We start from the raw sequence: 72,089 nt of genomic DNA on the forward strand, positions 1-72,089 counted from the left end.
GGTCACTTATATCAAGTATTGAGCATTTGAAAAGACTTACACTTTGTTTGAGTTGTAAAGTTGATTATTGTTGATTGTTAAAGTAGCTACGAAAGGTTTTCATTTAAAGAGTGTTAGTTTAGATTAAGGTAAATAGTCAGAGTGTTCATGATGATTGTTAGTATTGAGAGTGTGGACTTCAAAGTAATGATGTGAAGAGTATGTGGAGTCAAGTGAACGGAAATGAATGGTATCGACTGTTTATAGGAAAACCTTTAGTGTTATTTGATAAATTCTTATGTGAACATCTATTTCATTTTTGTACATGGTTGTGAGTGTGATGCACTAGCTATGCTTACATGTGTTTTCATTTTGTGGATGGATCTCTAGGGGTGGGTCAGATGTACAGATCTTTCGATGTTCTCTTGGTTGAGCGGGATGACTTAGGAAGACATGGTTATTTTTTATGACTTATATGGTGTTGTTTTGGAGTTCAGTGGTTCTGCATGTACCACCTTACCTATAAGAATTTATAGAAGAGCTACCTTGCATATTCATAATTGTCCGGCAATCTAATATTTCCTCTTGTCATCGAGGTCATATATCGATTATGTGTGGTTAAATGTGGGGATCATTGGCTTCAATTTTACTATTCTTAAGAGGTAATATACAATTACTAAATCTATTATTTTGATAGTGCTATTGGGTGGTTTTTTGGTTTTTGTGTTTGAACATATCTCTTAAGGAGTATCTGATGTCTAAAGATTGAAACTTTTGGTGACTTAAGCTTATGGAAATTTATGTTTTGGGATGGAGATATTATTAAGAACGATGATTGTTTAGGTATTATGAGTGTGTGTGGGTTGGTTTAGGTTCACTTCTAATTTTAGTGAGTATTGATTTAGAATTTTATCATTCTTATGGGAGAAAGGATTAGTCTTGATGAGTGTGTCAGTATCCTTGATAACATGGGGTAGACGTGTGTACAATCACCTTTGGTGGTAGTTGGGATTCATTTTGTTGAGTAGTTAAGTTTACATACAATAATGATTATCATTCGAGTGTTCAGATGACTTTATTGAGGCATTGTAAGGGAGGATGTTAGGTATTCACTTGGTTGGTTTGAGGTTGGAAATGTGAAATTCATAAGGGAAAATGAGATTTGGTAAGAAAGGCATGTAAGACAAGTATCCCCAATAAATCAATGTTTCAGATACTATTTTACCTTTATTTTAGCCAAGTCTTTTCTAATTGATCACTCAAGGATGAGTAATGGATAAACAGGTATCTATTGTAAGGACCTGATTCCGTCGTTATGGAAAAATCAATGAAGAAAGAATTGGGGCCAAAAAATTTTTGGTAGCCTAGTTCAGATTTGGACCAAATTAGAGTCATTACAGTGTGGAAAATCTGATAATAGATTAAAGATCTAATTATGAATTTGATTACATGAGTGGATAACTAAGACGATAAGGAACTCATAATTGAATTCAAGCGAGTAGAACTCCTATAAATGATCTTAGTGTGAATGGGTACATTATGTCTATGTTAAGGACGTTGTAGCAGGATTTTGAGCATTGTAGAAGGATGAATCCACTGTAGCAGGACAAACACAACTAAAAGTCGTAAATAAATCCCTAAATGACCTTATTTGCCATTTTTCAACTTTTAGAGCTAAGGATGCGACCCAGACGGGTTCTTGATAAGTTTTCACCTTTCTTGAGGCTAAAGGTAAGATTTTAATAATCAAATTCATATTCCAGTCTGTAGAACCTATTTTCTTTGGTTATTATCGTTGGGTGATTTGAGAATTATGGTGGAAAAATCCCTAAATTGGGTATTAGGATCTTGGGTTTATTATAATCCGGATAATTAGACCTTTGATTATTGATCCTTGCGTATATTAGTTGATGTAGACCTAGAACAAGAAAAGTAATCAAAAAGGGAAGATTCAAGTGCCTTAGGGGATTCAAGCTTCTATTCGAGGTAGGTGATGATTGTGATATCATGTTGGTGTGATATATGTTTGTAATTGCTTCGTCATAATGCATGTATATATGTGAATATTGCATTATTGGTCACCCTAATTGTAAATGAGGATAATTGAAGAATTGTATGTCATGAATCACCTATTGTAGTATGATCTTAATAATGTACTTGTGATTGTGATTATGGTGTGTGAATGTGGATCGGATTGCCACGTTTCAGAAAGCTAACTAGGATTGGATTGCCACGTTGCAACATAAATATTGGATCAGGTTGCCACGTTCCATCATAATTATGGGATTGGTTGCTACGTTCTAGAATAAAAATGGTATTGGATTGCCACGTTCTGGAAAGCGAACAGTTTGAGTGTAGGTTCCATGAGAGGACCATTAAATTGAGTTCCATGAGAGGACCATTTGAATTGTGTTGCGTATCTACTTCTGATGATCACGTTCTATTTGATGATGATTGATATCGAAAGACTATTTATTTCTCTAAAATGATTTATTTGTATATTGTTGAGATTTGTGAAATTGTTCGTTGATGTTGAACGATGATGATATTGTATATGTTTGGTATATGCCTATTTTATAATGTTGTGGTTACTTACATCTGTTTTGCATACTAGCATAGTCATGGAATCCTACTAGTAGACTGTGGTTGTGTACTGATACTGCACATGCTCTTATTTTTGTTGAGTACAGGGCATCTTCTGGCGGCTATTGACAGAACTCATTTAGAAGATCAGTGACTATTTTAAATTCAAAAAAGTAAGCTAGTTCTATCAGCTTCCTTGAGTCCTCTTTTATTTAAGTCCACTCTTTTAAGACTCAGACTAATTATTTAAGGTGTTGTTTAGTTTTGGGATTGTACCCCTTATTCTTAGACTTCTTAGTACAAGTTTGGTACAATGACTTTCATGTTCATGATACTTAATTCTACATTTTTTTTAGTTAATTAAACTTGTTTCCGTAACTTAATTGTCTTAGTTTTGTTTTAGTTGCTTAGTTTGAATTGTAGTAGTTGTTCTCCCACCGAATTGTTAGTATGGGTGTCAATCACGATGGTTTGACTTTGGGTCATGACAGGTGGAGTTGGATCAAAATTTTGCTTTTGAGGAGGAGCTTATATCAATTTGGATAGGCTAATTTAGAGGTTGAGGTCTAAGGAGATACTCCCTTCGTCCACTTTTAGTTGTCATGTTGCGATTTTTGAAAGTCGATTGAACTTATTTTCAAAGTTAAATTAGATTACATTAGTTTAATTTTATTTTTTTAAAAAATAAGATATTCAAAAATAATAATAAAAGTACAGTACATTACAGCTTTTTTTATATCAAGAAGATGAAAAATTCTAAAATGTTAGTCAAAGTTTTTATAGTTTGACTCTATAAATGGAAAGTATGACAATTAATAGTGGACAAAGGACGCATAGCTTATGAAGTTTTAGTGGAAACGTTCATTAATTGGATCATGACACTTAGGAGACTCTATTAGTCATGCATAAAAAATACCCCCATTTTCGTAAATCATGCATGTACTTCCTAACTATTTACTTTCGAGAATGATTGTGTATGATAGTAGTAAATAATGTGACAATTCTTATATTTGTATTGTGTATCTGTTTTATTTTATGATTATTTTACTTGGTTTCACCTTAACGGTTATGGACTTTGTTCAATCAAATAGCCCCACTTCTCGCTTTCCACTAATAATATCTTATATATATTTGCCTAACTAATGAAGTACTTGATGCTTGCTTTCTATTCTCTCTCTCTCTCTCTCTCTCTCTCTCTCTCTCTCTCTCTATATATATATATATATATATATATATATATATATATATATTAATGTACCATATTTGGTTTTTCAATAGTTTTTTTAATTATTATTAAAAAAACATGAATTAGCAATGAACACATTTATATCTTGATAGTTATATTTAGGAAGAATTCTTAAAATTTATGTTTGTTATGAACAATTTAACGATATGATGAAAGTACTATGTTATAAAGTAATTGTATGCAATAGTAGGATATGATAGACACTGAATTGAAACTTTCAAAGCATAATCTTATACTTTGTCAAACTAATTATCATTCAATGCATACATAGCCATCAGACAAACACATAAATCTCAATTCTTCTTCTTAAGTTTACTTTTAGAGCATAAAAATACATTATTAAAGAAGAAATTCAATGATCAAGTTATGAAATAGAAGAAACAGTTGAGTATAAGCCTTCACAAGTTTAGAATTTGCAGCAAGAAAAATCACACGAAAGAAAATAAAGAATTCTCAATAAAAAATAATAGGTAATCTTTAAATCTAATGTAAAAGTAGTTTTTCATTAGATTTTTTTCTATAACTTTACTCTGAACCTGCATTATATATATGTTTATTGTGTCAGAACCCACTCTTTTTGCATCTTAAAATGATGAGTGCTAGGATTACTGTTAGCATATAGGAAGATGGTTATCTATTTGTGTGCTAATAATACAATAAAATATTTAATTCAACAAAAGAAACTCTCAAAATAAATTTAAGAAAAACAAAATTAAATATAAAAATAAAAAAAGGAACAAGCTAGAAGGAAGGATTTTGGCTGATTTTTAATTTTTATTTTTTTTAAGGTAGCTCTTCATGACTTTTGGGCGCTATAATTAATCATGAGGTCTTAAATGCATTTCGAGCAAGTTTTTCAATTATAAAAGTTTAAAACTTGAAAAGTTTGATCGAAGTCACGGATTGGTGATACTAAAATCATATTTTATTTTTGATAATTCCATTAGTTTAGGAGGGTAATTTATGATCCATTTGCATTATTAATTAGTGTTCATGATGGTCAAAATGATTTGGTGGTAGTGTTCGTGATTGTTGACATTTGGTATAGTTGCCCTGCTTTACATTTACACGAAATCGCCACGATCGCAAAGAAGAGTAGTTTGTGGGTCTTCACATTCGATACTAGTATAAAACATTAATGAAGACAAAGTAGGATAAGACGAGTTTGGGTCCCTTCATTACCTTTGTGATTGTACCTCACCGCTCGTGAGGCATTCGGGGTTGGTAAGATCCATTCATGACATGTTGTATCATTTTCGAAGATTAATTTTGTCTAGGCATGATAAAATTCTCCAATTTATTCGATTTGTTAATTTGATTTGTGGAGATTTTGAGGTTAGATTGAGGTGATTCCTAAAGCTACTTTTAGATTTTGTCAGAGAGGTAAAAATCTCTACTCCCTACTTGGTATTTTTCCACTTATCTATTGCTTATTTGATCATTTGATCTACATTGACTTTTTGACTTGATTTATTACCAAAACATTTATAAAGTAATATGAATATCGATAGACTTATATATGGACATATTTTAAGCTTTTCGAGGTTATTGGTAAATAAAAAAATTATTGTATAAGTGTTCATGGTGAGCTTGCTTGCCCTTTGAGGTAGATTATGGATTACTCTTCTAAATTGTTGTCGTGAAATACATGTTGAGATTTAATTGATAATGTTACTGTCTCCAACACATTTTATCTCATATCCTTTCTTTTTTAGCAGTCTCAAAAAGATGTCACTTTACTATGATTAAAAATAACGTACCATTAAAATTCCTACTTTTTCCCTTATTAAAATGACACAAATCTATAACGATTTTTTAGACCACAAGTATTAAAAATATTAAATATTGTATTTGTGTCAAGTCAAAGTGTGTCAAATAAAATGAGATGGAAATGTTATATGACTCAACATATGCACTTCTTGTGTATTACTCTGTTTTCATGTGATATAACATACCACAATGGGTTATTGGCCTAACGGACACTATGTTGATACTGGGGTGCAATAAGTAACATATATGGTTATTCATTTGATTCTAGCTTTTTTAAATGTGTTAGGTTATTCAAGGTTATGTGAGGTGGGTTCAAGGGTATACGAGGGGGTTGAAGTGAATTTTGTTAAAACTAATGCAGGGTGGGGCGGATTGCGAATATATGTGATTTTATATGGGCTCATACTTAATATTAACTTTTTACAAGTTATAACAGTGATAGAGCATTATTTATTAAGATAATTTGTTTAAGGATACTAATGTTGGGTTATTGCCCATGTTCTAGCAAAAGCATCATGGCCTAATCATACTAGAAAAATTATTGGAATTAATCTATTTATTTGGTTTTCAATTCTCTTAGAAAAAGGATTGAAATTGTAATTCTATTTGTAGTTAGTTTTGTCTTAGTAAGGAAAAACACAACTCTATGAATAGAGGATGGTTTTGAGAGAATCATAAATTTCTTATTAGTATTGTCTTTGAAAGACATTAGGACATAAGAGAGGTTTTCTGAGAGAGCTTTCAACAAGAGAGAAGGGAGAAGAAAAATGGTTCTTTTGATGCGGTTTTTTTCTCCAACCATCAATCTTCATATCGTGTTTCCCGATTAACTAATTGTTAGATTGGGATGAAATATGGACTGAGTGTTTCTTACATGTTGGTGATTGATTTGAACGATGGAGATCAGATTCAGAGGTCAGAAAATCCTGATTTAGGTCCCAAACAGCAGCTGGGTTTAGGTGGTGTTTCTTTCTATTTGTCTTTTGTTAGCGTAGCTATTGTTTGTTCTCTTTTGGCACTTTTTGTGTAGCCATTAGAAGAATATTTTAAACCCTTATAATCGGATATTGTCGATCACGTGGTGGTTACCTTTGGTTTGAAGGGTTTTTCTACGTTAAACTTGGTGTTTTTTATTGTTAGATTTTGTTTTCATCTTTTCATCACAACAATTGGTATCACGACTAGGTTCTCTATATGAAGGGGAATATGAGCAAGATGTTATGTCTAAACGGAAGAAACAACAAGATATGGAAAAGCAAGATGAAAGATTATTGTTCGTGAGAAAGATGCATCTTCTCGTTTTTGTTGCTCATAAACCTAAGACGGTGACCGATGAAAATTAGGAATTCGAGCACCAACAAATATGTGGATATATAGGACAAATATTGTGAATGAGTATGCTATAACATTGTGGAAAAAGTTGTAGACAATTTACGCTTCGAAAGCTGGCAATAACAACTTGTTCTTGCTATAACAATTGATGATCTTTAAATACAAGGAGGTCAGTCCTATATTTTATCACATAAATGATTTTCAAGGTATTCTTGATCGGCTATCAGTAAGGAGTGTTAATTTTGATGATAAAATACAAGGATTTTGGCTTCTTAATACTCTACCAATTCTTGGAAAACTTTTCGTGTTTTTTTTATCAAATTCTGCCACTGGTGGAAATGTGGCTATGAAATATGCAAAAAGTGGTGTGTTGAATGAAGAAGTTAGAAGAAAATCTCAACGCTCATTCTCACATTCTAATGTTCTATATACTGAAGATCAAATGAGAGATAAGACAAGAGATCCGAGGAGTGTAGTAAAAGCAGAAGCAAGTCAAGATTCAGGAATCCAAATATTATGTATCATCATTGTGGAAAGAAAGGACATATTAGAAGATTTTTCAAATGATTGAAGCAAGATCTTAAAGAAGGGAAGAAGGAAGGAAATGATGGAAATAGTGTTTTTGTGATTGTCCGAGATGATCTTTTTTTCGCTTGTGATAAAGACGTCATCAATTTTGTATCTCAAGATACAAGTTAGATAGTAACTTCTGGAGCAACATCACATGTCACACCGAGAAAAAACTTATTTTCATCTTATACTTTTGTTAACTCTAAGGCATTAAAAATGGGTAATTTTGGTGAGGTTAGGGTGTTTGGTGTTGGCACTGTATGTTTGAAAACCAATACTGGTACAACGTTAGTCCTTTAGAATGTCAATCATGTTCCAGACATACCCTTGAATTTGATCTCTATACGACAACTAGATGATGATTGTTCAATGAACAATGGAAGCTCATGAAAGACTCATTAATTGTAGCACGAGGAAGAAAGCATTCAAATTTATATGTGACACAAGGATCGATTATTGGTGACTTTATAAATTTGATGGAAAGCAAGACTTTATCAAAATCATAGCAGAAAAGGCTCAGTCATGCTAGATACTCATAGAGATATATGGGTAGAATCCATGATAGACGAGATGTAGTCATTTCACGAGAATGACATATATGAGCAATATATGCATTAGGAAAAGAATCAAGTCTTTTTGTTTGATTGATTATTTCAATTTTTCTCCTTAATGGATAGTAATTTTCAAGGTTTAATGTAATGTTTATAACACTCTTTGGTATTCCTCAATGTAATCCTATAAATAGTGTTGTTGACAATAACAATGAATACACTTGAAAGAAAGAAAGATAGCTTATATTGTTCCTCTATTGTCTTATATTCTTCTTCTCTTCATCTTTCTATTGTTCTTTTGTTTTCAAGTTTACTACACGTTATCAGCACGAAGTCTCAAGGTTGAATAACATTTCTTGTGAGGTATCCATTTATAATCTAATGTTAAAATTATTAAATTGTGGTTATACTTTTTTTACTTTGTATTTTATTGATAAATGAATGAAAAAAAGTGAACTGCTCATCAATTTTGCGAAGAGAAAATGAAGGTCATTGTTTTATGAAAGAAAATTGAATGGACTACACATTCTAATGTTTTCTGATCTCAATGGAAAAAGTGAATTATCTATATCATTGATTAATTTTTAATAAAAAGACTTTATCTAAAAAATTTACTAAAAGTTATTTTTGTTAATTGTGCAGCATAATATCAATTTAGATTGTATTCTAATTTTACTTTGATAAAAAAAGTTTTGCTAGTTAATTATTTACTTATCGTCTAATTTACTCTAATTTAATTATTTTCTATGATAGTTTTATCATGTCAACTTTATCAATGCTTGAGTTCGTGGCACTTGACATTTCTTAAATAATTACTTGTCATGGGTACTCGATGCTGAAATTCACCTTGACGCTGAAGCTCTAAATGTCACTATTACAAATGGTAATACAACATCGAGTCAAGACAAAACAAAGACAATGATTTTCCTTCATCGTCATCTGGATGAAGGATTGAAGGTTTAATACCTTACGGTGAAAGATTCACTTGAATTGTGGACTGGTTTGATGAAAAGGTATGACCACCTTAGGGCAATGATATTTCCAAGGGCTCATTATGAATGGATTCACTTATGGTAACAGGATTTTAAAATTATATGTGAATATAAAACTATTATATACAAAATTACTTCCCCATTGAAATTATGTGGGAAAAATATAAAAGACACGTACATGTTGGAAAAAACTCTCACAACTTTCATTCCTCAAATTTGGTATTATAGCAGCAATACCGTGAAAGAGGATTTAAAAGTATTCTGAGTTGATCTGATATCTTCTTGTGGCTGAGCAGCGTAATACTCTTTGATTAAAAAACCATGAGACACGTCCTATGAGAACTGTTTCGTCACCAGAAGTAAATGAGGTTGAAGCACATGAATAGTCTGAAAGAAGACAAAATAAAAACTAAGGTCAAAATAATGTGTGTTGACATGGCAATGACAGAGGACGATATAATAATCGTAGTGGTGCTGGTCTCCACAAAAGGGAGAATAATATGAGTTCTCAAAGTAATCCTTCAAGAGGCAATTGTCATTATTGTGGCATGAAAGGGCATTGGAAGAATGAATGTCGAATAGATGAGCATTTTGTTAGACTTTATCAAGATTCCTTAAAAAGAAAAGGAAATAAAATGGTGCATCTTCTTCTAATGCTCGGGTGGAGTCACACTTGACTTGTAAAAATAATGCCGAGGCACGGCCTACACAAAAACAAGATGACCATATTGAAGAAAATTTAACTTTAAAAAGATGATAATTTTGATACCTTGATGATATTACTCATTTGGAAGTTGAAGACTTCTTTGGACATCAAAATTAATGTTTGATCATTTGATTTGGGAAAATAATTATGTTGTTTTATATATGTGTTTTTAATTGTTATGTTTTTCCTTGTGTTGTTTTTATATTAAAAAAAAATAAGTAACTTTATTTTCTTGCAAAGTTGTTAAATTTTCGTATTTCTTATGATATACTTTTATTTTATGAAGATAAAAAAAATTCCCAATCTTCAATTGGTTCAAGATGAGTAATGGCAATATTGTCTTCTTGATAGTGCTACAACTCACACGATTTTAAGAGAAAGGAAATATTTCTCTAATTTGATTATAAAAAATGCTTATGTTATTACAATATCTGGTAGTGTAAAATTAATTGAGGTGAAAGAGCGGTCTTACTACTACCTGGGAAATAATATTAATTGTTAAAAATCTATTGTACTGTAGTAATCCTCAAAGAAACTTATTAAGTTTCAAGGTAATTCGTCAAAATGGCTATCATGCTGAGACAGCCAATGAAGAAAAGGTTGAGACCTTTATATTACTACAATAAAATTAGGTAAAAATATGTGCATAAAATTACCCGCATTTTCTTTTGGATTATACCACACAAGTATTAGTATGATTAATCACATGCCATAGTAAACAAAGGATTTACTAATCCAAATGATTTTATTATTTGGCATGACTAGTTGGGTCATCCCGGTTATAATATGATGTTCAAAACTTTTGAGAATTCACATGAATATACTTTGAAGAATCAAAAAAAATTTCAATCAAAGAAATTCTCTTGAGCTGCTTGTTCTCAAAGAAAGTTGGTTGTTAAACCATCAACAACTAAGGTTGGGACTGAATCCCCTAAATTTCTAGAATATATAGGGTGACATATGTGGGTTAATTCATCCTCCATGTGGGTCATTTAAATATTATATGGTCTTGATAGATACATCTGCAAGATGGTCACATGTGTGCTTATAATCAACTCTCAGTATGTCTTTCGCGATGTTGTTGGCTCAAATAATAAGATTAAGATTACAATTTTCAGATTAAGCAATAAAGACAATTTGTCTCAATGATGCTGGTGAGTTTACATAGCAGGCCTTTAATAATTATTGTTTATCCACTGGATAAGAATTGAACATCCAGTTGCTCATGTACACACTCAAAATGGTCTAGCAGAATCTTTGGTTAAGCATCTCAAATTGATAGTTAGATCATTGTTAATGAGGACAAAGTTGCATGTTTCAATATGGGGCATGCTATTTTGCATGCAACAACATTAGTGCGCGTAAGACCAACTAGTTATCATAAATTCTCTCAATTACAGTTGGTTTTTGGTCATGAGCTAAATATTTTCCATCTTAGATTTCTTGGGTGCGCAATATACGTTTCAATTGCCCCACCTCTACGCACAAAAATGGGTTTCCAAAGAAGGTTGGGGTGTATGTTGAGTATTAATCTCCTTCTATTATCAAATATTTGAAATCTATGACAGGAGATATATTTGTGGCAATATTTGTTGATAGTTATTTTGATGAATCATTATACCCAACATTAGAGAGAGAACATAAGCAGTTAGAAAATCAGATAGATTGAAATTCATTATCCCTATCTCATTTAGATCCTCGAACAAATTAATATGAGCAAGAGGTCAAAAAGATTATTTATTTGCAAAATGTTGCAAATTAACTGCCAGTTGCATTTACTAACCTTCAAAGGGTTACTAAATCTTATATTCCAGCTGCAAATTCTCTAGTTTGAGTTGATGTCCCGGTAGGACAAATTGTTAAATATAAATGAGTTTGAACCACGTTTAAAACGTGGTAGGACAATTGATTCAAAGGATAAAAATCCTCGAAAAAATGGAACAAATGATCATGAAGATCATATCATGGAGGAAATTTCTCACGAAGAGCTCAGAGACATAACAAATGATAAGACCATAGAGAAAGTCCAAGTAGCTGAAAATAATGAGAATGAAGAAATCTCAATAAGTTATGTATCGACGAGAAAAAGGTAGAATCGAAATAATATTGTGGTGAACGATATTTTTTCATATAATGTTGTTGTTAAAATAATGCAACAAGGTGATGATTTTGAACCAAAAATTATCAATGAATTCAGATAGAGAAATGATTGGTTAAAATGGAAGGATGCAATTCAAGCGGAAATTACTTCACCTAAAAAATGTGAAGTTATTGGACCAATAGCCGAACACCTTAAGGTGTCAAGCCAGTGGGGTACAAATGGATTTTTATGTGAAAACAAAAGTAAAAAGGTGAAGTCGTAAGATATAAAGTACGACTTGTGGCACAAAGTTTTTCGCAAAGGCCTTATATTGATTATGTGGAGACATATTCTCCTGTGGTGGATGCAATTACCTTTATGTATCTAACAAATCTGTCATTTCATGAAAGTCTTGAAATGCATCTAATGAATATTGTCACAACCTATTTATATGGCTCATTGTACTAAGATATTTTCATGAAAGTTCCTGAAGCATTTAATATGCCTAAAACATAAAAAAAATTGCACGAAAATTGTTCGATAAGGCTTCAGAAATCCATATATGGATCAAAACAATCAGGATGGATGTGGTACAATCGTCTTAGCCCATTTTTGCTAAAGTAGGTGAACAAAATGATCCTATTTGTCCTTGTATTTTTGTAAAAAGGTCTGGATCTAATTTTGTTATAATAATTGTGTATGTTGAGGATTTAAATATCATTAACACTCCTAAGTAGCTTTCAAAAGACGTTGACTATTTAACGAACGAATTTGAATGAAAGATCTTAGTAAGATAAAATTTTATCTTGGTCTACATCTTGAGCATTTGAAAACTGAAATATTTGTCCATCAATCAACATATACAGAAAAGGTTTTAAAGAGACTTTACATGGATAAATCACATCCATTGAGTACCTCGATGATTGTGAGATCGCTTGACATACATAAAAATCTATTTCGACCTCAAGAAAATGATGAAGAAGTTCTTGGTGTTGAAACTTCATATCTAAGTGTTATTGGGGCGCTAATATATCTTGCCAATAATACTTGACAAGATATTTGTTTTGCACTATGTCTCATGGCCTGATTTAGCTCGTCCCCAACTAGACATTGGAATGGAGTCAAACATAAATTTATATATCGTTAGGGAACCATTGATATGAGATAATTCTATTCTAATAAATCCAAGTCAGAAATGACTTGGTATGCATAGGGTGACAAAATGGGTAAATACTATGGGTATCCATTCATATTACCCATTTAAAATGAATTGGGTATCCAACTCATTTAAAAAGGGTTTAAAAATGAGTAAAATCCATATTATCCATTTAAAAGTGGGTAGTTAAATAGATAAAATTGGTAAAAACAAACATAAAATAGTGATAAAGAGTTGGGCAATAAGAAAGTCTTTATTTTTAAAAAAAATGAAATTTTTGTATATTTAATTTAGGATAGGGGTGGTAGTGGGGGGGAGGGGGCTGGTAGGGGATGAGTTGATAATATTTTTTAAATAAATTTTAAGTTATCTTTTCAAAAAAAAAATTGAATGGGGGTGCGGAGGTAAGGGGGAAAGGAGTTGGGGGGGGGGTATTTTTTTTCAAAAATAAAATAAAAGTATTAATGAAAAAATCAAAAAAAATTGTTAATTTTTTTTGGGATGGGGTGTTGATGGGGAAGGGGGATGGTTGGGGTAGGGGATATGGGGGGGAGTAGGGAGGTGGGGTGTAATATTTTATTAAGAAAAATTTACGAAAAAAATTAATTTTTTTGGATGGGGATGTGGAACCGGGGGGGGGGGGGGTAGGGGTAAGGAATGTGAGGGGGTTGTTAGAGGGGTGGATGGTAAATTTTTTTAAAAAAATATTTGAAATTTTGTTAATTTCTTTTTGGGATGGGGTGTGGTGGCATGTAGGGGTTGGGTGAATTTTTTTTTTTTTACATTTTTTATTGGGGAGGGGGGGGTTGGTAGGGTAGGGGGTGGAGTGAAGTGATTTTTTTTTTGGTAGGGTAGGGGGTGGAGTGAAGTGATATTTTTTTTTGTTTTTAAAATTTTTAACAAGATTTCTAGTATAATGGGTAAATATTGTTACTCATATTATTTATTGGTACTTAATTTTACCCATTTAAAATGTGACTCGAGTTGAGTAACTTACCTATTTTTATTTAACTCATTTTTTATCGACTCGACTCACTTGTTTGTCACTCCTAGTAATGCAGATGTTGGATATTTATCTGATTCACATAAAGCTCGATCTCAAACAAGATGTTTATTTATATACAGAGGCACACCTATATCTTGTCGTTCAATGAAGAAAACATTAATTGCTAATTCTTTAAATCATGAAGAAATAATAGTCATCCATGAAGCAAGTCGGAAGTGTGTTTCGTTGAGATCAATGACTTAACATATTCAAGAAATGTGTGGTTTTCCTATGAATAAAGATATTTCAACTACATTGTACGAAGACAATGTTGCATGTATAGATCAGCTCAAGGGAGGATACACTTAAGAGACAGAACAAAACACAATTCACAAAAATTCTATTTCACTCGTGATCTTGAGAAAAAATGTTCAACAAATTCGCTCAGTTGATAAGTTGGTGGATCTGTTCACTAAAACGTTTCCAACCTCAATTTGAAAAGTTGGTATCCAAGACTGGAATGCGTTGTCTCCAAGAAATTAAACTATGTTTGCAGTAGGGAGAGTAAACTGGCGCTGCACTCTTTTTTTCTTGGCTTAGATTTTATTCCAATGATTTTCCTGACAATGTTTTTAACGAGGCATCTATTGGAAATTAGTTAGCTATTATTTTCATTTAGTTAGATATTTTGTATTTTAGTTAGTTACATTTATATATATATATATATATATATATATATATATATATATAGAGAGAGAGAGAGAGAGAGAGAGAGAGAGAGAATTGTACCCTTTGTATTAGTATGAAAAATCAGTTTTGAATAAAAAATTCCTCTTAACTCTTCTTCCAAATTTGTACATGGTATCAAAGCCGTGAGTCTACAATATCAGATTCACAATTTTTTTTCCGCCATTGTTGAGTTTCAAAGCCATGGTATCAAAAGTCATCATAAGTTCGAGTGCAAGTGTTTCGGAAGATACTCTTGAAGGAATTGGGAAGAATAGCAATCATCCTCTGTACTTACACCCTTCGGATACTTCGGGTAGTGTATTAACTTCAGTTCAACTCACAGGACCTGAAAACTACTCGTTATGGAGCAGGTCGTTGATGATCAATTTGCGTGCAAATAGAAAATTAGGCTTTGTACTTGGATCTTGTCGAAAATCAGATTACAAGCCAGAATTAGGGGAACAATGGGAGAAGTGTAATGCTTTTGTGTTGGCTTGTATTATGAACACAGTTTCTAAGGAATTGTTGAGTAGGATTGTGAATGCATCAGATGCAGCCACGGTTTGGGAAGATCTGAATGAAAGGTTCAACAAGGTTGATGGTTCTAAAAGTTATCAACTTCATCAAGAAATATGTACTCTTCATCAAGGTAATCTTACAATATCAGCTTATTTCACAAAATTGAGACTGTTATGGGACGAATTTGATGCGTTAGTACCTCCTCCTACTTGTGATTGTGATAAATCAAGGATGTATATAGATTATTTACAGTTTCTGCAACTTTTTGCTTTTTTATGGGATTAAATGAAATATACACTCATGCAAGAAGTCCAAATCTTGATGATAAATCCTCTTTCGAAGGTAAACAAAGCATATGCTATGATAACTTCTGATGAAAGTCAGCGTATAACTGCTGTAAATAGAGTTGGTGGAGATATTCATGAGTCGATGGCATTATATTCTAAAAAATGATGATTCTGTGATGCAATATAATAAAGGAAAAAATGTTAGTGGTACTTATGATCCTATGGCAATGTATGTTGGACGAGGAAGTTATGGAAATACAAGAAATAGTAGCAATTTTAAACAAAAGAAGAATTGACATTTGGTATGTGATTACTGTAAGTTGCATGGTCATACAAAAGATATATGTTTTAGATTGATTGGATATCCACCAAATTGGAAGTTAAAGAAGAAATTTGGGCCTGGTCAAGATGTGAAAATGCATAGAAAGCAAATCATGCATATGTTGATAATCAGGGCAGAGATGGATTTGAGTCTGTGCAAGGATTGAATAATAATTCGGGAAGTTTAGAACAAGCTGCAAAGGTGGGGTAGAATGGACATGAGAATCAGTTAACAACACAAACTACTTTTACTCCAAATAAATATAACAAGATCTTGCAGATGATAAACAGAGAAGATTCACAAGACTATATGGCAAATATTGCAGGTACTTATAAACTTTTATCTGTATGTAACACCAAATCTAAAAGAAAAGATAATGGAGAGTGGATAATTGATTTTGGAGCAACTCGTCATATGACTTCTAACGAAACCAAGTTAGATTACTCTGTTTCTGTAAAAGATCTAGATAAACAGGTTCATCTACCTAATGGACAAGCAACTTCAGTAACTCGAATTGGTAGCTGTAAAGTGTCAATTGGTGAAACATTGACGAATGTGTTAGTTGTTCCTGATTTTAATTTTGATTTGTTATCAGTCTCACAGCTAACTAGAAAGTTGAATTGTTCTGTGAATTTTTTCCCTGAGTTTTGTGTTTTTCAGGACCTCTCAAATGGAAAGGTGGAGGGGATTGGTAGGGAGAGGAATGGTTTATACTACCTACCCAGTCAATTCCCAGAAAGAGTTGCACATGATGAACAAAATACATTGATAAGCAATATGGTTTTTAATTCAGAAGGCTTCAAGTGGCATAGTAGGCTAGGACATCCCTCCATGAAGGTGTTGAAAAGCTTGTCTTTGATTAAAAGAGGTGAAGATATAAATGAGTGTAATAATTGTCCAGTTTGTCCTCTTGCAAAACAAACTAGGCATCCTTTTCCATTAAGCATGTCAAAGACCTTTGTCATTTTTGACTTACTTCATTTGGATGTATGGGGACCATATAAGAGTCCTACACACGTTGGTTATAGATATTTCTTATTAATTGTTGATGACTATTATAGGATGACTTGGTTATTTCTGATGAAATTCAAAAGTGATGTTTTCTAGATATTACAGTGCTTCTTTGTCATGGTTCAGACTCAATTTAATAAAACTGTTAAGATGATCAGGTCAGATAATGAGACTGAATTTTTCAATAATGAGTGTAAAGCATTGTTTGAAAAATTGGGAGTCATTCGTGAGAGTAGTTGTCCTCACACTCCACAACAAAATGGGGTAGTGGAGAGAAAACATAGACACATTCTTGAAGTAGCAAGAGCTCTAAGATTTCAAGGCTCTTTACCAATAAAATTCTGGGGAGAATGTGCAATGGCAGCAGTATATCTAATTAATAGAATGCCAACTAGTGTTTTAAATGGACAGTCACCTTTTGAAATATTTCATGGAATGCAGCCTGATCTAAGTCACTTAAGAACAATTGGTTGTCTTTGTTATGCAACTAAACTTGTCAAGGATGACAAATTTTCAACTAGAGTTGATGCATGTGTGTTCATGGGATATTCTTCTGCTAAGAAAGGTTATGTTGTTTACAGTTTAAACCACCAGAAAATGTTGGTAAGTAGGGATGTTATTTCTAAAGAGGAAGTGTTTTGCGTTTGCAACAAGAAAATGGACAAAGATGTCATTATTCAATCATCAATATATTACTACAGATTCTCAAGCTGTGGAGGATGTTATAACAGTCCAGGAACTAGCAGTGAATGATGATACCTTGGAGTTTACTGATACTAATAATCCTAACAATTCTGAAGAAGTTGAGTTAGAAGATAATTTGGTACCTAATGTTCCAGTGGTAGCACCCATAGCAACAAGACATTCAGAGAGGTCAAGTAACCATCCAGTTTGGTTAAAAGATTATGTTACAAATGTTTCTGATCATCCTTATTCCATGTCTAAATATATAACATATGATCATTTGTTACTGGATATCAATCTTTTCTTAGTCATTTTTCTGAAGAAGTGGAACCTAGCACTTATGAGGAAGCAGTGAAGGATCCTAGGTGGGTGGAAGCAATGGAACAAGAGATTAAAGCACTAGAAGATAATGGTACATGGCAGATCATGAAATTACCTGAAAGAAAATATGTTATTGATTGTAAATGGGTATTCAAAATCAAATACAAAGCAGATGGGATGGTTGATAGATATAAAGCAAGGTTAGTTGCTAAAGGGTATAATCAAACAGAAGGGATTGATTATCAGGAGACTTTTGCTCCTGTTGTGAAGATGGTTACTGTAAGAGCCATTATTGCTTTGGCAGCCATAGAGGTCTGGCCAATATTCCAAATGGATGTGTTTAATGCTTTTTTACAAGGTGATTTGTTTGAACAAGTCTATATGGAATTGCCTAAATAATTTAAGGGTGCATAACAAAATTGTGTGTGCAAGCTAGTTAAGTCATTATATGGTCTTAAGCAAGCCTCAAGACAATGAAATGCTAAGCTTACTGAGGCCTTATGTAAATCCGGATACACAGAGTCTTTTGGATTACTCATTGTTTACTAAGAAGAGTGATACAGGGATGGTAATAGTTTTGGTTTATGTTGATGATTTGTTGATCACAGGTAGTGATCCTGTGTTAGTTCAGGCTACTAAACAAGTGTTGCATAGTCGATTCAAGATAGAGGATCTAGGAGAATTGAAATATTTCTTAGGAATTGAATTCTGCAGATCAGAAAGTGGTATAGTAATGAATCAGAGGAAGTGTACATTGGAACTAATTTCCGAGGCTGGTCTTGCAGGAGCACAACCTGTTTTTACTCCTGTGGAATGTAATATAAAGCTCACTTCAGTTGCATATAACACAAGCAATGTTGATCCTCTTTTTCTTGATATAAGTAGATACCAAAGAATGATTGGTAAATTGCTTTACTTGACTAATACTAGACTAGATATTGCATTTGCAGTCCAGAATCTGATTCAATATATGAAACAACCTAAACATTCACATTGGGATGCTGCTTTGAGAGTGATTGAGTACATTAAAAGGAGTCCAAGTTTGGGGTTACTTATGAGTTCACTCAAAGATACAAAGCTAACTGGATTTTGTGATGTTGATTGGGCAGCTTGTCTCAGTTCTAGAAGGTCTGTGACAGATTATTTGTTGAAATTTGATGACTCCCTCATCTCTTGGAAATCTAAAAAAAAGAATACAGTATCTCGAAGTTCTTCTGAGGCAGAATATAGGAGTCTAGCAACCTTGACTGCAGAGGTGGTTTGGGTAACTAGTTTGTTTAAAAAGTAATGTGTAAACTTGGAATCTTCAACCATAATACATTTTGATAACAAAGCAGCTCTTCAGATTGCTGCTAATCCTGTGTTTCATGAAAGGACAAAGCACATCGAAATAGACTGTCACTTTATTCGTGAGAAGATATTACAAGGACTAATACGAACATATTACATAAATTCCAAAGAGCAAGACGCAGATGTCTTGACAAAAGCTCTTGGAAGAACTCAACATGATTTTCTTTTATCCAAGCTTGGATTATTGAATATCTTCAATACATCCAGCTTGAAGGGGAGTATTGGAAATTAGTTAGTTATTATTTTCATTTAGTTAGTTATTTTGTATTTTAGTTAGTTACATTGATTAATGTATGGTAACTAATTTCTGTTTTTAGGGTATATATATATATAGAGAGAGAGAGAGAGAGAGAATTGTACCTTTGTATTATTATGAAAAATCAGTTTTGAATAAAATTTCCTCTCAACTCTTCTTCCAAATTTGTACAGCATCAAATAAAATGTATTACAAGCTATACGTACTCTTTTGTCCTTCACTAAAATTTAACGAGGCATATTATCTATCAATGGTCAGCTAAGGGAGAGTTTTGGAAGTCATTTGGTGGTTAATTGGATGACCATAAATCCTCGGTTAATTCGCTTCTTTATGAGCATTAATGTTGTTGATAATGTGGTCAAATGGATGACTATAACTCCTAGGGTTAATTTCATGTCTTATTGGCAGTAATGTTGTTGATAATGTGGTCAAATGGATGACCGTAACTATTAGGATTATTCATACTTAATGGATAGTAATTCTCAAGGTTTAATGTAATGTTTATGACACCCTTTGGTAAACCTCAATATAATCCTATGAATAGTGATGTTGAGAATAATGTTGAATACACTTGAAAGAAAGAAAGATAGCTTATATTGTTCCTCTATTGTCTTATATGCTTCTTCTCTCATCTTTCTATCATTCTTTTGTTCTTAAGTTTTCAGCACTACTTGTATTATTTCCCTTAACACTTTCAATTCAAAAAAATAAATCTAAATTATCAATATCCGATTAACTATTATGTGCTAAACAAATTCAAGGATAAGACAATGTTTTTTAAATTCTCATCATATAGTGATTGATACGCTCAAACTTACTTCTCAAATAAGAAGTAAAGCGGTCGTGTCAAGTAAATAACCCAACTAGTGAGTTGGGATCGTTCCCACGAGGAAAATAGTTTAGGCTTAACTTCAATCTATTATTACTATTGTTCAGTCAATTACTTCCTTGGAAAGCAAAAATGATAAAAGGGGGGGTTTCTATTCCTAAACAAATGAAAATAACTAGCGAAATTAAAGGAGACAACTAACAGCTTCGAATGTTGGAGTTAATTAATTAATCAAAGTAACTAGAGTTTACGTGTTCCCCACAGGTTCATAACTTGATAATTCTAACTATAACAATTCTTTCCTAGTATCTTGCATGCAAAGTGATAAGTTATGTATTTCTAAATCCTTGGTCCGGCATCTAGAAAGTTTCACTCCGCACCTTGGTCCGGCTACGTATGTTGCTATCATAACCCTTATCTTTACCTCATATTAAGCATCGTATTCGATATTTGACTAAGTTATTACCTTGTACCAATCAATACTAGCTTATTAGATAGTATACACTAAATCTATGTGATAATTTTTTTCCTATTATCTACCTCCTTGGTCCGGCAAGTAGCATTAAGGCGAGTTCTAACGTTGGCCATCTATTAAAAAGACATCTAAGGGGAAAGAATTATCAATACATGCAAGACACTATTCTAGAATTGTTATTTTAGTTAGGTTTTACCTCATTATTTGCCTATGGTTCCCACAACCCTAGTTATGGAGTTTAGTTACCCATAGTCATAATCCCAATATTCAAATATATGGTATAAGAATTCATGTACTTACTTCAATGAGAAAGTAAAATCCGAAAGTTCGCTTGATTAATCAACAAAAATCACCAACAATCAATTACTGAAATTAATTGTAGGACAAAGAGACTAACAAAGAGTCTAAAAATAATCAAGGTCCTAACCAAATAATCCACGGTCTAACCTCAAAAATAAGGTTTCGAACTATTTATAGAAAATAAAAACCTAATTAAACAAGGACTCTATTTGCTGGAAATCAGTCAAAACGTGGCTGGGTCAACGGACCTCGCGACGGATCGTCGTGGTCACGACGGGCCATCATGGATTCTGTCGTCCCATACTCTGTGCAATTTCTTCTGCTGCTCTCTTCATTACCCTCGACGGCAGGTATGAAGGATAGTTAGAGGCACAATGGTCCGTCGAGGGTCTCCGTTCCAAAACACTTGAACTGTTGGAATATGGGTACTGGGACTACTTCTCTGATCTTCATGACGAACCTGTAGGATGGACCGTCATGGCTATGACGGTCCATCACGCTTTCCGTAACCCCACACTTGGTCAAACTTCCCCATCTTCCTTCAGCAGCTGCACTACACTGCCACCTACGGACCGTCACAAGCATGACGGACCGTCACAAGCTCCGTAAGTGGTCTATTCTGCATTTCTTCACTCAAAAAACCTCCGCATTCATCTTTGGACAGATTTCCTTCAAATAAGGAGAAACTTATATAAAAATTAGCACAAAAATGCTTTTGGACACACTAAACTTAAAGAAAAAGTATTAATAATACCGCGAAACCACGGTATATGAGTGATCTCAATTTTTTTACCATTAAATAAGAACCCAAAAATATTTTCATATGCTTCAAATTGTTCAAATCTATTTTCAAGTGAAAAAATAATTTATATATATATATATATAAAGTAATTAACTTTGAAAGATTCTTCAAGAGATATAAAGTAATTAACTCTGAAAGATTCTTCAAGAGACTTTGTAATTTCATTATCAATATTTTCATCAAATCATTTCTTTCTAAATGTTATGGGTTTCTTAAGAAATTCAAGTTCTATATTTATCTCATATGCAATTTTCTTAGTAGAAATCATAGCCCTCACAAATCCTTCTTCTCGATATTTTATGAAAAAAGAAATTAGGCCTCTAACTAGTATATGACAATATCAATATGCATATTCTTAGATTGTCAACTTTTACAAATTGAATTAACCGCAAATAATATGTCATACCAATTAGTCATATCCAATAAAAAAAAATTAAAATTTTCAAGCTCATATGTTACTAAAATAAGTAGCTTCACTTTTAGTTTTTGGATCCTCACTAACTTCTTCTAGTTTCAATAAAGCATTTCTTATTTCTGGAGTTTGAAATCTTTATGCTTTAATATTTTCAACACAACTTTCTCAATGAGTTTGTGACAATGATATAAGAGTTAGATTGGGTACAAAATCTTCTAAAATTGTCCACCGCTTGGTAGAAGAAGTAAATAACGTATATATATATTGTATCACTCCAGAAAATAATGCAACTTTCGTACAAGATATCATATCACAAAGTACCATTTCAAATTATGACAATCACAAGGTGTATAAAATGCTCTACGATTTACATAGAGACATATTTTTTGTACTCCTTAATGTTTTCCCCTCATATTTGATTCATCATCGTATCCCTATCCTCCTAAACTATCAATATCAACTCCAATATTTTTTTTATCTCATCAATATAACTTTAGAAAGACCTATTCCACTTGTATCATCCACTTTTAAAAAATCTAATAAATATTCATTGTTTTTTATTGAAGTAGTTGAAATATCCAGACTTTATAATATAAAAGTCATTTGTTCTTGATGGCTTGCATCCGATTGCAACCAAATATGATTTAGAAATATTTGCTTTCTTTAATATCTTTAGTAGTATTATTCTTGACTCACTTGCCAGTAAGTTTATCAATTTATTTTGTATATTATATCCAAGTTAATCATTATGAATTTCGTTGTGCTTAATTAGCTGAATATGTTCTTGCATAACTGAATCAAATTCAACAATTATTTCAATTAGACTTAAAAAATTACCATTACTTTCTTGATAGATCTTTTCTTTGTTCCCCTGAATGTCAAATTATTTTTCTCAAGAGTTTTGATCACAACAATAATTCTTGACAATTCATTTTTTCAGTGTACTCTATCTCTATTAATTTGTTCCTGCACATCTTTATCAATAGTTATGTTTTTATGCAATCTCATTTATAAATCAATCTATGAACTCATATTAATAATATGCTCGTTCGTTACATAATGAACTTTAAGCTTAGCCTAAGATTTTTTCAATCATTACTACCTTCACTAGCTAGTTTATTGTTATTATCACGATCCAATCCATTGGACCGTACGAGCACCACTCTAACGTCTAATTAGGAGAACCGTCATATCTCAATAATTAAAAAATGTAGAAAATCAATAAAAACTGAGATGAATAAAATCATAGAGTTCTCATAAATGAAAACCTTCTTAACAAATTCAGGTTAAGACTTGTAAAGTAATTAACACCCCCAAAGATCTAGTCTAAACAAGTACAAGAGCTACTAAGAGTACAGATTTAACAATCAAATAAAAGCACAACTCTTACCATGCGGAAGAAAAAATAGAAGCTTCAGCATAATTTCTTTGTCTTCGCCTAATAAAACATCAACAAACTGCATTCAGACTATGTCAAACTACACGTACTTGTAGGCATTATCGTTCAATCCGACGCCCACCACATAACATAAGAAAATCAACTAACAAGAGTATACAATAACCTCTCGCTTCTCCATATTTCCCATCTTCTTGAATATCTCAAAATTATACTAGTACTCTTACTACAAACTACCTTCTCCGTCAACCTTCTTTCTAGGTTCTTAGTCATAGCCTGACCATTTTGACGCATCAGAGAGTCCATAAATACAACTACAAGCATTTCGACTAATCACCCCAACATATCCTTACTTTCTCTTCTATGTTACCCTACCCTTGACATATGACACATTATAAGTACTAGCCACAAATTTTTTCCTCTAGGGCGAAATCTACCTAAGTAATTACATCACGTACACTGCCTCACTTTTCTCCCTTAAAACACACGGACAACCCTTGCTCTCAATTATTACGACCCTTGAACCTTTGGTCTTCCCGCTTCATTCAACAATTAGATACACAACAAGTTCATTCAACATAAAAGAACGATCAAACATAAGTCCTTATAACCGTATGAAAACTCTGGGGAATTACAATATCATTTATCATTACGAACCACGTCAATTTCATAAATCTGAAGATACACAATTATTTCAAGTCATTGGTCCTCTCATGGAACCTAAATCCAAACTGTTAGCATACCAGAATGTGGTATCTGATCCAATATTTATGTCGGAATGTGACAATTGATCCCATATTTATATCAAAATATGAAAATCGATCCAAGTTAGTATATCGTAATACGACACCTGATCAATTCAATAAGCCATAATCACAATTATAAGTATATCCTCATATCATACAATCAAGTCATGATTCATGACATACCTTATTCAATTTTTCTCATATACGGTTAGTGTGATCCATCACACAACAATTGCATACATATATACATTATAACAAAGCAAGAGGGAACATATATCACACCACATGAAATCACAACAATCCTAATAATATGTATACACCGACTTATATCACTTAATCAATAACCCGACTATACTTAACCCTAGTTCATCATCTAAGGTTTCATTCTATGATTTATTATCATTTTATTGGTGTACGAAAGCCTACACATAAATCTTATCGTTGATGTTCATTATACTACGTAGTTAGCACAAATTTATAACTACTCAATAAATAAAACCTAGCCTATCTGGGCGCCAGGCAGCAACACAGAGTTTTGGTTTTTTAATTTCTTGTTTTCGGAACTCGTGATAATGATCTTTGACCAAAAATCTGCGCTTCATCAACTTTCTTACGCTAGACTTCTCTTTCTCCATCTTACCCAAACAACTTTTTGGAAGTTTCTAGGGTGATTTACGTCTAAATTAGGTATTTTCAAAAAAAAGAAGGAAATAGAATTTTGCGTTATTTACATTGTGTCTCGCGTATTCCGCTCTGGCGCCAACTTACCCCGTCTTAGTGCCGGCTTAGCAGCCTGGTGGAACAATCGCCTATTATTTCTTGAAATTTCACTTTTCCTCATTAACAACGGTTTGGATCGTCACAGTTACACACAACAGAAGTTATACTAAATAATAAACAACAAAAATCAAAAACTTTATCCAAATCTTTAGAACCATTTTCTTTTCATGTTTTTCTCCATTTGCCAATTTTTGTTTATAGTGTATTGTAGAAAAATGTCTTAAGTGCTTATGCTTTGAAAAATTTATATCTAGTATTCTAATTGGTCCCTTTTCTATTAATAGATCTTTCAATTTTATATCTGTATAATTCCATTGACTTGTGTCATATATATTTTTAGGGATATAACTATTTGAATTACTTGGGAGTTCTTGATTATTGGGACTATGTCACATTTCACCAACTTCTTCTAGATTTTCTTCTTGAATGTTATTATCATCTAAGTCAATTCAACTAATGACTAGTTCATTTGAAGACATCATCCAAAATTTTTTGATTAAATTTTTTTATTATTTGTTAAAAATCTATCAAGGGCTCTTTTTTAGGATTTCTTCAAGTTTACTCTTTTTTTGTAAAACTAAAATTATATTTTTCAGTTGACATGTTTAAATTAAATGAATAATATTAATAACTAAAGCAAGATATATATGCTTATGAACTAAGAATATCAACAATAACAGTTTTTTAAGAAAAACTATAAAATAACGTTTAGAATAATAAACCTGACTCACAAATTTGATAAGTTGACATAACAATATCGAAATAGTGGTGTGTTTTTTAATTCCTTCAATATAATGACTGCTTATTACACTTCTTAAAATCTGAAGAAGACATCAAAAGTAATTTTTGTTCTTTTGTAGCTTGTAAGCAACAGTTAATCAAAAGATTTTGTAGGAGAGAGTTCAATATTGAGAATAAAAATAATAAAATTGAGAACAAAAAAGATGAGTATTAAGGTATATAGTAAGATATGGTTGAAGTCTTGTGAGATAAATAAAGAAACATAATTTCACACTCAAGGAAATTATTTTCAAAAATTATTTCATTCGCTAGACCTAATTAAAAACTAACGTCACTTTACCTTCTTTTTTTTAAAAAAAAGTTCTTGGACGTTTTTTTTCAGTTCTTGCACTTTTTTTGTTAAAAAATTAAAAGTAAATATATTTTTTCTAGTATATATACAAGTATTTAAAAAAAAAAAAGGAATCCCCTCCCCCCTCCCCCCCCCAAAAAAAAATACGGGGTCCGAAGCGATGACCTTAGTGGTCTAGTGACTAAGACGATCCTGCCTCTGTGGTTGACCTCATTGGCATTAATACAAATTACTTCTTAACAATAGACACACATCCTTATCCTCATCCTCATCACTCTCTTCCAAACTTTCATAGAACGGCTTAACAACTTAATACCTTGTAATTGTCGCAATTTTTTTTATATCTCCCTTAATCTTACACAAAAAAAATCATTGTACTCTACCTCTATTCCTCGGGCATCCTATCGATCCTAAAAATGACATTGAACAAGTTTGTCAACCACTCCAAACCTTCTCTATCCGTGTTCTTCCAAAACTCCACTAGAATCGTCCTAACACTTTTCACTTACTCATCTTTTTAGTAGCACACTTCACGTCCTCAACCTCAATACACCTACAATACCCAAAATCTCGATGTCTCTCTAAGTGTTCCAACTCGCCCATCACAATCTCTATGCCCCCCTCTTCACTCAATAGTTTATGAATATACACTTGTCATCGTTGCTTAATGTGGGTCTCCTCCACCAACACTTTACTTTTTTCATTTTTGAAGTACCTCACTTAATTCAAGTCTCGAGACTTTCTCTTTCTCGCCTTCACGAGTCTGTACAACTTTTTATCTTTGTCCTTGTCCTTAGTTCAATATACAATCTTCAAAAGCTACTATCTTAATTGTTGTAACTACTAATTTAGATTCCATCCTTAATGCCTAATAAATTTCTCTGTTTGCTCTTTTCTCATCCTCGATCGTACATGTGTGCCTACTTTACATACGCAACCTTCTTTGCTTTCACTTTGACTTGAACTACTTCATTACACTAGTCTCCCCCACCGTCCACTAAAATTACCCTTCAATAGCCCCAACACCTCTCGAGCTGCTTCTCTAATGCAACTAGCTATCCTATTCCACATACTTTCTGCATATCCATTACTCCACCAAGCCCCCATAGCCGTCAAATTCTTCCCAATTTCATGAGTAGGGACGTGTCAAACTACCTCATTTAGGTTTTGTCCAACCATTCATTTTTTTCCTCCAACCTCGCTTCTCAGTACATCATCAAAAGTTTGTAATGAATAGTAAGATTCTCATCCGAAATAATTTTGCAATCTGTACAAAGACCTTTTATCATCTTTTCTCAAAAACAATTAATTTATCTAGATTTTAACCATCGCTACGAAAGTTAATCAAATGATCCTCCTTTAAAAAACATGAATTATGTATCACCAACTCAAAATTTTTTGGCAAAATCCTAAGAATGGTGATCCAACCCACTACATATTTCTAACCCCTAATTTATTGTCGCCATGCACATAGTCAAACTCTTAACTGATGCATTTTATCCGTCCTGACATAGTTTAAAGGCATTTTGACCCTTTTATTGGTAAAATTAATAAAAACATGGGGAGCGTGCAAGATACTATGTTAGATGCGCGTGAGATTCTCGAGTAAAGCTGCACATGGTCTGCTTCAATTTTTATTTTTTTGTCGAACGAAGGGAGGAACTTAGATGAGCTTCTGGACTTGAACTAAATTTAGCTTCATTACCTTCCGGCTTAACTTCGTCATAATCCGGATCGCAGTAGGCACTCTCACTTCACTCTCTATGTTCCATCGCCGGTACACATTCGAGATCTGACAAGTATCAGTATCGACGGCGACGATTGCTTCACTCGCACTGCCTTTACCTAAATATATATGTCTCGGCCGCCTAATCAAGAGTTTCAGGAATGGTGGAACAAGCAGCGGTCAGCCAATGGCAGTGAGGACCTCTTCCCTTCTTCTTCCGAAAACTCTAGCTTTCTAACTGTTGAGATCTCCAGCCCAACCGTTGCCGAGAAGGAACGTACTCGCAGTGCTCGCCAACTCTCTTGGATTTGCCTTCTCAAGTTTCAGCAAATTGCTAATTCAATCGCATTCCTCACAAATGGCTTCATTTCCATTGTTCGCACCGCCAATCGACGAATAGTTACATCCAATTCGGCGCCTCCTCGCTCGGATTCTAGACTCTATCGCGTAATTAAAGTGTTTTTAACTGTTTCAGTGATATTGTTAGTGTTTGAGCTTGTTGCTTACTTCAGAGGATGGCATTTCAGTCCTCCTACTGTGGAATCCGCGTCGGCGGAGGTGGTGGACTTAGTGGAGCACGTCTATGCCAACTGGCTAGACATTAGGGCCAACTATTTGGCGCCACCGTTGCAGAGCTTGATCAATATGTGTATTTTATTGTTCCTAATACAGTCAGTAGATCGAGTGGTTCTTGTACTTGGTTGCTTTTGGATCAAGTTCCGAGGCCTGAAACCTTTAGCTGAGATTGACTACTCTTCTGATGTAGAAAATCTAAATTCAGAGGATTATCCCATGGTGTTGCTACAGATACCAATGTGCAATGAGAGGGAGGTAAGACGATGTATGTTTTCCAGTTCTCCCTGCCAAAAATCTGTAATTAGAAGTTCTAAACATGGCATGCTCAGTGAATTTGCTTCCTTAGTTTATTCATTTCTGTAGAACTTTCCCTCTCAAAGCCAAGTTTCGCTGTAGTTTCACTTGCTTGTAGAAATAGGATTGATGAGAATGCAGTCTTTACTAAGTTTGCAGATTTTAGTGATGTTTCCAATAATGAGGTGCAATCTTTACTAAGTTTGCAGTTTCTAGTGATGTTTCACATGTAAAATTTGTCATGCATTTGAATTCCTATTTTTGTAGAAATGTTACTTGGTGACTATTAGTAATAATCATGATAATATGAAACTTAGGATTAATTTTGAGATGATGATCTTACCAAGCCTGAGACTTTTTACACAGCATCTAGTTGGCTTAAATGCAGGGTGAGCAGTTGATTGAACCAAGTATTTTCTATCTTAACTTGAATGTAGATTTAAGAGCGTATCTTCACGGGCAAACAATTTCTATGAATAAACTTGGGTCAGCTCTCACAATTGTCACTTTGTTGTGTACCTTACAGAAACTATGTACCTATTATCTGTCAAACTTTTGTAATGCTTTCATTGGTGATCCTAATTTAGGTGTGTATTTATGACAATCCACCTGATTACCTGAATGGCAAGTTGGTGTTTCTGTTAAGTTACTCCTTGACCAAGTATAAATTCCTTCATTGTGGTATTACTCAGGTATACCAACAATCGATTGCAGCAGTATGTGTCCAGGATTGGCCTAAGGACAGAATGCTTGTACAAATTTTAGATGACTCTGATGATTTGGGTGTTCAAGGACTTATAAAGGCTGAAGTACAAAAGTGGCAACAGAAGGGTGTGCACATCATATATCGTCACCGTCTTATACGCACAGGCTATAAGGCAGGAAATCTCAAATCTGCAATGAGTTGTGACTATGTAAAAAATTATGAATTTGTAGCAATCTTTGATGCAGATTTCCAACCAACACCAGATTTTCTGAAGAACACTGTTCCCTATTTCAAGGTGATTGCTTTTCCGAGATGTATCTGGGTGGCTCATGTAGGCACTAGAATGTTTTCTGAATTGAAATCTTAATATAATATGCTTGTCTCTATTTGTTGGTGTTACAATTGGAGTCTTAATAAAAAGGGGTATGCCACTAAACAGGGGGAACAATAGATTTTTTCCGGAAATTTTGGAGAGGGAGTTATGTAAAAGCTTCAACAATAGGCAGGAAAGGAGTTTGTTCCAATCTTTATTTGCAAAAATTACTAGTCTGTTTTTGTACAGAAGTTCTCTTGAGGGTTATTTAAGTATCTGTTATTGAGTTTCCTTTTAGGATCTACCTATTTGAGGGGTTTTCTGATCATTTCCTTTTCTCTTTTCTGTTTACTAAGAACAATTGGTGCTTAAATGTTATTTCCTTCATCTATGTGCATGATGTATTTTCATGCTAGCTAGAATCTTTCGTCCCTGTAAATATAAAATTGGCAGGGTATTAGCAGGCTTGTTTGGTATCATCGAATTATTTCTTTCTGGATAACGATGAATAATTTGTCTTATCCTTTATTGAGTGCGCAAGATTTCATGTTATCGTTATGCTGAGCTGAAAATCAGGGTTGTGTAAAACTACCTCTTGGGTGGTACTGTTATAGTGAGCATCCTACCTCTTAATTGCAGTATTCCTCATTAATTGGCTTCCATGGACCACCGTGATCTTTGTTCCAATCACGTCTTTGATTTTTTTCTTGTTGCATTCTTGAAGGGACATGATGATGTCGCTCTTGTCCAAACAAGGTGGGCTTTTGTGAACAAGGACGAGAATTTGCTTACACGGTTGCAGAACATAAATCTTGCGTTTCATTTTGAAGTAGAGCAACAAGTCAATGGATGGTTCATTAACTTCTTCGGCTTCAATGGCACTGCTGGTGTATGGAGAATCAAGGCCCTTGAAGAATGCGGAGGCTGGTTAGAGCGAACAACGGTTGAGGATATGGATATTGCTGTCCGTGCTCACCTCTGTGGATGGAAGTTTATCTATGTGAATGACGTTAAGGTTTGTAAGTTTCTAGATTGTTTATTAGTTTCTTTTTACAATAACAAGTTTTCAAAAATTTGGTTCTCCTCTTGTAGTGCCTCTGTGAACTACCAGAATCATACGAGACATATAAGAAGCAGCAACACCGGTGGCATTCTGGTCCAATGCAACTTTTTCGCCTGTGTTTCTCTGACATATTGCGTTCCAAGGTTTGTGTGGGTCTTTATCGTAAAAAACTCTTTTTGGTTACAATATTTATGAGTAACCTGAAGTTCAGTCAGCAAGTTACTCATAGTCTAATATGGCCGGTAAATTAAAAGGGTAAATAAATGAGATTTGCAAGCTCAGGGTAACAACTCTTTTTCTAGAACACTTTATTCTGATCCACTATAACTGAAGCCTCTTCTTTGGAAAAATGAGGTAAACAGATTCTTGAAGATCAGTAATTTCTGGATAAACAACAGGGAGTTATGGCCAGCCTTGCCCTTAATCTTTGTGCATTTTTGGATTTTGGAGAGTATGCTAGACTTCAATAATAACCTCTTATGGCGAACAGTTCATTGATTTTCTATAGGTCATTGGTTCCCAATAGTTTACATGTTGGAATTATTAGTGTATATATAAGTAATGTGAATTCACCTGAAATCTTTCTGGGAAACAGCTGTTAAAGGGTGATGCGTCTGAACTTTCAGATGAAGGAAAATAAGATATACTCCCTCCGTTTAAAAAAGAATGACCCTGTTTTCTTGTTAGTATAAAAAAATGGCCCCTTTCCTTTTTTGACAACACTTTAACTTTAACTTTCCACGTGGCATGTTTAAGACCACAAGATTAAAGGGCATTTTGGTACATTTGACATAACTTTAATTTTGAACCACAAGATTAAAAAGTTTTCTTTCTTTTCTTAACTCTGTTCCAAGTCAAACTAGGTCATCCTTTTTGAAACGGATGGAGTATAATATAGGGTGTAGCTCCCTTGGCTCTAATGTGATAATTTGGAAAGAAAGGAATAGGAAGTTTCAAATAGGTGGAAAGTATTTTTTTGGAAAAACTTAAGACTTTATGAACTAAGAACCAGGGCTAAGTTGGTGCTGGACAGAACATTTCTGGCTAGCAAAAACAAAATGCGCAAGTGTATTGTTTTATAAACTTGAAGGGAGATCATGAGTGGTAAACTGGTTCTGCCTTATTTACAAACTCCATTTTACACCAGAAGTAAACAAAAGATTGTAGTTAAATTTTATCTTCTGAATGAAGTTGGATTAATCTTCAAAGCATCTGCGGTTATTCTCTCTCTCTATGTCTATCTTCAAACTGTCCACCAGATGCAGGCTGGGACTGTATTCCATCATAGAACTTATCTTTTGTCTGTAATGAGAAGGTGCAAAGTACTTTTATATAGATGGGAGCTTGTAGTCTGTTCCTAGTAAATTTTGGAGCACCCATGAGGTTTCTGTTTGCATAGGTCAGGTGCCATTCTTAGAAGATCATATTTTTTGGTAGATTCTTTACTTTTGTATACCACTTGTATTTAGGAACTTCACATTTACAATTATTACCTATAAAGAAAAGCTTTTTTCCCTGTTTTTAAACATGATGACCTGCATCTATCCATTCCTCAACCATTGTCCCCAAAAAATCAACACTTGCCCTTTCTCATTTTGCTTCCTAGGTGACTTTGCATCCTTCAGAATAGGAGGTAGGAGGTGGAAGGTGATTCTCATTCGCAGCTACCATATGTTGTCCTCAAAATATTTTTGTTTATGAGAAAAAAGTTCATGATAATGAGATAAAGAAATCTATGACAATGAACAATGTAGAAGGAGAGAGAAAGAGAGATTTATCAGTTCAAGTAAAGGAAATAGATGTTTAACAAATTTGCTAGAATGATAAACAAGTATAGGAAATAGATGTTTAACAAATTTGCTCGAATGATAATTTGATGGATCTGTTCACTAAAGCATTACCAACCTCAACATTTGAGAGGTTGGTATGCATTATCACTGAGAAACAAAATGATGTTTCATGGGGAGTAAAATAAGCATTGTACTTCGTTTTCTCAGCCAGCCTTTTTGTAATAATGAGTTCTTTTTTTTCTACTCTAGAACTTTTTTCCTTGCAAAGTCTTTTTATAGTAAGATTTTAATGAGACACATTATCTATTAATGGACATCCAAGGGGAATTTGTAAATTCTATATTGTTTGTGGATGTCCATAACTCCTTACTGTGTAATTTCAACTGTTATTTTCGTAACTCTCATACCTCCATAACCTTCTCCATGAGCTCACTGATTATTGCTATGGTTAAGACAAACTTGTAACCACCCTGGCCGGCATGAGATCTGATGTATGTACACTAGAAAGAAAGAAGTAAGTTTTCCTATTTTGTCTGTTTTATTTTTATCTCTAATATTACTCCCTCCGTTTCAAAATGAATGACATGGTTTGACTTGACACGAAGTTTAAGAAAATAAAGAAGACTTTTGAATCTTGTGGTCCTAAACATACCACGTGGAAAGTTAAAATTAAAATATTACCAAAAAAAGAAAGAAGTTATTCTTTTTGAAACATAAAGGTCATTCTTTTTGAAAAGGAGGGAATATTTTTTTGAGGTTGATTTCTTAACACTTGTGATAAAAACTCTTCTAATTCTTACAAGGACAATGTGCACAAGTCATTAAAAAAATTGCAGATGGTCAGAATTGTTTTCAACTTCTTTCTTTTCAGGTTTCCAACTTCCACTTCCAGTAGTTTAGCCAAAAAAGGAAAATAAGTAAATAAAAAGTAAATAGACCAAAACTAAGAAAAAGGAACAAAAGGGTCCAATATATCAGTCAAAAGATCATAATTCGGTCATATTTACGGTACCCGCATTGTTATACTTTTGGGTCATATTTGCGGTCGTAGTTATATTTTGTTCAAATATAGCCCTTGTCCTTTTTTTGCGATAAGGGTAACTTTGTATTCACACCAAAAATTCATCATCCAGAAAATGATGAATTGGAAACTTACATCCCACTCATGGGTATACATTACAAGTTTCCTTTAAAATCAGCTAAATCTACTATATCCCCTACAAGACTCTGTTTACACCAAAAAAGCAAAAGGCTTATACATTTCATTCTAATATTCTGTAAGTTAGTCTTTTGTCACCCCAAACTTCTTAAATTTCTTTCTATCCAGAGGGTCCACCATATGCAAGCAGGGATGGTTCTCCACCAGTGTTCATTTCTTCCTCTGTTCCCAATACCTTTCTAGCTATTTAGTAGTTCCTTTGTTGTGCTAGGCATCATCCATTTAACTCCCAAAAGAGCCAAAAACATGTTCCATAGGCTCAATGCTGCCTTACAAAAAAGGAACAGATGGTCATTGACTTCTGCTTCCTGTTCACACATGACACATCTTGAACAAAATTGCCATTCCCTTTCTGTAAAGCTTCATGTGTTAAACAAGCCTTTCTACAAACCAACCAACAAAAGCAAGCTACCTTTGGGGGGCATTTGGTCTTCCAGATTAACTTCCAAGGCCAAGTGTCTACCATTGACTGCCTTGTGTTAAGATTCCAGTAACAAGAAACATGATTTCACTTGAACACACCCTTGTTATGTAATTTCCATCTAGGTTTCTCAGGCCTCATAGATAAAGCAGGGTGTGAGTTTAGTACTCCCAATAGGTTAGCAGCTTCCCAAATTTCCCAGTCGTTTAGTTCTCTTCTAAAAACAAGGTCCCATCCCTGCTGACTCCAAGCTTGGGGTACAAAGACATTCCTCTGCGTACTCAAAAGTGTAAAGATGTGAAAAGGAGTTTCTAAGACTGTCTTCTCCAATCTACACCTCATTCCAGAAACCAATTTTCAAACCATTTCCAATAGTGATTGACAAGTTGTTGTTGAAATGAGGCCATAATCTTCTTATGGTTTTCCAGACACTACACCCAAAGGTTCCCGCAACCTCCTCAGTTGTCCAGTGATTGAGTAAACCATACGTTCCTGCTATGAATCTTCTCCAAATGGCCCTCTCTTCTGAGGAGAACCTCCAAAGCCATTTCTGCAAGAGAGGTGTTTTGTTTGCTGAGGTTCTTCAAATTGAGCCCCCCTTGTTGAGTATTGAGAGTCAGTTCATCCCATTTCACAAGGTTATAACCTCTCTTCTCCTTGTTTCCTTGCCATAGAAAGGCTCTCTTAACTCTATTGAGTTTTTTCAATGCTCTTTGGTATGGGAAAAAGGCTCATCATGTATGTACGCATGCCATCAAGAACTGACTTGGTGAGGGTCAATCTGCCTCCTAAAGAGAGATATGACTTTTCCACCTAGATAGTTTATTCTCGCACCTTTCCAACACGCCACTCCACACCTCTAATTCTTTGTTTTTAGCACCTAGTGGGAGTCCCAAATATATTGCTGGTAAAGAGTCCACCTGACAGCCCAGAATATCAGCTAGATCTTGCAAATTCCCAACCTGGTTGATAGGAGAAATGTGACTTTTCAGCCAATTTACTCGGAGACCTGAGATACCATCAAAAATTGTTAGGATGAACCTCAAATGCCTGATCTGACTTGTCTCTGCTTCACAAAAAATAAGGCATCATCTGCATAAAACAAATGAGAGACTTCCAGATCTTTACCTCTACCTGTCTGAGCACTGAAACCTTTCACCCCTCTATTAGCATTTGTTGTTCTGAGCATATGATTTAACCCTTCCATAGCTAATAAGATCAAAAAAGGTGACATGGGATCCCCATGCCTAAGACCCCTGTGGGATTGACAGAGGCCTTCTGTGTTGCCATTTATTATGGGGGAGAACTTTACGCTGGAAATACAGAAACTGATCCATTTAATCCACCTACTACCAAAACCCATGTCTTTTAGAATTTTGAGAAGGAAATTCCAATCGACATGGAGCCTTTTCAATATCCAATTTACATAGGATTCCAGGTTGATCCTGAATAACCCTTGAATCAACTAGTTCATTAGCCAACAAGGATGCATCAAGTATTTGTGTCCTTTTCAAGAATGCCATTTGGTGTTCATCCACTAGTTTCTCAATAAGCGTTTTAAGCCTTTTAGTTATGAGTTTAAAGATGATTTTGTAAACACCCCCCCCCCCCCAAAGGTCTGTCATCCTTTAGCTCAACAGCTCCAGGCTTCTTTGGGATCAATGCTATAAGGTTGGCATTAAAAGATCTTTCACAGACTCCCCTCTAGTGGAAATGATGAATAGTCTGCATCAGGTCCTCCTTCAACATCTCCTAGCCTGCCTTGAAAATTTCAAGGTGTAACCATCAGGACCAGGGCTTTGTCTCCATCACACTGTTGGATAGTTTACAACACTTCTGTTTCTTTAAATGGTCTCTGAAGCCATTCATTCTCCTCATTGGTGACTATAGAACAGCCTGTCAAATCAAAAGTGGGTCTCTATGGCTCATTCTCAGTTTAAAGATTGGAATAAAACACTATCATAGCACTTTTGATTTCACCAGGTTCTTGCGTATCTATTAGCCCTTGTCCTAATAGAGATAAGGGTACAAACAAAGCATAGGGGTATATCTGATCACTTTCTCAAAGTACAAGGGTGAATTTAGTCTTTTCTTAACTACTATAATAATTTGCACTGTTAGTTATAGTTAGGGGTCTCAAAAATGAGTCCAATTATTGGTAATCCGCCCAACCCACCCAGAATTTCAAGGGTTGGGCTCAAGATGATTTGAATTGGGTTCACGCCATAACCCATCTTAACGCCATAACCCATCTTAAGGGAATCCTCAACCAAGCCCAGTTTAATCTCCAATTTCGACCCGTTTTAAGATTCTTTATTTGCATTTATGTACTGTATATTCCTATATTAAAGGTACAAATTGCTCTTTATTTTATATCTTTTAGGATTTGTTTATCCATTTGTAACTTCTTTTTTAAAATTTCTTGAATTGAAATTCAAATTATGGTTATAGAACTTAAATAACAATATATATTAAAATTATTGATTTTAGAAAATTATTTCCCCCCCTTCCTACGATTGCCATCCACAATCCGTAAAAGCTTCTATGGTCCGTAGTTGGGACCCGTAGAACTAGACTTCAGCCCAAAACTGTCCTTTCTCCTTTTTTCAAGATCCGAGGTGTTACAGTTTGCCTACTTCGAATGAAGAGGAAAAAGAATGGCTTCAAAGACTTTCTCGTGAATAGAAAGTGGACATGGAGATTAAGAACACCGCAAGGGCTAAATCTCCAATATCAAATGGTTTCGCTGTAGCCATTTGCAAAACTTGTTGGTTTATACAAAGATATGTAGGGGTGGCAAATGGGTGGATTAGATCGTATTTAGATGTATTGAGTTAAAATGGATTGTATCACAATCCACCCATATAAAATGGATAAATATAGACTTGGTCAAATATGGTTTGGATGAAACGGTTGTAACCTACTTTAATCTCCTAAAGCCAAAAAATATTATAGTAAATCATAGCTAAATTGTTTATACCTCAATCCTTACCACTTCACCCCACCCACCCCTATATTATTATTTTTTAAAAAATAAATTTTCACACAAAAGAAAGAATTTTTTTCTACCCTGCATCCCACCCATCCCATCCCATCCCCCCCCCCCCCACACCTCAAAAAAAAAAACCCCACCCAGGACACCTCCCATACACACCCAAAAATAATTTATAATTTTCTTTTTCAACTTATCCCTTAAAAAAAATTGCCTCCACCCATCCTATCCCCCACCTCCAATTTTTTTATTATTTAGTTTCAAAAACAGATAGTGCAATTAGGGATTTTTATTATAAGTGAGTGATATATGGGGTAATATATGGATTCTCATGTTTACCCATTTTGTCCATATTTGTATGAACTTAAATAGGTTGAAGTCCATATTTACCATTTAAGAAAATATGAGTGATACATTTAATTTAATATGGGAAAAATGGGTTCATTTCACTTATATGAGCTGAAATTGTCACCCCTAAAGATATGAGATGCATAACTTTGACTCTTTTTGGAGGAAGGAACGTTTGAAAAGGAAGTTCCAATGTTATCTTTATGTACCGGCTTAGTTTTGGTGCAACATGGGGTCTACATACTTGTTAGAGCCAGGCACCATGATTACTTCATTAGTGCACCACACTTTTGTAAAGTACTTGCTCCATTTCGGATATCTGTGATGACATTCTCTTTATGTTGTTTCTTACATCAATAATACTTTACCTATAAAATATTCTATTAGTTTGTTGAGCAGCATTTACAAAATAATATCCAAGGTGTCAAATGAAAGATCAAAAAGAGTCATTTTAAGATTGATTTCTCAATCTGAAGTGCATCTGTACACAGTAGACAAATCATAGGTGCCTTCATTGCAAACTAGAGTTTGTTTAGAAATGAGGTAAGGCAAAAAGAACTTGGGATATTATGTGGATTGGATTTGAGAGGAAACAGTGACTCCTCTCTCTATTCATCTATATCATTGTTATGGTAAGCCTAAGTAGGATGATTGGAGAAACTGTGGATAAAGGATGGGTCTATGTCTCTTAAGTAAGGGGAACCACCCAAATCATGCAAGTGTGGAAGATATGTTTGTGAACATCCTAGTATACTAAAAGTTATTAAGCAGAGAGATCTGAGTCTCCCGAGAATCATACAACTAGGTTTTGAAACTGTTTCTACACTCCATAAATAATATAGTAAAAGTTATTTATTTCCACTGAATGATCGAACAAGCATGTAGCAGCTAGAAGGCATACTGGACTTTGATGTGGGAATTGGAACAACTCCCAGCTAGTGTATCTTTGGATCTCTTAGGAACTAAAGACATGAAGAAGCTGATATGGCAATGCACATCAGAAATTTAAAAGTAAACTAGCTCTTTGGAAGATTCAAACCCAAAGTACAATTAGCTCGTAGAACGGATTAGCAATCCGCCGCTTTAGTCCACTCAGCCATCTCTCCCAATTAAAAAAAAATTACTGCATGAGATAGCACATAAGATAAAGGAAAGAATCTTTCTCTTTTCTTCTTTGCAATAGATATGTACAACTTTTATCATCAATTTCCTATCTCTTTATCTAAAGTAAATGAAGGATCAGAAGAGCCAAGAATATCAAGAACAATAAAGATGACCTCTTTTCTCTGTGTTGATTTTGTTCGAAGGGCCTTCTTTAAACAAAACCTATATTTGGAAGTGTAACCCTAATCAACAATGCTTTAGAGGATATTCCTACATGTCTTTTGTGAGTATCCCTTCATGTCTAATGTCACTATTTTCTATGCCGGAAACTATTGATCTAGATGAGAAGAAGTTTCATATGGGAAGGAAGTACTTCAGAATAGCAAATTTTTCTTGTGAAATTGACCAAAGTGATTGCCTCAATAGATGAAGTGGTTTGAGATTAAGAATCTAATTACATAATAGAAGCTTGTTTTGCAAATGGCTTGGAGATTTACTAAGTAGCAAGAGGTCCTTGGAGTAAGGTAATCACAGCGAAGTATTGTTTGTACAGCCCATGGTGCAGACAGCAATTAGCTTCTTCTCAGGGTGTTTGATACCTTTTTGAAGAATATCAGAATGCTAGTGGGATGAATTCCACAAATTAGTAAAATTGTAAGCAGGGAAGGAAAGGGAGATAAAATTGTGGCATGATCGATGGCCATCCTGACTTATGCAACATCAGTGTGACAATTCAGGATATCATATCATTGTGTGCTTAAGAGATGAAAAATAGGAAATAAAGCTTAGAAGAAGCTTCCAGTGTTGCAGAATTATTCGGGAAGTGTGTGTGCGTGTGGTGGTGGGGGTGGGGGGGGGGGGGGAGTATTGGGATGTCTCAAGCATGTAAAACTTTTTGGAAGACGAAGAAATAGAACTTCGTGAAAATCCTTTTTTTTTCAGTAATCCATTTCTTTCACATCAAGTCCACTTGCTGTGCAAATATGAGATGTTTTGTTCGAATGTTGCAGATAGTCGAAAATTTTGGAAATAACTTGGTCTGTGTAGTTGCTGAATATGGTAGAACTTAAGTAGGAAACAGTAGTTGCTCTTGCAAATAAATGCGGCCTATCATTTTTCAAGTGTTGGTTTCCTGTGTTTGTACTTTGGTAGGGTAAGCTCTTCAGAAGCTTTTCTTTCTGAAACATTTTTCCTCTATGTGCTTGCTTTGTAGGCCAATAGCAAACAAGAGAGCAAGGATTTGGGTGTGTATTCTCTTTGACATCTTTGCATTGGGCGTTATAGACCACTTGAGATGTAGGACCACGTACTTTTCTTTTATTTCCTCAAATTTGTTCTCCTCTGATCATCCTCTTCTTCCATGTATTTTTGTACCCTAGTTTCCTCTTTTGGAGGACTCGTATGTTGTCAGTTATTTTTGGGGAAAAATTGAGTAATGATGGTCGTTAATGTTACTCTACTCAAAGAGAGGCTATTGTATGTATGTTATACGCAAGGGAAGTATTGTAATTACCTCCTTATTTTCTCGTTGCACGTTAACTTACGAGGCTTTCCTATTAATCAAGGAACGTGTCATCTCAATTTTAATGTTTTGAGTGAATCCTTAAGTGCTTAATGGGTACACACTTTTCTTTTTTTCCCTACTTTAAAGATCATTAATATATTTTCAAGTGATTCTTGTATATGCTTCTCATTTCAGGTTAGCTGGCTCAAGAAAGCCAACCTGATATTTCTATTTTTCCTCTTGCGGAAGCTCATCCTACCATTTTATTCATTCACTCTCTTTTGTATCATCCTCCCACTCACCATGTTCCTCCCAGAAGCCCAGTTACCAGCTTGGGTCGTCTGCTATGTGCCTGGACTTATGTCAGTCCTCAATATTCTTCCAGCTCCACAGTCATTCCCTTTTATTGTGCCCTATCTTCTATTTGAAAACACAATGTCTGTGACCAAATTCAATGCCATGATATCAGGGCTTTTCCAGTTAGGAAGTTCTTATGAGTGGATTGTTACGAAGAAGTCCGGACGGTCATCAGAAGCTGATTTAGTTGCAATGGTGGAAAATGAATCTGAATCTTTGTTGAAGAAGAATACTGTTTCAAGGTCATCATCAGAATCAGGCCTTGCTGAACTTAACAAATTAGAGATGACCAAGAAAACGGTAAAGAGGAAGAGAAATCGTATATACAGGAAAGAGCTTGCCCTTGCATTTATATTATTAACTGCCTCTGTCAGAAGTTTGTTATCTGCTCAAGGGATTCACTTCTATTTCCTATTGTTTCAAGGGTTTACTTTCCTTGTTGTTGGTCTTGATTTGATTGGCGAACAGGTGAGTTAATCATAAGATTTTTACAAGATATTTGGCCAAGAGTTCAGTTGTGGCAAATCCTTTCGGAAGGGCAGACCGTACTGCTTGTACATGTGATTGTGGTACCTGGCTCCCTATTCCTACATTTATGTGGTATTTTAGCGAAAGCTTCATAACACCACTATTTGGCGGTCATATGTTATTCAATTGATGCCAAGATGGAGATTAAAATCAATACTGGTAGGATTTGTCATTTGCCTACCGCGTAGTTTGATGTAATTTATTAAATGTTTGCCTGTAATAGTAGTGTAACCATGAAGTAGTCTATTTTTGTTTGGTCAAGTTTGTGATTCTTTATTTTTGCCATTGACAAACTTTGTACAATATATATAGTTATAAAGTTTTGGGAGAAGGCAGCAGTTACACCGTACATTCTGATGATCGTTTACTAGCTTGGTCCGTTCTCATATGAAATTTGGTCAATAAAGGACCTCTATTTGGTAACTGAAAGCATCTTTATGGAAAGCTAACTTGTATTTGGTTGCAGCCTGGGAAAAGGTAGCCCTGCAAATGGATGCACTTACAGAAGATCTGTTTCAACTCAAAGAAAAGGTATTGTCAAGATATTCAGTTTTTTTTCACCTATTTATTTCAGGAAAAAAATAATCTGAACTTCTAAAAGCATCCACTAAAAGTACCACTCTTGAAGAGGATTTTTTTGTAAATAGCTTTAGTTTGGACCTTAATTGTATATACCCAACATATTTTTCATGTTTACCAAAGCCAGTAACAGTTTGAGAGAGGAAAGATACATCTGACATTTGCTGCATGTATCTATTAGTATAGTGTTGAACTTTTTGAATATTGTATAACTCAGACACACATTACTGATACACCTAACAAACCTAAAGCTTCGAGTGTGATACATGTATCAGTGTTTAGCTGTATGAACAATTATATGTTTAGCAAACCTAATACGTTTTCTGTACTTTCAAATATTTCAAGTACCATATAACTTATACTTGTATCATTAATTAGAAACCCAATTTAGTAAAGGATGACGAGTGAGATGAAAAAATAATGGCTTAACATCAGCCAGAGAGGTCACATTAACGAAACGAGACTGCAGATAGCAAGAATTGAGTTTGGATTTGTGTAAGTCTTAACTTCTGGACTAGGAAGCTTTCAACTTTTGAGAATTCTCGTCGGGGATTTTGAGTTTTGTTAGTTTTGAGAAAAACTGCAGCAACCTTAACTTTTGAGAATTATTTTAAATTTCGAGTTTTATTGGGGTTGCTGCAGTTTTTCTTCTCAATGGAGTAATTATCTTCTCCAGTAATGTTTTTTAGGTGTCCAAAATATAGGATTTTTATGAAAAATTTGGAAACAAAGTAAATCATTGGAAACGTTTAAAACAAATATAGCAAAAACATTTGTCAATTAGAATGCCTCAATTGATAAAAATAAAAAAATAAATAAGATGAGTTATTACGAGAAAAATATGATATGAGGTAGCATACGCATATACCTTCAGCTAAAAACATTATATTTGAAAAATTACCCTGCAATTGAAATTTTGTGTAATTATTAGGTACTAATACATAATTATAATAATTACGACGATCTATTCGGTGATCAAAATGTAATTGTTGTATAATTACAAGCATTATTTACCAAAAACAAAATGATACAATTACATTTATAAGAAGTCAAGAGCATGGCTTGTCGATTTAGATTGTTGATAAGGTTGATTAATTAAAGTTTGAATATTACAAGAACAATACAAGTATAAAGTAAATTAAACGAATTATAGTAATGAAAAGAGCCCAAGAATTTCTCTGATTATAGAACTGTGTGTGTGAGGATGATCTCTCAAAGAGTGTGAGATTAAGTAATAAAATCACATGAAGTAGTAATTGATATACCTTTATATTGAAATATTCTGTTTAGTCATTCAAATTAAGTTATCTTTGGATTGAATACCTCAACTCTTAATAAAATATTTTAATTATACACTATCAATTAACATTTTAATCATTGCACAATATTTTCATTCGCCTATTAGATAATTAAATTACACATCCACCTCGACCAAAAAGTGTAAAATTTAATTAAACTATTACGGGTCGTTTTGTGTGAAGGATAATGCCAAATATTCATAGGAATAAATTATAGTACTACTTAATTGTTCTTTGGTTGGCAAGTCCGGAATTAATAATTAGTATCGAAATAAGTTATCCCTCCCCTTTGATGGTATTGTAGTCCCAAGATAACTTAAATAAATGACAAAAATGTCTCTCTCAACCCTTTTGTTATCACTTTTTACATTTATGAAAGACATTTTTGTAAACAAATAAATTGTTCTTAAATTTTATTATTTCAAGTATAACAAATTAAACACTCAATAAAAAATGATCTCATCATAATTTATATCATAACTTGAATTCAAACCAAACGGTCTTGAAAGAATAGTTATTGGTCCTCCAACTCATGTAGATGATCATTATTTCTTTACAGCTTCGGTGCTTAAAAAAAACTCTCATTATGGCAACATTTAATCACACTGCTCTATTAAATAGCAATGCAGGAAACCACTCCACCAGACAAAACTGACCATGAATATCATTCCCACTTAATTCACAAAACCTTCAAGAGAAAGTGGGACTGACCATGGAAAAACTGATAATGCTAAAGAGTAGTAGTCAATGAGATCATACTAAAATTTGGCAAGAGTACAAGAGAGAAAATAAAAGGTACTGAATACAAAATCACATATCCCCAAAATTGGAATTACAACAATAGAGAACCATATGAAACTAGTCTGATTGCACCAGTTAAGCAGCAGCACCAGCTCCACTTTTGCCTTTCTTCTTCTGTAGTTTCTTCATGTAGAACTCAAGCTCTTTTCCCTCCAAAATGTACCTACCAATTTTCAATTAAAGCGTAATGGCAAATCAAAATACTGAATAATATTCTTATGAAGCACGAAGCAAAGTATTGAGCATAAGAGCTTACCCATCACATCTGCCACATTGACCAGGGCGTGAAGAGATGCAGGCCAAAAGCCTACCACCACCAAATTGCTCTTCAAGGTGAGGATCAAGTGTACGGTCCTTTTGGCGATTCTCAATTTTCCTCTGAACATGGTTGCTCTTCTTAGTTTCCTCGGGAGCAGCAGCTTCTCCTTCCTGTATCAACCAAGAATATCAGAATATATTGAAAGAATTCATTCAGCACTTACAAATCATTTGGCATGTAGATACTTGGGACAGTGTCATCAGAGTTCATAAATTGTAGTCATCACAAATAATTAACTTAAACAATTACTAATTAAGATGAATGGTATGTGTTTCAAGTACCTCAGTAGTATCCTTCTTAGCGGCCCCCTTCTTCTTCCTACCAATGTCAGCACCATAATGCTGGAGGTACCATTGTTTAAATGGTGCAGCATCAACTTGAATAATTGCACTCTTGACCAGTGTTTGTGTACGAACAAGTTCATTGTTTGAGGCATTGTAAACCACATCAAGGATACGAGTTTTACGTGTGACTGCCTCACTACCCCATGAGTAATTTCCTGTATCCAATCTCAGTGCCCTCCACTTTACATTACCACCACGCACACGGATTCGTCTGACTGTCTTGTTATTTGAGAGCTTAGTATTAGCAGGCTGGCGGCCAAGTTCATACCTTCAAATAATTCAAGGAAATGAATGGATTCAGAGAATGCAGCCAAAATACAGTGATTTACATAATAGTTTATCCATATAATATTCAAATGATTAAATCTTGGTTTAACACATCATTCTGCAGGTCACAGGAAGACGACTTATCCAACCTTCATTTTCCAATAGACTCAATGTTCATCTTCTGCAACTTGTTTTACTCAAGCTACATTATAGAGATTATCTGTAGGAACTGATTTACTTCTATTTCACTAGATCAAATTAATTGAAATATCCTAGAATAAATCAATTGTAGTATGATTTGTAGCCTTTTTTGTGAAGTTGATTGGTAGTCATTCTGGACATATAGCCGTTTGGCCATGAGATTTGTCCACTTTTTGTGGAACAGTTTAACATTATTTCAAAAACAGTGTTTGGTTATAAAAATTTCCAAACCCAACTTGAAGTTATATTCTAAATTGGACATTTTCGAACTCCATCATCATAAATTCCAAATAAAGTGTTCACTTCTCTACTTTGAAAAAGTATAATCAAACACAAATCCCTCTTCGATTCTAACTTCATAAATTCCACATAAAGTAAAAAAAAATATTTGAAATCTATGGCCAGGTATCGTCCCACACAGAAAGAAAGCGCGCAGAGCCCCAGCCCGACCGGAAGGTCAGCTAACAATACCTACTTATAGTCTATCAAATTGTTAAGATTTACAAAGTTGAATCCTCCTGTTACAGTTGATTCAATCATTTTTACTATTTGGGTTCTCTTATAAGGTTCTCTTTTGCAAATGCATAATTATCTCTCCTACAAAAAAAAAAGAAAAAGAAATAAAATCTAGTACCACAACTGATACACAGATTAGCAGATTTATCATGCAAAGGTTAGTTCCATCATGGAAAGGTAGAGCACCGGATTCCTAGGTTGGAAATCCTATAGAGAAATCACTGTGGACCGCGACAAGTTCACCATCGATTTTTAATGAATAGTTCAGCCAGTGGCAGAATCTTTATCAAGGGGTTCAAAAAGATAAGCAAGCTTGGTAATAGTATTCACAAATAAGCAGGTCGCCATATATGGACGGGCAGATCAGATATAAGCAACTACATAATAAATTCAAGTTATAGGCTTCAAAGACATTCACTGGGCTGTTTGAAACCATCCACTCATTCTCAGGTCAAATCATGAATTCATGAACATAGTTACTGGTGAAAACCAATTCTAACCTACAAGCTACAACCTAACATATAAACTAATGAACAATTATTTGCAGAAGCAGAAGTGGCTGACAACGGAGAATTGTTAAATAAAATAAGCAGATAGAGAGACTAGGACTTACTTTCGCTTCTTCCTCCACGATTTCTTCTTGCCACCAGTAGCACGCCTCTTGTGCATAGAGTCTCGTGAGATACCTTATATCCATTTTATACAAATATAATTTTAATAAAACTATGACAAAGACAAGATAAAATGAATCTACAGATATGAATGGAAGAGAGTGAGAGAGGAAATGGAAACTTGAGATGCATACCCATGGTTGCTGAAAGCTTAGCCGCGAAGAGGCAGACGACACCACTCCTCTTTCACTTTGTAGGAAGCACGAACACACCAAAACCCTACTTTTACTATGACTGCTGCCTTTCAATCTTGGGCCTTACTATTCTTTTCTCATTCGTTGCCTTGCCATAATACTCCGTTCGTTTGGCCCAACATTCAAAAGAAAAATGGAATTAGATATTATCTAACTACTATATAAATATATGAGAAATTATGTGAAATGACAAACATCTAGAATATATTATGTAATACAGTTATAGTTTTGGTATTTTATTATGTGGCTATAGTTTCAGAAAATTATTTTATTCCATCTCTTAATTATCTAAATCCAAAATTTGTATAATTTGATTTCTGAAGGTATAAATTTAGATTAGTATATGTTTATCCTAACTATTTGTATATTATTCACTAAAAATTCATAATAAATTACTATGTTTATATATTGACAAACAAAATATACAAATGAAGCTCTGAAAAGTTCATAAATGTATAAATATAGAATATGTATTTACTAGTTTGTTTGTATATTTGCAAGCGAAATATACAAACCGCAACCTTCATAGCAAAATGGAATTACAATTATAGAGGGAAATTTCTGATACTATAGTGAATCTTATCATGTCTATTTTATTTTTGCTATTTCTGAAACTTTCTCTGAATATTTCTGTCATAAATACTAGTTTACTTTATAATTTGAAAAAATTGTATAGTATCTCATTATTTAATAATTATATCAAATTTCAAATTAGATAGGGATAATACTCAAGTACCCCTCAACCTATGCCCGAAATCTCAGAGACACACTTATACTATACTAAGGTCCTATTACCCCCTGAACTTCTTTTATTAATAATTTTTTACCCCTTTTTAGCTTACGTGGAACTATCTTGTGGGCCCAACGATGGTTGACTTTTTTTTTCAAACTAGTGTCACGTAGGCTAAAAAGGGGTAGAAAATTACATATAAAATAAGTTCAGGGGGGTAATAGGACCTTAGTATAGTATAAGTGTGTCTCTGGGATTTCAGGCATAGGTTGAGGGGGTACTTGGGTATTTTCCCAATTAGATACACTAATACTTCAAAATTTTCTCTTGCTCTCGCTCCCACTCTCCTCTTTTTCTCTCTTCCTATATCTCTCCTCTTTATGTTGTTCCCCACCTCCACTCCTATTTCTTTCTCTATGCACAATACACTCAAGAATGTATTAGTGTATTTTTTTTTTATATTAAATATATGTATCTTTGATACTAGATATACATATAGTTTTGATACGAAAAATATTTTGAAATATAAATTCATGGGGAAAGAGGCGAGTGAGAGAGGAGAGTAGCAGGTGAGAGATTCATCAATTGTACCAGATACGTTTATAGGTAGAGAGGCGAGTGATCGAGAGAGACAATGTATCTTAGATACATGTGAATCACGCTTGCATATAAATGTATCTAGAACAAAATATTTAATTTAACCCGCATGTATTCAATATAAATGTATTTGAGTGAGATAGATACATGTACCTGGTGGGAAAACACACAAGTTTCCTCATGAATTTGTCCAAAAAATCATCTATACGCTTAAACCATCACAATGATATATTACACACGAAATTGAGACATGTAATATCACTCTCACGATATGTGATGTACTATACTCACTACAACATCAACACCATAAATCATAATTTTCTGATATCTTAATTCACTTATTTGTTAACTTTATTCTATGACATACCGATCTGATTCGAGCTTTTGGAATCAAAATAAATTCGACAGCGGATTGCAAAATCATGGTGATTTTTTTTTGAAAAGGAGTAACTAGGCTTCTTTGAAGTAATAAGACTATTCAAATATCAATATTCATGGAGAAAATATTGTAATAAATGTAAAAAGAGACATCTTTTACCAAATAACGAATAGTTTGAACCAAGAATTCCACATGAACAAGGTAGGGTAACAAAAGAAAATTCAGAAAAATTAACCTTACAGAAGCAAATAATTTAATTTATTTAAACTAGTATTATATAAAATTAAAACAAATTGCACATTAAAAAAATTGTGTTTTGAGATTGTGATGAAAAATAAAGAATAAAAAAGACGAGAATAGTGGAGCGTGACGAACAAGGAGGATGAGGTATGAAGAAGAAGAGATATGGGGTGGGTGGGGAGTAAGGAGGATTTTGATCTTTTGCTTTATCTTTTTTTATGGACACGCAATTATGTTTCCTCCATATCATTTTTACGAAGTAAATTAATTCGTTTTAAATAGTAAAAGATAATAAGTCGTCATGATAATTTAAACGTTTAACTTTTCGAAAAAAAATCCAGAGTTGGAAAGGGAGAGAGAATCTATGCCTTTTTTTGTTTGATGAAGAAACAGTGGTATGGAACCTAGTTTCTAAGCCGATGTGAGGTCTTGTATTTGAAACTAAGCTAATAAAATTTATGTTATTTGTGATATTTCAAAAAATAAGTAATCTTAAAGATAATGTCATTAATATGGTGAGGGCATTCTTTTGTGGCAACAGTTTCCTAGATTCATTACTCATACTAACTTGACTTATCCCAAAGAAGGAAAAAGTTAAAAGCTTTGTGGACCTAAGACCAATTAGTCTGAGCAGTTTCATGGAGAAAATAGTATCCAGATTGCTTCATGAGAAAATAGCAAAGTGGCTCCCAAGGATTATCTCCAAAAGTCAATCAAGATTTTTAAAGGAGAGAAGCCCCACAGAGAATGTCTTATTGGCCCAACAAGTTATATAAGACATTAAGAAAAGAAATAAGTGTCATAATATTGTGATAAAACTCGATATGAAAAAGGCGTATGATCGAGTGTCTTCGATTTTTCTAACAAAGGTGCTGCGAAAGTTTGGATTCTCTGAGGTTATTATTGACAGGATTTATAGGCTCATTTTAGTTATTTGATACTCGATTCTAGTAAATGGAAGATCACGTGTGTTTTTTTCACTTCAACGAGGGGACTAACACAATATGATCTCATATCACCACTTTGTTCGTCATTGCAGTTGAAGTGCTTCTAAGAGGGCCAAACAAGCTACATAAAGATGAGAGCTATAGAGGATATGGAATGTCAATGTGTATTTTGGAGATTAATCACTTACCCTATGTTGATTATACAATTTTGTTTGAGTTTGAAGATAGATTATTGTCATGACTCGAGCCTACACCTCAGACATGACACGATACAAGACTCTGAGGAGCCTCATATAAACCTCATAGCATTCATAACATAAGATATACGAAAATGATGCGAAATTAAAAAAAAATTATAATCGAAGTCTTATAAACATGAGCGCAATTCTATACTTTGTCTCAAACCATCTAGAACTATAAGACTAGAACTATGGGACGCAACCCATATAAAAGCTCTAGACACAATAATGAAATGTAAAGAACATGATGGTAAAGCCCTCACATACTATAAGGACTCAGCATAACTTCTCTTTTCTTGATCTACTGTGAACCTATCCACGATGATGGAAGCCGATATCACCAAACCTTACACTTCGTAGAAAATGTAGAAGAAATGTGGTTTAGCACAAAAATGCACTAACTATGATAGCCATGCAAAAATCATACTAATAGGGACATTTTAGTCAAAAACCATGTTAGATGCCAAGTTTGAGAAACATTATGAACTTTAGTATAAAGGCATAAGTCACAAGCATATTCATCATACAAACCATTATAACATAATATAACCATCATCTTAGGCAACCCTATGTTATACTTGTGCAACGTACGAATGACATCTCATAATACCACTCATATTAAGTACTAAATTGGGGCCACCATAAACATGTTACCATTCATCATTCTCATATTTAGTTAATAGTCATAGATAAGGAACATTCTCATGAAATAAGTCAAGTCAAGGAAAGCAACGTATGACAACATTCCAAGTTAAGCATTCATCAATACATTTAGCATTTAAGTCAACATTCTCATTAGAATCATTATGAGCACATTTATTTCATTAGACATTACACATTAAGCTACTCTCAAAGCCTACTTGTGCTATGCATGGATGAAGTCTCATACCCCCATCCACTCTAAGTAGTTCATTCTTGAGGAGCCATAGTTCATTATCATTCATTGTGGGATAATCCTTAACCGACATAGATAATGTGAGCAAATCATGGAATCTCGGTGTTATCCACACCGAATAATGGATTCCTACTTGCCTAAGGTATGACCATTAATTTAACGTAGGTGGATCCACTAGCTAATAAACTATGTGGACACATATTTATGGAATAAGAAGATTGCTACTAGATTCCCCGCCTTATCTATGGGCATCCATCTCAAGAGATTGCTACTTGATACCCCGCCTTAACTCACGTATGAGTATCCATATTAACTAATATCCACTCGGTCTTTAGCATTATTTCCATACAAAGTACTTAACATTCATTAATTTAGTTCTGACAAGTGTTAATGTTCCTAAATGTTTTGATGATTTCCTCACAACCCAGTCCTCTGCAGAGTATGAATACTCGTCCAGTGACAAAATGTTGTAAAACTGTAAAAGTTGTCTGCATCAGGAAGTTGGTGAAGTCGCAGTACTGCACCAAATAGAGGCGACGAGGTTGTTTGTACATTGTGTAATAATTCTTTATGGTATAAATAAAACAACAAACAACGATATTCATCATTCATTCAAAAAGAGATATCTTGAAGCTTCAAATAGCAGGGACCTAATAATGTGCTTCATTTGCTTTCATACCAATTGTTTCTTTGTTGCTTGAAATTACGCTTACATTGTAGTAATCATTTCATTCGGTTAGAAACGTTTCAAGTTTGCGTGCATCTTTGTAAAGACTAGGTTTAGGTTAACTTAGTGCCTTACGAAAAGGGCTATATTAATGGGCTAGGACTGGTATAATGAGCAGTGTTGTATCTACTCTGGCTCGTCGTATTAATAGTAGGTATTGCTCAGGGTGGAGATTATTAGGTTAATATTGGTTCATAAACTGGATTTTATTTTTGCTTAGAGAAAATTAATGAAATCAATTTGAAAAGTCCTAGTAGATAGGTTTTGGTTTCACTCCCTTGATCAAGGAAGTTTCCACGTTAAGTTGTTGTGCAATCTTTACTTTCTGCATTTATTTTATTGTTTGTAATTGTAACTAGGCTGAGGACCTAGTACTATATAAGTTAGTGTACATTCCAACAAGTGGTATCAGAGTTTGACTTTTCAGTTTGGGTAACACCAAGAAGTTCAATCTTCGAAGTGTTTCACAAATGTGTGACAAGGGAAATGAAGTTAAGTTCAAAACTGAAAATTGTGTGGTTACAAGTTGTGAAACAAAAAGGGTTGTTATGGAAGCCAAAAGTGTCAAAAATATGTATGTTGCAGATCTTGACTCTATTGAAGGGAACAATCTGTCATGCCTTAGTGCTTAAGCTAATGATGCAAATCTGTGGCATCGATGACTAGGTCATGTAAGTACTTCGTCACTAAATAAGCTTATTGTAGGATACTTGGTCTATGTATTACCAAAGTTGAAATTTGTGAGTGATAAAGTATGTGATGCATGTGCAAGACAGAAACAAACTCGAGCATTCTTTAAGCCAAAAAAGGAGTTAGCACCGCTAGACCTCTGGAGCTTCTCCACATGGACCTATGTGGAACGGTCAGAATTCAAAGCAGAGGAGGTAAACAATATACTCTTGTCATTGTTGATGACTTCTCTAGGTTCACATGGAATATGTTCTTGTGATCTAAGGATGAGACGACAGGATTTTTGATAACATTTGTCAAACTTATTCAACTAAAAATAAACTGCAAGGTTGCTAGCATCAGATTTGATCATGGTACTGAGTTCAAAAACTCTCAAATTGAATGGTTATGTGCTGAGAATGGAATCAATCACAACTCCTCAACACCAAAAACTTCGCAGCAAAATGGAGTTGTCGAGAGAAAGAACCGATCATTGGTGGATACTGCTAGAACTATGCTTATTGACTCAGGGCTTGCAATGAATTTCTAGGCTGAGGCAGTCAACACAACATGATATGTCACCAATAGATGTCTGATCAGGTACATGATCAAGAAGATCCCTTATGAATTGCTGAATGACAAAAAACCTTTGATTGGCCATCTTACACCATTCGGGTGCAAATGCTTTGCACTAAAAATGGAAAGGATGACCTCGATAAATTCGATGCCAGAAATGATGAAGCAGTGTTTGTTTGTTACTCGTCTACCAGTATGGCATACAAAGTTTTTGTTAATAAAAGAACTCTATGTATTTAGAAAAGCATGCATGTCAAATTTCATGTATTTGAGAAGTTGAATGAACTTAAAGAAGAACATAATTTTGAGAAAATTATTAGCAAAGGATTGAATGATTAGGTTTCAAAGAAAAGTAATGCATAACCCTCAGGAACACCTGGTCCCTCCGATTCAACTTAGGAAGTATTGCCTCGAAGTCCAAAAGATAATGAAGGTGAGTGATGATGATAAAAAGGAAGAGATTACTAGAAGAGATGAAAGCATCAATCCTCACATCCGCTGGACAATCTTATCTCTCTACTTGACTTAGGAATTCAAACTAGTTTTAGGACAAGCAATATAGTTATATACTTAGCATTTATATCATCCATTGAGCCCAAGAACATCAAAAAAGCTTTGAAGGATGCAGACTGGGTAACATCCATGCAGGAAGATCTCTATTAGTTTGAAAAAAGTAATGTATGACACCTGGTCCCTCGTCCACTCAACAGGACCATCATAGTGACAAGATGGGTTTTAATAAACAAACTTGATGAGCATGGAACTATTACCAGAAATAAGTCAAGACTTGTAATGTAGGGTTACAACCAGGATGAGGGAATTGACTACGACAAAACCTTTGCACCTGTGGAAAGAATGGAAGCTATCAAGATTTTGATAGCATTTGCTGCCTACATGGAATTCAAGTTATTTCAAATGAATGTCAAGAGTGTCTTTTTGAATGAAAATCTGAAGGAAGAAGTTTATGTAAAATAGCCACCAAGCTTTGAATTCACAAAACATCTGAATCATGTGCTGAAATTGGATAAAGCTTTGTACGACCTAAAACAATACCCAGATCTTGGTATGAATGTTTGTCAAAGTTACTCCTATCCAATGGATTCAAAAGAGGTAAATCGATAAAATCTTGTTTCTTAAATCCAGTCGTAAAGATTTGTTGATTGTGCAGTTATATGTAGATAACATCATATTTGGATCCACATCAGACTCGCTTTTAAAGAATTTCTTAGTTGATGAGTAATGAACTCGAAATGAGCATGATGGTGAGCTTACCTTCTTCTTAGGTTTGCAAATTAACCAGTTACCTCAAAGGACCTCAATATTCCAAGAAAAGAATATCAAGGAGTTACTCAAAAAGTTCAATTTACTTGAAGCAAAAGTTCAGGAAACTCCTATGAGCACAATTTTGAAACTTTATTTGGATAAAGATGGTGTGGAGGTAAATCAGAATATGCATAAAGAAAAAATTATTGGTTCACTCCTGTATCTCACTTCAAGTAGTCCAGACATAGTTTCAGTTTAGGGATGTGTGCAAAGTTTCAAGAAGCACTAAAAGAATCACATTCAAGGCAACCAAACGAATTATGAGATACTTAAAAGGAACGCAGGACCTGGTCCTTTTCAATCCAAAATGTGATTCATTTGATCTAACAGACTATGATGATGCAAACTATGTAGGATTTCTTGTTGATCAAAAGAGTACATCAGGCATGACACATTTTCTAGGATCATCTCTGATTTCATGGGGAACAAAGTAGTAAAATTCAGTAGCATTATCTACAATAGAGGCAGAATATGTGGTTGTTGCTTCTTGTTGTGCTCAGTTACTATGGATCAAGCAGCAAATGGATGACTTTGGTGTACTTACAATAACATTCCTCTAATATGCGACAACACCACGCAATGAACATGGCCAAGAACCCTGTGTAACATAAGAGGACAAAGCACATAGACGTGAGAATCATTCTTGAGGGACAGTGTGGAGAAGCAGAATGTGGAGATGAAGTCTTGAAAAGCTAAAGATCAGCTAGCAGACATTTTTACAAAGCCCCTGAGTAAATAATGGTTCATCAAAAACAAAATGAGGCTGGGGATGCATAAGATTACCTGATTCTGGACAAGCTTGGACAAAACCCTCTATTTGACTATGTTAAGGAGGGATGGGTATCTTTACTTTTTTGAATGCTTATCACCTAAGAATTCATCTCTGATACTGTAATGTATGTACACTCTCATGGTATGTTAAGCTGAAGAGAAGATCTAATCATACTGGCAGGGTTGACAAACTGAAAAGAGGACCTAGTCCTCGTGAGGTTTATAGTACTTATGCTACATTGTTTAACGGTCAACATCATTGCCATGTGTCTTTGCCCCATTCATCACAACAATTTTCGATGTCCTTTTGCTTTTAAACCAAAAGTCGTCACTCTTAGGGACCTGGTGCCTCTTTTCTTTATGTAGTCCTTCCCTTAGTAAATCCTTCATCGATTTTTTCAAATTTTCTTGTTGAAATTCACTAATATCTTCATCAAGACTTTTTCTTCTCAATATGACTAATTGAAATTCCTCTCCCAAGATTCTAATCTCCCAAGAAGTTGAAAACCCTAGTTCATTCAACTTCTCTGTTCCTATTCAAGAAACATCTCTCTTATGACTCCAATATCTGGAGTTGGCACAATAGATTAACCCATTACTTCTTTGACTGAAATCGTAGCATCCCTTATTCTTCCTATTGAGGGCGTACTGCCATGTTCTCCAACACTGAGGGATCTCAAAACTCGAAGATGCAATCTGTGGTCAGACCTGGTATTGAGGATCTAGAATTTGGGTCCATGGATGTTTCATCCACTATATCAGAGAGAATTTTTGAAAAAGGGATCTATCGGATGGGAAGGGTCTATAGTCTTGCATTTTAGTCGCAGGGGTGGAACTGGTTGTTGTTCAAATTTTAGCCTCATTGATGGGATATTCTCAACCTACTCTACTGGAGTATGAGTTTATATCGCCAGACCAGGTCCCTCACAAAATCCATCCTGTGTTTGACCAAACTCCCAAATCCTTCAATATTAAGAATGACGAGAAGAAGAATAAGAAGTTTAGTTCAAATGGAGAAATAGAGGTGTGCGAGGAGTAAACTCTTCTCAAATAAGGGCTCATTATTTGGAAATAGTCAAAGGAGTGACTGAGGATGTCATTACTGTTAAACGTGCTGATAGTATAGATGAGCAAAAAAGAACGGGAAAGGGAAAACTGATTAAGGCTCACCTAAATAGTGAAAATGAAAAGGTATGGGACAAGAAGTGCTACTCAAAAGGTTCTGGGAAGTGCTATGGCGGAAAATGTTGCTCAAACTAAGATAATAAGGAAAATAAGTCAAGAATAGTCACTTCTTAATGAACTCACATCAATTCCTGTGCGTGTTGAAGATAGCTAGACGACATCTGAGGACATTACTAAGTCTCTGGAAAAAGGAAAAAGGGAAGATGAGGATGAAAGGGTGGAAATCAAAAGGAAATCTCCTGCAAAAAAGGAGAAAATGACAAATCATAGATCTCCTGTAAAGGGGGAGAGAGTGAAAAAGCATGTGGAGGTATAACCCGTAAAAGGAACAGGTCCTAAGGTTCAAAATCAAAGTGAAGAAAAAAGAGATGACGAGGGATGAGTGAATAGAGAAAATGGACCACCAAAAGATTTTGAATGGCAGAGTCTTTGACACTGACATTCTAACCAAACTTGGTATGGAAACCTTGTTTGATGTTGTCTTTATTCAAGAATGGAATCATCTTTTTGAACCGCCTGCTCCATACTTGCACGAACCTGAAGTGTATGACTTTTGTACAGAATGGAACTGTAGGAAGATGGTGGAATTACAACCACTATCCAAGATAAAAATCTATTTGGACGAAAAAATTCTAGGGATTATTCTGGTGGTGCCAATGGTAGGAATTTGAACAATTGAAGGATGCAAACCGACTAGGGAATTCATGAAGCTTGCCACAAAATGAGGAGATATTAAACGTGCAGGTCTACCTAAAAAGCTATTGAAGGGGGAATATCTCTTGGTATTTGAGTTCATCAACAAAGTGTTGGTGCCTAGGAAAAAGAAATGAATAGTGACATCTACTGCCGATTTATTTATGATGGAAAAGCTTGTTGATCTTGAGGAAATAAACCTCCCTGCCATCATGCCGGAGCACATGCACAATGTAATGACCTGGAATGGGCCCAACATGGTATTCTGTATGGATATCTGCTAAATTTTGTATGTAATCACTTTGAAGTGCCATTAGGAAAGGGGGTATATGGTACCACCAAGCAGATGTTCACTGCTGCTACTCTACTTGAATGTGAGTGCATGGAGGGAAAAACTAAGAGTAGCTATCAAGTAGTCGATGTTCTCGAGCAACAAACTATTCTCAAAGGAGAAGTGACTAATCTCACTAGTATTATCATTGAAAAGTAGGTTGAAATTGCTAGACTTAAGTCTGAACTGCAGTAGGCAATTTCTAGAGGACCTTGTACCAGTCACGCTAATGGGGAGGTGATGCACAAGTTAAGGGATGAAAATTCACTATTGCTAAAGACAAATGCCTCACTTAGTGATGAAATTAAGGCCCTCAATAGGCAGATTATCAAGGCTCATGAGGATGCAAATGAGTGCATGTTTGTGTTTGTGCGCACCCTCACTCCCCCTCCCCTTATGTCCTAAATGTGCCCTAGTTGTTCTGAGTTTTACTTTCTTTCCTTTTGTCTACTCATGTAAATCAAACTCGTGTGGCTTTGTGTTATGACTAATTATAGTGGTCAACATATGTGATATAATGCTCTTTCTATTTTATGCATTGTTCATGTATGGTTCAATGGTCTCTTTATGCTCTCATACACATGTTATGTGTGGACCAAGGCCCTGGACTTTTTATTTGTCTTATGTTTTAACTTAAATATGTTTAGTGCTTCACCTTTTCAATGATTTCAAAAGGGGGAAGTTTGTTGTAAGGCTCTGATACGACTGGAGAAGAAAAAAGGGAGGAGGCATTGAGTTAAGCGGAACTAACTGATTAATTAAGGGGGAACATATTGATTATTATTTGAATGAATGTTTTACAACTCACATGAGGAGAGATATCCAGGTTGTGTTGTTTGTCATCATCAAAAAAACGGAAATTAATAAGTACTAATGCTCCTAAATGTTTTGATAATCTCCTCACAAGTGCAGGGACCCGGTCCTCTGCAGAGTATGAATACTAGTTCAATGTCAAAATGTTGTACAACTGTAAAAGTTGTCCGCGTTAGAAAGTTGGCTAAGTCGCAGAGTACTACACCAATCAGAAGCGACAAGGTTGCTTATACATTTTTTAATAATTCTACATGGTGTATATAAAAAAACAAACAACAATAATCATCATTCTTTCAAAGATACATTTCTTCAAGTTTCAAACATCAGTGACCTAATAGAGTTCTTGTTTTGCTTTTTGTACCAATTGTTTCTTTGTTGCTCTTAATTGAGCTTACATTTTAGGAATCGTTTCGATGTGTTAGAAACGTTTAAAGTTTTTGTGAATATTTGTGAGGACTAGGTTAAGGGTAACTTAGTGCCTTACGAAATTGGTTATATTAATCAGCTAGTATTAGTATAGTGAGTAGTGTTGTATCTGCTCTGGTTCGTCTAAATATAGTAGGTATTGCTTAGGATTGAGATTAGTAGGTTAATTTTAATTTGTAAACTGGATTTTATTTTTTCTTCGAGACGATTAATGAAAGCAGTTTGAAAAGTCTAGGTATATAGGTTTTGGTTTTACTCCCTTGAGTAAGGAGGTTTTCACGTTAAGTTGTTGTGCAATCTCTACTTTCATCATTTATTTTACTGTTTGTAATTGTAATTGTGTTGAAGACCTGGTCCCATCCAAGTTAGTGGATGCATATGTAGACACCAAATTTTTATTTGACAGTTCTAAAACTAATACTTTATGAGTATTTTATTTTTAAATAGTTTAAAATACATGTTTTGTCATTCTAAAGCAATTTGATGATAATTATCCTTTTCCTCAAAGTATTAAGATTTTTTGTCGGTTAGTTTTGCTTATATTATTTTGTGACAGTTGGACATTCAAATATTGTTCATTTTTATAAAATCATTATGTCTGTTAAATTGCAATTTTTACATGTTATTGATTTCGTTCATTACATTTTCATATTCATTGTCTATGTTACAGTTGTTAATATTTATTATGATATTTTGTTGCACAGTCCAGAAATTCATACACAAACATTTTATTAACTAATGGTTTTGGTCCACGATTTTAGCAAAGTGGTATTGACAATTTTCAATTTCCTATATATAGGATAGTTAGCCCATTATGTTAAAATGGCGGTGGATAGGATTTGTAGGGGTGTAAGTTAGAGATTTTTTGTTCTTTTATTGCTCATTATTTTCCAGTGACAAATTCACCGGAGCTTCGCCAGATTCCGGCTAGTACACTACCAAAACCCCATTCATTTTCTACTTTTCCACCAATCACCGGACCCAACACTTCTCCTCTTCGCTACTGCCAGCAGCTCTCTCCAATAGCAGCAAACAACAACAAATGACCCATTTTCCGGAAACACCGCCACCTGGAACCCCCAAAACGGCTAGCAAACAACAACCACCTCTAAACCCCTCTATATTCCCGTTTGATGCAACAATTAGCTCCGACGAGGAGCTCAAAACTCCGATAAACCGGAGCAAAACCAAACCAGACCCCTCCCTTTTTTACCCCTTTCGATTTTCTCTACTTGTTTTGCAGGTTATCAGTGAGCTTCACTACGATGAGCAAAATCCCATCTTGCAGGTTGTCAGTGAGCTTCACTACTATGAGAAAAATCCCATCTTTGTTTTCCATTTTTCCGAAAACTGAATCTATAACAAACACCTACATCACAAGCTCTGTTCAGAAAAAGTTTAGAATTCCCACCAATCGTTGTTCGTTTCCTTCGAAAAAACATCAATGTTTGTTTCTGTACCTTATCATTCTTATTATTGTTATTTTGATGGTGTGTATATTAACTGTGTATTACTCCTCTTGTGTTCAATTTATTTTATTGTTATTATTGTGCATTGATTATCTTCTTTCTATTTGTTTTATTATATTATATGCATTGTTCCCTTTTTGTTGTTTATTAGTATTATTATGATCTTTCTTTATTGTTGATTACTTTATTATTTGTGGGTTAACATTTTAGTATCTATTTTGAATGTTCCATCAAAGTTTTAATTATTTATATCTAATTTTGGCTATTATTTTTCCCACTCTTTATAAAAAAGAATTTGTGGATCATATCAATTCAAGTGACTAGTCTTATTGTTCTTTTATTATTATATATTGTGGATTTACATATACAATATGTTTATATTATTTAATTAATAAACACAGTTTGCTGTAGTTTCGATTTTGTGAAAGTGTTTCTAACCTCGTTTTAGTGATTTAATTATTATGCCTCTTGTTTATGTCATTGTTATTATTTCATGTTCATGTTACAAGTTAAAATGGTCAACGAGAAAATCACTCTGTCAGTTTTGGATGCCTCCAAATGTTAAAAGATCGAAATTTAGTTTAATTTCATATATTTTGTTTGTTAAATTGGCCGATGAAAAAATTATCGTCGATTTCCAAGGCCTCCCATGTGAATAAGACGAGTTTTTATTTTTAAGTTATTATGTTCATTTATTTTTACTCATATTTATTTATTACTAACACTTTTACTAAGTGTCTTTACAGGTACCCCGAGGTGCTTCACATAAAGCTATTTGAATTAGGTTCGAATATTACATGTATTCATTGTTGTATATTATTGACAATAGACAAATTTAGGACGATTTCTATACTATTGTTTTATCATATTACTTTTGTATATTTCATGTTTATTATACTTGTTCATTATTTTATTTTCCTTCTCAATTTGAAAAAATGAATTCGTACGGGACCCACATTTGTGGATTACGAAGGATGCTTAACCCTTTCCATTCAGAATAACTTGAACCTCTTACCTAGATCAATTAGTTTTGAAGACTTTCTTTTAAGTTAATTAATTAATCAGTTTCCTAGTTTTCATAAAAATTAGGTGGCGACTCCCTTAAACCCATTTTACCTCCTTAACACCTTTTTTAAAAAAAAGTTCTTTTAAAAAGAAATTCATGACTATTTTTTAATGGAGTCACCGCGATGTTGCACCTTGTCAAAGAGATGACAATTGAATGACGACTGGGGACATAGAGGTTCTAACCATTATGGATTCATTTTTTCAAATTGAGGAGACTATTCTTTTATTGAGTTATTAATTATATCTTGTATATTTTGTTGATTATTTGCATATTGTACTCATTATTTATCAATCATTTGTTGTATATTGTTATTGCATTTCATGACATAATTTCTGCCAAATAAAAAATAGAATGCATTAGGACAAAGTCGGTTACGTGGCTTTCCATGTGTAACATCTCACAATTTGAAATAGAAAAGAGACTAAAATACTCATTTTTGGAGAGAAAGGAAAAATTGGGAAAATTGTCTAAGTTAAGAAAGTGAGTTTTAGTCATTTTCAAACAGCCATAACTTTGAGCTCAGGATGAGTTAGAGGTAGTGCTTGATATGGTTGGAAAGTCCTTGGAGAGATTTTTTCCAACGCCACCGAGTTCGTGCGTTTTCGATATCGTATGATGAAGATATGCTTATCGGAAGTTGGGCTGTGAAGTAAGAAAAGTCTCAATTCGAATATAAGGAAGGACAAACTAGTTTTTTCACCAATTAATTTCCTATTTCATTTTACGGGTTTATTAGGGTAAGAAAATTAAGTTTAATTCAGTTTTGGAAAAATCAAAATCATGCTCAGGGCTTGGAGAAGAGAGAAAAAAAGGAAAGCGAGAAAAGTCACGAATTCGCAAAGAACGACAAGGTTTGTGAGTGGATTTTATCGGGGATGATATCTATCAAGGTATACGAGATCTTTTCATGTTGGGTTTAGTTAATCCACACACCAACTTGTTTAAATTCATTGATTTTGAGTTGGTTGAATGATAGAAAGTAAAGTTAGTGAAGAACATTGTTGAATTCTTGTTGGTTAAGTTGTTGCATACCTAAAGTTGATTTGATTCGTGTTTTGGGGTTATTTTTTGGTCAAATCTACTGGGTATTTAGGGTACTAATGATCCTAAGTGTTTGAGAAAAGAACCATGGAAGTTTAGAGGGTTTAGAGGTGAAAAACGAAGGAGAAAAGTCAGAAATTTTCTGGGCAAGGGCTGGGTGCCGCGCCTGCCAGAGCACCACAAAAGTTCTTTAGAACTTTGGCCTGCCATAGAAAGTTCTCTGAACTTTGAGGGATAGCGCCCCAAGCTTCTCAGAGCGCCAGGGATGCCAGTTCTCCCCAATCCTCCCCCATGTTTCCCTACTAATTCCTAAGTGATGTACCTAGTATTCCTAATTGATTCTAATGCTCTAAGGTACATCTAAACATCATGAATTCATTTATAAAAATGAGATCACTAACCTTGAATCCATAATCAAATTCAAGGAAAGTTAAGATCAAACTCAAAGAAGTTAAGAAGTAAGTCAAAGCAAAGTTTCTTAAAGTTTCAAGAGTCTGTATTAAACGTTTTAACTTCGTTTTAAGACTTAAGTTTCAAGTTAAGTAAAGAGTAAAAAGTTGAAGTTCTTACTTCAAGGAAATATAAAGGAACAAGTACTTCCTAAAAGTTTATTAAAGACTCAACTTTCAAGTTAAGTAAAGAGTAAAGACTTGAGTTTCATTTCTCAAAAGTTATAAGGGAACTAAGAATTCCCTAAGAATTTATAAATATTTTTCACATTTAAGTTAAGAAGAAACTACGATTTCGAAAAGAGTTTTGAGACATTGATTCCAAGAGAGATTTCTAAAGCTAAGTGTTGAGCAATTATCTCAACCCAAAGAAGTAAGTTGTTTTTAAAAGCATGAGCTAAAGTATATTTTGGGAGTAGTATTGAGCACAAATGTGGAGATGAGAGTTCATATTAACTTAAGTCTCCATGAAAACCATGTAGCCATCATGGGTATTAACGGGTCATACTTTTTAGATGATCACGTAAGCTAAGCTAGTAGATCCACTAAGTTAAGTAGTGCTATGCGACGACAAAGTATAGGACAGCTCTGGCAGCGTGGGCAAGACGTTGTATCACCACTTAGGCTCATAATGGTGGTTGTCGGTTAGAGAATCTCCCGCAGATACGATATTACATCATATATTAGTAAAGTTGAGTTTGTTATTGCATTTTCTTTAACGAACTAAGTGTTTTCATTGTTTTACAAGCTTCTATATATTGCATGTATTTTTTTGTTTTATATTAAGTCATGTTATTCATGAATTGAGTAGAGTCAATGTAAGTGTTCCTTCTTACTCTTTTTCAAGCTTAAGTTGTTGTTAGCATTCTAACTCGCATACTCGTACTTTTAATGTACTGATGCAATTTGGCATGCATCATATCAGGATGTAGACGCAGGTAACCAGGATCAGCATCATCCAGCACCTCGTTGATCCAGTTGAGAACTCAAAGTCAGTGGTGAGCCTCCTTGAATTCTGGAGGACACATTTACTTGCTTTTCGGGTATATCCCAATATCCATCTTAGTATTATAGAGGCTTCATAGACAGTTAGACAATTAGTATTGATTCTCTTATCTTCGCATTGGAGATATTATTCTATGAGACTTAAGTCCCATTTTGGCCAAGTTATATTATGAGATTGTCTTCTTGTTATTGAGTTTAGTCTTCCCTTGTGTTAAGTAAGTCAGACTAAAGGTTCGCTCAAGGCCAACAAAGGTCATTGAGTTCCGGTCACGTTCAGGGTGTAGGCTCGGGGCGTGACACCACGACTGTCCTTCAGAAAAATGCCTTTGAATTCTTTGGAAGTGATAAACGAATAGTTGATTGTGGTTATCCAGCGTCATTTATCATACATCACCCCATGGTTTGTCCAACTCGGGTAATCAAGTCATTTTTGAAAGCCCACTCTTAGTCAACTAGTGTAGAGCGAAGTCAAAACCTCGTATTAGGCATGACACAACACTCAAGGCACATTTGTATTAGACATGCATTCATTGTTTGTAGTTATGTGATATACTTATTATACGTGAATACGTTGTATGATAATCCATTATTTCAAAGTCACTTTTGCTAACCTAGTTTTAGAATATTCATAATCCTAATCTATCTTTATTCAAGTCATAATCTTTTGGAACTATGTTTGACCTGATCTTTGCTACGAAGGGATATGTAGGTGCCATAATGTCTCGGTGATGTTTCCTGTAAGCTTTCAAATTTTTTAAAATAAAAACTGGGAATTTTTTCCGGAGGTCGCAAAAAATTTAACAAATGAGATAACTGTTACAAGATTAAACATCAAAGGTTGTTGAAGCTGAATCATGATAAAATTTTTAAGGAATGCCCTAAAAAATTCACCAGGATTGAACTCAGACCCAAGATTTATGAGTCATCACTCCGAGTTGGTTTATATCTTTTGTATGAATTTTTTATAAAGTGTATATTCATTGTATATCTCTGATTTTATTTACTCACTTTCCATTAAAAAGAGATTATTTTGTTCGACATTTTTAATGTTTGGGTGGTCCGCTCTTCAGCTTGACTCATTCATTTTTTACCTTTTGTTATTTTTTTAGTTAATAAAAAGGGACTTTTTGTTAAATTTGGGTGGTCCACCCTTCAACGTGACTTGATTTCTTCATTCTTGTTATGTTTTTTTAAAATAATAAAAAATACTTTTTGTAAATTTAGGTTGTCTGCCTTTCAATGTGGCTCATTGAATTTTAATTTTCATTATTTTCCTTTTAAAAATTCATCTCTTGTTAAAAATGTAGATTTTATGTCATATATGAATGAACTACGCAAAAATTATTCTCATCATTGAGATACGTAGGCAACCCTTATAGGGTTCAATATTTTCTATTCAAAAGATCCTTTATTTTTTAATTATTATTTTAATGTTTATGTTTTTGAAATTATTTTTTGACTTGGTTGGTGTCAACATAGTTTGAATGTGCATATGAAAAATAATTCTTGAAAAGAAGAGGATTGACCTTTTTTTAATCCATTGATACTTTTTGTACCTCTCATTCATATTTTTGTTACATGGGAAAATATCTCTTGCATGTACTCAATGTTAGAACAAAACCAATTTACTGTTTCATGTGCATTGTATGGTGAGTTTTGAATTAAATTCAATTGTTTAGCATTGTTAATCCAGAACTTGGCCTAAATGTTGTTGAATCAAAATTCTGAGTAATGTTTGATTTGAAAATGATTGTAGACCTTCTTTGACCCATTTGATCCTTTCAAAGCCTACCAATGACATTAGTCTTTAATGTCCCCACTTTGAGCCTTTAGCCTTTTTCTTTGGGCAACCACATATTTAGCCTATACCTTTTTAAAGTGTTTATACGCATTATTCCTCTCTTAGCCTAACTTTCTTGAGCTCACTAAAGACGTGCAAGTTATAAAGAATATCTAATGTTCAAAATTTGTCAAAGACAAAAGTTATCAAAGTCCTTGAAAGTCAAAAAATATAAAAATGACTTCAAAGAAAGAAGAAAAAGTTCAAAATTCCACACAAGTTCAAGCAAGCAAAATTTCAAAAAGAAAAAAGATAAAAAGAATGTTCTAAACAAAAAGGAGAAAATTCAAAAGGGGAAAAGCTCAGACAAGCAAACCTTCAAAAGGAGTCAAAAATGCAAAAGGTTGGGACAACAAATAGAATCAAAGCTAAAAGCGTAACAAATGTTGAAAGCATCTATTTAGTGCAATGCTCAAGAAAGGAATAAGTCATTTTTATCTCAAATGACTATTCTACTCGTCCCTAAGCCTACATTACAAGCTATTCCTTCAAAAATGTTCTCACATTAGTGGAGATTTACATGAAGGTCAATCCTTTGGTATCAGAATTACATATCTTGGACATTTTTTATGAGTGTGAGTGTGCTTTTCCAAAATGTTTCCAAATCAAAATACTTTACATGTGTGCAAATTAAGACTTTCTTTGTGGTGAGGGCACTTGAAATATGATGCTGGGTCTACTTCAAAACCTTTGTTTGAAGCAAGATGGACAAATCTTGTCGTTAACTACATTTGAGGTACCAGTTGAATCAATATGAATTACCTCAAAATCAATCTCAGTGAAATGATAAAGAACTGTGAGAAACTTTTGTACAATACTATTGTCAGTGCTAACCAAGTTAAAATATGTTTCATTGTTCATAAAATAAAAATGAGTTGAAACCACCTTTCCAATATTTTCATACAAACTTTGGGGATCGTTTCATTGTTGATATTTGCTCAAAGTAACTTTGTGGATCGTTTCAAAGTTCAAATTACATTTTTGGGTAGTCATGTTGTTACGACCAGTGAGTACCCCCTAGGCGTAACATGGTGTATTCGATATCAGAGATCTTATACAAGCCCTTAGCATTCATTACATAAAAGCATGGAAAATATGGCAGAATTTAAAAATTTCTTTAAAACATGGCTCGAAAAGTATTTCATAAAAGCAGAAGTCTTTCTAACATCATTGTCTCAAGCTATCTATGAATAACATAAATAAAAGGATGAAACCCACATGAAGTCTAGACATAAAAGTAAATGACATAAAAGGAACATAATGCTTTGTCGTCGAAGCTATGAGGACTCACCACTTCTTCACTTTTCTAGGGTCCTTGAAACTCTAGCCTCCGATGCAACTCAAAGCTCCAACCTTACATTTGAATAGAATTTAGGCAGTATGCGTTAGTACAAAGGTACTAAGTAAGGAAGCTAACATAACATCATAAGAGAATCTCAAATGGTTAGTCAACATAGGACATAAGCATCATATCATAACAAGTCAGCACAAGGCATGCATAAATCCATATTTCAACCTTTAGTCCTTCAAGTATACATGTGCAAGGCCAATGTAGCATCTCATTCTACTACCTAAGTTAAGTACCTCTCTTTGGTCATACTTGGTCATATCCCACCTTCATACTTAAGACCTAGGTTTTCATGACATAAGAGCACTATATCCAAAGAGAACCTCAAGGCACACTTGTGTAATTCATGTGGGGCATCCCATTCTACCTCACACACTAAGCATATCTTGAAGTCACCCTATTCATGTGTTACCATTCTAAATGTCACTATTGATCTACTTTCATATTTGAGAAGGAACTATCATTTTAAGTCAATGTTAACATGGAAGGCAACTATAGCTATTACCCAAGCTAGACATACTTCATAAGAGGACATTTCATAAGTTGCTTCAAGTCATACTTGTGTAATGTATTAATGACATTTCATTCTACCATTCATACTAAGTATTCATTAGGCTAGCTTACTGAATGCTAACTATTTTCATACTATCTTATCATAGAACATCATAATATTATGGTAGACTTAACTACCATGGAGAACATCATATCACGCAATCCAAGCTATTATAGGAAGGTTACAAGTATGCCAACCTAGCCACCATGCACCCACTTATCAAGATGCAAGCTATCCATAGTAGAGTGTAAATCCTAGCTTTTCATGGTGGAGTGTAAATTCTTAACCCTAATATACCCTTAGTAGAGTCACATGCCTCAATCCTAAGCTACCATTAAAATGGTTTTGGCCTAACCAAGTCAAGCTATCATGAAGGCGTTCTAGTCATGCTACTTCAAGTTATCCTTAGGAGAGTTTCATTCCTCAATCCCAAGCTACCATGGGAATCACTATCCCCAAGCTTCCATGAGATTCACTATCTCAATACACCATGAGATTTACCATCTTAAGCTTCCATGAGTAATCTAACTCGAAGTTATTCCATAAAGTGCACTTTACATGCAAGTCAAGCTACTATTAGGGGAGTATAGGTCTACGTCCCAAACTACCAACCTTGGTCTTATTTTAGTAAGACAAGCTTTAAATGAAGGAAACACAAGTCTCAACCTCAAGCTATTCTAGTCTAACATGCTTTGATTCATTTTAGGTTATTAGGTCAACCTAGAATCCTTCTATGTGAGAGAAATTACTTCTCTTAGCTTGTTTATGCCTAAGTGTATATGAGAAAGAGAATACTCAATCAAAATATCCTCATATTTACTTTATCCCAAATCCCTAACAACAATGGATACAAGCCCTACTTTCAATACAAGCTTCTATCCATCAAGATCCATGTCTAAATTACAAGCTATTCAATCACCTTGATCATTAGAGGGTAATTTTGGTCATACCTAATCATATAGGTTCGATTCTAACTTTACAAGTCAAGATCCTTCTTATTCAATTATACCTACTTCAATTCATATTTAAATTATCCTATCTATGATCAATTAGTATTCAAGACAATTTAATTAAGAAGATTAATCAACAAACTTCAACCTTGCCTCTAATGACTTAAACCCACAATGATCACATTCATCAATATAAATTAGGGTTCATCAAGGAATTCACATGAAAAAACATATAATCATCATATAAACATAATTGAATGTTATCCATTACTTTGGAATCATGATCAAGCCTTGTCCACAATGTGATCACAACCCTAGCTTGATTGGGGTATTTTGGATTCACAATTGAGGAAAACTGTGGGGGATCCATGGATTTAATATTCCATGGATGAAGGAGATTCACATACCTTTGATAAATGCCTTAACCTAAGCTTGATACGTTGGTGAAAATCGACCTAGATGCTGCCTCATTCTTCTCTTCTACTTCAATGGTGATCTTGAGAGAACTTTTGGAAGGAAAGGATTTTGTTTTGAAGCATGAAGTCTAAATGTCTAATTAATTATTTAAACATACTTAAAATACCTAAAATCACAAAAAATAAACTTCCATGACTTAATTGGAACATGTGTGAATTTACCAATTCACCCCTCACTTAGCCTTTTCAAGTTATTAGAACTTATGCATGGCTCTAGCTTAAGTCATACGATTTTTGGAGTGTAACACATACCCTTCAAAATGAATTTTTTTCCAGTATTCATACCCTTCAAAATAACACCTTTTAAATTTGGTCGTCATACCCCTCAAACTGACATCATTTTAATTTTTTGTCATCATATTTGTGTAAATAACTTAGTGGATTGTTTCAAAGTTAAATTGCATTTTTCGGTAGTCATACCCTTCAAAATGACATCTTTTTATTTTTCGGTAGTCATACCGTTCAAAAGGACATCTTTTAAATTTGGGTCGCCATACCCTTCAGACTGACACCATTTTAAATTTATGTCATCATACTTGTCAATACCAACTTTGTGAACCGTTTCATTGTTGATATATGTCCAATTAACTTTGTGGACTATTTCAAAGTTCAAATTGCATTTTTCGGTAGTCATACCCTTCAAAATTACATCTTTTTATTTTTGAGTCGTCATATTCTTCAAAATGACAACTTTTTATTTTTGGGTCGTCATATCCTTTAAAATGGTATCTTTTTAAATTTAGGTCGTCATATCTTTCAAAATGATATCTTTTTAAAAAAATTAATTTATTTTTTATCTGAAATAAAATGATTCATTTTCAAATTTGTTTGCCATGCCGTTCAATATGAAACTTTTTATTTTGTTATCCAATTTCAAATTGCCATTTTTTTAATTCATAGTTTTATTAAGTTCAAATTGCCCCATCAGCTAATTACCTTATCCATTTGAGGCCATGGTTGCATATATTATGTTGATTTTATGTTATATTTGCTACTAATATTGTTATTTCAGATTTTGTGATACACCATCCGTACTAAGTTCAAGATTGGATTGTCACGTCCTTCAAATGGCACGTTAAGTTCAAGTTGGATCATCCGCCTTTCGAAGAGACACGTTGGGTTATCACCCTGTTCAATGTGACATGTTATGTTTAAGTTAGGTCTTCCATCTTTCAAAGAGAAAAGTTGGGTTATCACCTCGTTCAAATTGACATGTTATATTCAAGTTGGATCGTCCGCCTTTCAAAGAGACACGTTGGGTTGTCACCTTGTTCAAATTGACATGTTATATCAAAGTTAGATTGTCCGCTTTTCCAAGAGATATATTAGATTGTCATCTCTTTCAAAGTGACATGTTATATTCAAGTTGGGTTGTCCGCCTTTCAAAGAGACATGTTGGGTTGTCGCCTCGTTCAAAATGACACGTTATGTTCAAATTAGTCGTCCACCTTTCAAAGTGACAAGTTGGGTTGTCATCTTGTTCAAAGTGACATGTTATATTCAAGTTGGATCGTTCACCTTTCAAAGAGACACATTGAGTTGTCACCTCTTTCAAAGTGACATATTATATTCAAGTTGGTTTGTCTGCCTTTCAAGGAGACATGTTGGGTTGTCGCCTATGTTCAAGTTGGGTCGTCCACCTTTCAAAGAGACACATTGGGTTGTCACCTCGTTCAAAGTGACACATTACATTCAAATTGGTCGACCGCCTTTCAAAGAGATATGTTGGGTCGTCGCCTCATTCAACGTAACATATTATTTTTAGATGAAATCGTTCGCCTTTCAAAGAGACACATTGGGTAGTCACCTCAATTGTTGTTCACATCATCCTCCTTTCAAAGAGATACATTACCTTAATTGTGCAATTTTCAAAGTAACATCAAAGGTATGTGAATATTTTTTCATTTTTACGATCAATGTTGCCTTTTGCTTATTATTTTCAATCTCATTGGCAAAAGTTGAGTCTTGCTAAAAAGCTCTACCAAAGTCTCATTATGATTTGTTCAACGTTTATCAAATCAAATTTGGGTTCGTTAACTTTGTTTGACCAGCATCTCTTTTGTCGATCCTAATCAAACAAAGGGGCAAGTTGTTGACACCAAATTTTGGTCTAATAGTTCTAAAATTAATACTTTTTGAATATTTTATTTTTAAATAGTTAAAAATACATGTTTTGTTATTTTAATTCAATTTGTTGATAATTATCCTTTTTTCTCAAAGTATTAAGATTTTTACAGTTAGTTCTTCTTATATTATTTTGTGACAGTCGGACGTTCAAATATTTGTTCATTTTTTATAAAATCATTATGTCTGTTAAATTGCACTTTGTACATGTTATTGATTACGTTCATTTTGTTTTTCATATTCATTGTCTATGTTACATTTGTTAACATTTATTTTGATATTTTTGCACAGTCAAAAAATCAATACATAAATATTTTATTAACTAGTGGTTTTGGCCAACGATTTTAACAAAGTGTTATTGATAATTTTAAATTTCCTATATAGAATAGTTAGTCCATTAAGTTAAAATGATAGTGGATGAAATTTTTAGGGGTGTAAGTTAGAAATTTTTTATTCTTTTATTGTTCTTTTTTTTTTATGACAAATTTATCAGAGCTTCTCCGAATTCCGGCTAGTCCACGACCGAAATCCCATTCATTTTTTTTCAACAGTCACCGTACCCACACTTCTCCTTTGCGCTGCTCCTTCCAGTAGATCTCTCCAACAACATCAAACAACAACACCAAATGATCCATTTTCAGGCCAAACCATCACCTAAAACCCTCAAAACTGCCAGCAAACAACAACTACCTCTAAAACCCCTCTGTTTTGCTCGTTTGGTGCAACCATTAGTTCCGGCAAGGAGCTCAAACCGAACTTAACGCCTCCCACTTTTAACCCTTTCAATTTTTTTTGCTTCTTTTGCAAGTTATCGAGCAAAATCCTATCTCAATTCTCCATTTTTTCGGCAACCGAACCCACAACAACCACCCACATCGCGAGATCTGTCAGGAAAGTTTGGAATTCCCATCAATCATTATCCACTCCCTCCGAGAAACATCAATGTTTGTTTCTGGCTGTGAACCCTTTTTGTTGTTATTATATATTATTGTTACTTTATCATTCTTATTATTGTTGTTTTCATGATGTGTGTATTAACGGAAAAAGGTCTAAAATATCCTTGAAGTATCAAAAATGGTACAAAATTACCCTCCATCCACCTATTGGCTCCAAAATATCCTTTTCATCCACCTATTGGCTTCAAAATACCCTTCTCATCCACCTTTGGGTTCAAAATTAACTACTTATTTAAAGATTATATATTAAAACTATTTAAATAATTTTTCTAATACATGGCGCTCAACTATTTTTATAATTCAATCTTTTAATATAATTTATGAATCAATCTACCACCCATTACTAATTAAATCACACTCAATTAATAAACCCACCCCATTACTAATGCAACAACAGAAAACTATTGCGTGTTTCTAAAACTTTGAGGCAAAAATATCTATAGGAGTACATTATCATACATTCAAGTCCTTAATCAAAACATATTATAGTTAAAGTGTCTAAAATAAAATTACCGATAAACTTAAAAGTATGACTATGTTCATCTTAGTTATTCATTCCTCTCAATTATGTGATGTTACTTAATGGATAACTTTTTAAAAAAAGAATATATTAAAGTATTTAAAACAAATAATAAATTCTTATAAAATTATATTTAAAAAGTGCATAAATTAATTTGGAATGTACTACTTCTTTACCTTTAATCATAAAATTCGAATTCAAGCTTGAAAGAGAATCCTATTGAAATGTCCTAAATAATCGTCTCAACCTAAATCTTATTGGGGCTTTAATTCGGGCTAAATAATTTTGGATATCATTTTTAAAAATCTGTAATTTCGTCGTGTTTTAGTAGTGTTTAGAACTATTTTGATAT

General features: G+C 34.0%; 3 protein-coding genes and 1 pseudogene across 3 annotated transcripts; 2 read left to right on the forward strand and 2 right to left on the reverse strand.

Moving 5' to 3' along the window:
* The first annotated feature begins 18,301 nt into the window (after positions 1–18,301).
* Positions 18,302–19,405, forward strand: LOC138338537 (uncharacterized mitochondrial protein AtMg00810-like). The gene is made up of 2 exons (XM_069289512.1): positions 18,302–19,087; positions 19,169–19,405. Exons 1-2 carry the CDS (start codon positions 18,302–18,304, stop codon positions 19,403–19,405), a joined length of 1,023 nt encoding a protein of 340 aa, XP_069145613.1.
* A 3,319-nt stretch (positions 19,406–22,724) lies between these two features.
* LOC138338538 (uncharacterized) lies at positions 22,725–23,258 on the reverse strand (annotated as a pseudogene).
* Positions 23,259–27,729: 4,471 nt separating this feature from the next.
* LOC101263749 (probable xyloglucan glycosyltransferase 6) lies at positions 27,730–41,555 on the forward strand. The gene is made up of 5 exons (XM_004246994.5): positions 27,730–28,822; positions 29,554–29,862; positions 30,605–30,895; positions 30,973–31,086; positions 40,517–41,555. Exons 1-5 carry the CDS (start codon positions 28,121–28,123, stop codon positions 41,153–41,155), a joined length of 2,055 nt encoding a protein of 684 aa, XP_004247042.1. The 5' UTR covers positions 27,730–28,120; the 3' UTR covers positions 41,156–41,555.
* Positions 41,556–43,821: 2,266 nt separating this feature from the next.
* LOC101264059 (small ribosomal subunit protein eS8) lies at positions 43,822–46,594 on the reverse strand. Its single transcript, XM_004246995.5, has 5 exons — positions 46,337–46,594; positions 46,145–46,217; positions 44,485–44,815; positions 44,141–44,313; positions 43,822–44,047 (listed from the first exon to the last, which is right to left on the reverse strand). Exons 1-5 carry the CDS (start codon positions 46,338–46,340, stop codon positions 43,960–43,962), a joined length of 669 nt encoding a protein of 222 aa, XP_004247043.1. The 5' UTR covers positions 46,341–46,594; the 3' UTR covers positions 43,822–43,959.
* Positions 46,595–72,089: the final 25,495 nt, after the last annotated feature.

The sequence above is a fragment of the Solanum lycopersicum genome, chromosome 9 (genome assembly GCF_036512215.1).
Source record: "Solanum lycopersicum chromosome 9, SLM_r2.1".
NCBI classification, from domain to species: Eukaryota; Viridiplantae; Streptophyta; class Magnoliopsida; order Solanales; family Solanaceae; genus Solanum; species Solanum lycopersicum.

Bases quoted from the DNA above. Each gene is read 5' to 3' on its own strand.
- LOC138338537 (XM_069289512.1), top strand. From the start codon at position 18,302: ATGCTAAGCTTACTGAGGCCTTATGTAAATCCGGATACACAGAGTCTT. The intron at 19,088-19,168 runs GTAACTAGTTTG...GCAGCTCTTCAG, and splicing joins TGACTGCAGAGGTGGTTTGG to ATTGCTGCTAATCCTGTGTT.
- LOC101263749 (XM_004246994.5), top strand. From the start codon at position 28,121: ATGTCTCGGCCGCCTAATCAAGAGTTTCAGGAATGGTGGAACAAGCAG. The intron at 28,823-29,553 runs GTAAGACGATGT...GGTATTACTCAG, and splicing joins CAATGTGCAATGAGAGGGAG to GTATACCAACAATCGATTGC. The intron at 30,896-30,972 runs GTTTGTAAGTTT...CTCCTCTTGTAG, and splicing joins TCTATGTGAATGACGTTAAG to TGCCTCTGTGAACTACCAGA.
- LOC101264059 (XM_004246995.5), bottom strand. The intron at 44,314-44,484 runs GTACTTGAAACA...TGGTTGATACAG, and splicing joins CTAAGAAGGATACTACTGAG to GAAGGAGAAGCTGCTGCTCC. The intron at 44,048-44,140 runs GTAAGCTCTTAT...GAAAATTGGTAG, and splicing joins CAATGTGGCAGATGTGATGG to GTACATTTTGGAGGGAAAAG.